The sequence below is a fragment of the Ixodes scapularis genome, unplaced genomic scaffold (genome assembly GCF_016920785.2).
Source record: "Ixodes scapularis isolate PalLabHiFi unplaced genomic scaffold, ASM1692078v2 ptg001354l_1__unscaffolded, whole genome shotgun sequence".
NCBI classification, from domain to species: Eukaryota; Metazoa; Arthropoda; class Arachnida; order Ixodida; family Ixodidae; genus Ixodes; species Ixodes scapularis.
In genome coordinates, this window is record NW_024610141.1 from 14 (window position 1) to 65,420 (window position 65,407).

Below are 65,407 nucleotides of genomic sequence, written 5' to 3' on the forward strand. Positions count from 1 at the left end.
ACGTTGGGAAGCACCTTCATTGTGAAGCCGATCGTCCAGGAGCTAGGGAGTGCTATTCTCGCACCGCAGTACTACCATCGCTGAAAGTTGCGAACAGAATTGGAAGTTATTATTGTAATGTCATTTGCTGATTGTTTGCTGTATTCATGGTGTACACTGAATAATATTTTATATGGCAGTCTCTAAATAAGAGTATCCATTATTATTTGCTCTGTCATATATAAATAATTGGTGGAAAGCTATTCAAAGGTTGAGGAAATGTCTGCTGCAGTAATAGGCAGGAACTAAAGAGGACCTTTGGACTACAGTGCTCGGGCAACTGTGTTTACTCTAAAGGAACCTTTAATTTTTAAATCGGTTTGCTTCGTTGCCGAGCTATTTTCTCGTCCCTTTTAACTTCCTCTAACTTTCCGTGCGCATTGCAGGTAACTGCTAACGTACAACTTTCTGAAACAAAGCCGAATTATGGGTTGACAATGCAGGAAGACTTTGCAAAAGTAAAACGGTAAAACTACGTAACCAGCGTAACGCAGTCGTCACGACCACACGTGGCTAATTGTAATATCTCCCGGCGTGCCCCGGGCCGTTACGTCATCAATGACTAAAAAACTGTCATGGCGTGGATCAGTTGTGGTTCTCTGCGAGGGACGCGACTCGAACGATTCGGCTGAAGGCTGTGTCTCACGCCCGATCCTGCCTGCGTCAGGAACCCGAAACGGCAGTTCTTTGATGGCTGGACGTAAATGCGGCGGTCGCGATGGATATTGACAGTGATTTGGACTTAAATTTGCTGCAGCAATTCAGCTGCCTAGGCACCACGGACCGTGATGTTTTAGTCTGCCAGCTTCAAAAAGTGCTGGGCTACCAGCTCAACCCGGCAGGATGCGCATTCTTCCTCGACATGAACAACTGGTGAGTTCGGGTGAACAGGGTTTAGGTCGCGGACACTGGCGACGGGCTGGGGTTTACTCGTACGTTAGGGTTAGTGGCCCCCATCGTCCGCAACTCCGTGATGTAGCCGTTTTCGATTATTTTTTTCTACACGCACGTCCTTTTTTTGTAGGTTGTTGCTTACTTAGCGGGATTAAGAGTTAAATCGTGGAAATGTCTAACATGTCGGTGTCTAATTTTTTACCAGTTGTTTGCGTCGTGCGCTTCGATAAACGGTACTCACGCAATCAGCTGTAATGAAGATGTCGACGCTTTCGTCGTACTCGAGAGAAGATTTCCCTGATATCGGTGTCTGTTCTTTTGATGGATTTTCGTTGAGTTTTGGGGTGATTGTGAGTGTTTCTGGTTGCCTCGTTTCCGAAAAGTAGGTTATACGAGTTTGTCGTAGGTCTTGTCGTAAACGGCGACTCTCGATGCAGGAACCTCCAGGCTGCTGTCTGCTCCTATTTCGATTTCGAAGCTCCAAAGGAAAATGGGCCTGGCATGACTCTCATAAAAGACGTTACCATCGGAGAAGGTGAAGCGGTGCCGCCCAATACGAGGTTTATCAAGACGTGGAGGATACAAAACACAGGTGTGTATCCGGCAACGGGGTAAAAAAAAAAAAAAAGGGGGGGGGGGGGGGGGGGTTCGTCGGACTCGGAAATTGGCTGACTCATCGCTTTTTCATGTCTGCGCGTGTCTGTATGCGCTTGCACATTGCGGTTGGACACTTTGTTTACTTACGCGTCTCATAACATGGTCTTTACTTATTTTGTGCCCTGTTTTGTGTGGGAAATAAGTGCCATTTCAATGCAGCACTATTCATCACTTGTGATGGGAACAAGCATCTTGTTCCATCTGCTTACATGCTGCGCATCCTTTGAGGCTACCTTTTCAATAGTGTTTGCGAAATGTGAAGAAAAGCAAGTGACTGAGCATTCAGTCCAATTCTGGCATGCCCCATACCTGTCGCTACTCTGTGACATGTCCTTTATTATATTATTCATGAAGAAAACAGATCAGAAAAAAGAGCATGTATAATCTTACAGTTAGTGGGAGCACGTGAGCACACAACATTGTATACTGTCACTGCAGTTTCACATGCACACTGAACTCTTACAGTGCTCTGATAGTGCCGATCCCACATGCTCCAGCGTTCCCGCTGACCTTGATTAAGATGGCACTTGCTGGTTACTTTGCAAATCGGACCGTATAAGAGAGATTTTTTTATTTGAACATGCATGACTTGCCTTGACACAACTGCCGTTGTGGTGGTCTTGCTGCAGAGTCTGCCTTGTACAGCATTAATTTTGCAGCACCGAATATGCTTTCCCGGTTATGAACAGGTACAGTGAAATAACATTAGATGCTAGCCTTGTACAAAAATATCTAAATGTTGCGTTGCTTAGATGCCTGAACTCCTATACATTAATTTCCTGTACTGTTTCATAGCCCTCTTTTGCTAGAGCAGTGGTTCTCAACCATTGATGTTTTGCGGACCTCTTGGGGATAGGCAGAGATGACTGAGGACCCCGTTCATGGTGAGGGAAAGGGAAAGGTATATTTTAATTATGTTAATGATTTCATAAATGGATATAACTAAGGGCTAGTGTGAAGTAGATTTCTTTTATGGACACACACACGAGAAATGTCACCCGAAAATCAGAATGTTTCTTCTCGATCTGAAAAAAAGACAACTTTTATTGCCGGGCTTGACTGATGAGGCAGGGCTTTGCAGACCCCCATTTGAAAACCACTGTGCTAGAGGCATAGACATTCTTGCAAACAGTTGTTCCGAGGGTACTAGAATGGTTATTAGGAAGCAGTACTGCCTTTCATACTTTTGTACGCAAATCATGGAGCCAAACTCTAAAGTTTACCTCGAGTGTCCCTCGTCTGCGACTTCTGTCGTCTGATTATATACTCTACCTCACCTTACAATGGTCTGCAAAGGACGCTTCGACCTACTGAAACAATACCAGTGCTCTGTAAGCGTCGCTTTACCTTCAGGAGGGCCGCTGCGCAGGGTGGATAGCCACATGATACGTTCACAGCACCAGATTGGCCGGAATGCCTCGTAGAAGCCAGCTGCCCCGGTGGCTCCGAGGCAGAGCACCGGCCTATGGATCCCCGGGGTGGCGGGTTTGAATCCCAGTTGAGGTGCCCGCAATCTGAAGGAGGCTTATAGCGGAGAAGGCAGAGGTTCCAGTCACACGTCATAAAATCTCCAGGTGGCCAAACTTTATCTTCGGTCCTCCGCCAGGGTGTGCCAGATGCTCTTGATTGGTTTGGCACGTAAAGCCGCCGAGTGTGACTTTTGTCTTCGGCTCGTAGCAGCTACTGTGGTTTGTCGTAAGGTGAACGGAAGGGTGGGACTGGTCGTAGCAGGAGACTTCAGGCGCGACTTGCGTGCAGGGGAGTCCGACTGGCCACCGATGTGCACCCTGAGGTTCGTCGGGGGCGACCACCTGGGCCACACGGACAGCGTCGGGGTCGAGTCGCTCCGGCCCGGGGACACGACCGACGTGTCCGTGGAGATGGCGAGCCCCGGCAAGCCAGGCATCTACCAGGTGCGTGCTCCGTTCCTTGCCAGCGACCCCCCGTCGTAGGCCGCCCTGCAGTCGTGCTGGGCGTCGACTACGAGGCGTGATCGACAAGTTTTGCGTCCTAGGCTTTAACTTTTTTATTTTGTGGTGGAATTCGAAAGGTGTTACGTTAGAACTAAAGTTTGGAATCTCATCTTTCCCGGTAGCACGCAACTTTTCAGTATAGTCCCCATCGGCAGCGGTGCACTTCTGCCATGGGTGCACTACTCCGGATGCCGTTGTGAATGGTTGAGGGCGGCTGTCGACGAGACCGATGCCGTGCCGGAGGAGTTGCGGTTCAAAGTTGTTGCCTCGTTCGCCAAATTTCGCGCTGTCAGACTTTTGGCTGTTTTCTAAGATAAAGGAACATCTGAAGGGTGCACCGTTTGCATTCGACAACAAGGTAACCGAATGAATTTATTGGTCTTTGCACCGAACACTGAACCGTGTTGGCAAAAACTGCTGTCATTAAAAAGGTTTGTTTGTACTGCCTGAACATCCCTCACTTCCCCTACTGCGGAGCTGACGTCGCGGCGTCGCGTTGCAAAAGCTTGCCGTTTTTGTTGCGCGATGTGCGTGCCGTGGAGAAGTCCTTGTGCTTTCTCTCTTGCTACCGCTTAAACGGCGACCGCCGGATGCGTGGTGCGAAGCATTACCTCACACTACAATGCGGTTCGGTTGGGTGTCTCGAATCGTCGGACGAGCGATTCATACTCCGTTCACCCCTAAGCTTACATTCTGGCGGAAGGCACAAGCTCGTTGGGCCTGTCGTACGCCCGTTTTTCACCACACTATGACGCTGCCGCCCATGTCCGCATGTAGAGAAGCGGGGTCAAGCGACCAATCAAGTTTGTTGAACTGAAATATTCGCTATGCCAAAATTCATGTTTCGTTTAACTGAAGCATAGGAAATCCGCCGGGCATATTTTTAAAGTTCGTTATTCAGAAATATTTCTTAAACAGACATTCACTCAAGTGAGAGTTTGCTGTTTAGAAGGTGCTCTGTCCCGATCGTTTTCCGCAGAACTTGGTGTTTACTCGACAAAAAATGGCAGCAGGACCAACTAGTGTAACGTCCCGACAGATTCCCTTCCCCCCAAAAATGACCCACTCGTATTTTTGACACAACCTGCCGATTCTTAAAAAAAAAAAAAAAAAAAAAAAAAAAAAAAAAGAAAACCTGAATGTTTATTTTTAGTAAAAGGCCAAACTCACCAGCCAGTTTAACAATGCTGCCGCAATGCATCAAGGAAACTTTAGTCTTTCTGCACGAGCAACAGCCTTGCTGGTGTCTGCACTTGTGGAGGACGAGTTGGCACGAGCCCTCGCATGTACAGCCGTCTGCCTCCAGTGAACTAAAGTTATGGCGGCGTCGCGCATGCGCCAAACGCTCAGTGAGATTGTTCTACTGCCGGGCCCTGGCCAATTGTGACCTCGGTAGAAATAATGTTACCTAGCCATGGTGGGGGATGAGTGAACATTACTGACTGGGAACAACGGTCAAATTTGGTTCATCGCTCCTTCCTGCAATCACAAATTTCGCAGGTGGCATAATCTATACACTAGCACTTTTCACCTTTTTTTTTTATTGCGTACTGAAAGTGTTAATTGCCTATATTCACCTGATTTGCTTTGAATTTTAGGTGGGCTATCCTCGGGATATTACAGTATGTTGTTGTCTAATTAAACGATCAGCTGCAGACGTAACTAAAAGAGCCGCGGGCGGTCACGTGTCAATTTTCCTGCCAAGCTGGTAAACTGAATTTGTGTGTAGGTCACGTGGCATTGAGCCATGCGACCTCATCTTCCCAGCTAAATTTAGCGGGAAAACTGAATTTGTGTATACCGTATTTTCCGAACTATAAATCGCACCCTTGTACAAGTCGCACATCCATATTTTGAGCCGTTTTCGTGGGAAAGTTTGTATGCGATTCACACTTTTTTGCACGGTTCATGCAATGAGTTTTTTTAGTTTATGCGCATTAATATCGTGAAATCGGAGTTTTGCTCAGTCTGTTAGATCACACGTATCGTTTGACGTTTCGACTCTCGAGAAATGCCCATAGCACAGCGCTGTCTGGTTGGGTCAATAGGGTGTTTTGCAGCAAAAGGAGCGAGCACATGCTGAGCAAACGAAATTCAACCAGCTAGAGACTTGTGAACCAAGCTTTGGAGCACTAGACCTAGCGTAAGCCAAGTCTGTGAGGCGACGCGAGCATCGGTGCGCAGGCAGAGAGATAAACCTTGAGATACTTTTTTACGGTACCTCTAAAAGATTGGCTAGGCACAATCCTTCCTTTCACATGTAGCAACACAGCTGGAGCATAGCAGAAAAACACTGCTTATCAAACAGAAACTAAGAAAGACGCAAGAAAGTATTCTGCAATGCGTGTACACCAGCCAGCCCACTTACCTTTCATTATTACTGGACTGAAGCAAAAGTATACAAAACCATGGCTGAGTAAGGCAACGTCGATAGCATGCTGTAAAAGCTTTATTTTTACTGTCTTGCCTATTCATATTGAGCCGCTTTGAGGAAACCATAATATTATCACTTTCCAAGTCGGTTATGAAAACGTAGAAGAGTGCGGCAACAGCAGTACCCCCTGGATGGGGCAATGCCACCTATGGCTACATAGTTACGGTGGTCTACAAAAGATGGCGTGCGGTGCATAAGAAAAAATAACATCACACTGTGAAGAAAAAAAAAAGCATATAAGTCACATTGCTGTACAAAATGCACCAAGAAAAATGTTTGAAAAAAAAAAAACAAAAAAACAACGAGACTTGTGCACCGTAAAATACAATAGGTCACGTGACATGAAGTTGTGCGACATCATTTTCCCCGCTAAATATAGCAAAGAAACTGAATTGGTGTTGGGGTCACGTGATGTCAATGTTTCTTCCAAATCCAGCGCCCAAACTGAATTTGCGTTTAGGTCACGTGACATTGTGTCACATGACATTAGTTTTTCTGCTAGATTTAGCAGGGAAAATGAATTTGTGTGTAGATCACTTGACATCAGATCATGCGACATCAATTTTCCCATTAAATTTAGCGGGGAAAATAAATGGCCAGAAGCATACCTCAAAGTTGCCTGAAGGTCCTAAGAAAGCTAACTGCATTAAAAGCCTGTGGAAGCTGTATTCTTTACGTAGTCTACCTCGGCCAAGCACGAAGTGCAGATTGAAGATGAGTGCAGTATCAGCTGGTACTCGTACCCTAGCTGCGCTTCACCGATCGAGTATGATCTCCAGCCGAGTGCTGCACCAGAAACACTCACCGGCCATTTATGTGTCTGTTGTCCCTTCATAGTTCTCGACTTGGCCGCTAGGGGCGCGACGATTGAATCTTTTCCCCAATAGCCCGTTGCCCTCGGCCTACATGTGGGGAGCTTAGAAAACGAGATCCTCTGTCGTGGTCGCTGGCGTCACGCCCGACACATTGGGCGTCTCCTTCCCGGCGCAGGGCCAGTGGCGCATGGCGTCGTTGGGTGGCCAGGTGTTTGGCGAGGTGATCTGGGTGATCCTGACGGTGGCGGAGGGCGGGCTGTTGGCGGTGACCCAGCAGATGGAGGCCTTTCACCAGCTGGGGTCGCCCCCCAGGGGAACACCCACGGTGCCCCCAGCCGGAAACCCCTTCGCTACTTCTCCAGGTGGGTGCTTGGGGATCCGCGCAGTGATACAGTCGTCTGCAAAGAAGTCGACGGATAGACATGTTTCATTGCGTCGGTATCAAAGGGCCGCATAAATGCAAACGCCGTTCGGCATTTGCACTTAGCAGGTGCCTTGTTCTTACAAGCTGAAGAAAAAAAAAAAGAAAAAAAAGAAAAACATGTCTGTTAAAGAATAGGTTTGGTAGGAGCAGCTTGGTAGCGACTAAGACTGAACGGAGAGAAATTAAATGTAGGCACAGATAAGGCAGTACTTTGTCTGTCTGCGTTTAAAATACCTTTTGGTTGAGTGTTTGTTATAGGACTCGTTGGCATATATGCGTGTTAAATTTTACTCGAAATTTGGCCTCTTTTTCTTGGCCCTTAAAGGGACACCGACACTCGCCAAAAGTTTATTTTTATTTTTTTGCCATGCGATTCTATATGATGTCAGAAGGCTACCCAATCAATATTTTTCTACAGAGTTGCGAACATTCTTAATGAAGCAAAAAAAATGCAAATGTTTGAAATTGAAACGCATTGTACAGAGTAATGGCGCGACAAGTCCTCTATAGAGGAGGGAGAAATAGGAGGAGAAAGTTGCCGGAAGTCACGTAGCTACACCTGACCACATTTTTTTTGTTGTTTTCCTTCACATTTTTGGTTGTGTGAAGCAGACAACAGTTTTAACACTGTAATGGTCATGCACACGAGGGGGAACTCCTCGTTTGCAGTAAGGGAACTCCTCGTTCACAGTAATGCAGCCAGACGACTGTTGATCAGAAAGTTTGCTGCCAATTCCCTGCTGCAAAGGCACTCCTCAGGCTCGAAGTCGGGCAGCGCCGTGCATTAGCCACATTTGCACCTAGTAAAAAAAGTCATACGCATGCATATTCAACACTAAATACTCACTTTGTGCTTGACGTTTGCGCATGTTTCAAGCTCTTAGCAGTTCGCGTTCGTAAGACAAGCGATGTCTTCAGCCAGTAGAAGGAGCGACGACTTGGCGACGTCTTCGTGCGAATCAGCTTGATGGTTGGGCGTTTTTAATGGGATAGATCCCAATCATATCGTTTGGTAAAACACATCTCTTTTGAAGCTAGGCAGATTCACGGGTACCGCGAACAACAGTTCTGGAGTAGAGGTCCCGTGCCCGAAGCCACCGCCCCCGCTTAGTCTGCTTTGTCCAGCCCATGACTCCCGAGCTGCTCCGGCGATTCCGTGGTACGATGCCATGTTGAGAATTACGCATTGCATGTGCTTCCAGGACGCCACAACTTTTTTTTTTTTTTTCATTCTGTGGATTAGCAGCTACTTAAAAGCTACAAAAATGGGTTTCTTAATTTTTATATTTTTTATATTGACTGTGTGCCTCCAATGACCCACGACTTTGATTATATTCGGTGGTTGTGTCTAAACTGCACGTGACCATGGAGAAGAGAGTAAGCAAGACTCAAACCGGCCAGTTCTCGATCAACGGTTTTCGGGAGGGGGAAAAAAAAAGAATTTTGAGCCTCAATTTCTATTTTGGGTAGCTGGGCTCTTGTATGTCACGTACAAGTAAAAAGCTCGTCAAGCATAAGTACCCCATCAGTGTCCCTTTCAGTTTTTTGTTCTAGCTGATTTCTCCTTTTGGCTTGTGTCGTCGTAGGGACGGTCACAGAACTGGCACCACCCTGTGAACGGCCCAGCTCCCCGTTCTCGGGCTTCCCCGCGACACCGCCGCACCAGCGGCAGCCGTTTCCCCACCAGCAGCACGCCAGTGAACCTCCTTCGCCCATGCGCACTGGGCTTCCACACGAACACGTAAGTGCTCCCCACCCCCTCCCTCCCCCACATATGCATCACGGATAGCGTTACGTGCAAGCTCGGCCAAGGTCGCGGTCTACGGGCGCTACAGGATGAGGGTGATGGGGCATTTATTTCTTGCACCGAAGTGCCATTGATGGTGGGAAGCTTGCGCTGGAGGCGGGACCACCGAAAGACCTCGGTGTCGCTCCCATCCCGTCGGCGACTGCAGTGACAGAAAGGTGTTCTTCCAAGGTTGTGGAAGCTATGCACTAAGATCATATGACTGGCTGGTTGGTTTTACATTACACAGATAAAGGTAGCGCAAAAGACGGACAAGTGGAAGACTCAGAGAAGCACCTACTGAAACAGGCGTTTAGTGAAGAAACAAAGGAAGATAAAGCAGAAGCGCAAGGAAATATACAAAATTTAAAAAAGAAAATGAAAGAAAGGATTAAAATGTATCTGATTTCAAAATGAAGTGAGTTATGAGTTAAACTTATATGAATGCATGAAAAAAGAAAAGAAGAAAGGAAAGCAGCAGAAACGAAATTGGAATAAAAGCCTACTCCATTAAAAAGGGGAAAAAAAAGAAGAGGCCTGTGAAATTATGCCAGTGAAAGCAAGTTTTCGGGCAAAACATTGTAAGTTGTGCGGTTCCTTCGCTGACGAGGCTACTGATGGCACATGGACGCACGTATCCCCTCTAGCTGCTATGACTTGCACCTCGTAAATTTCTCGTTCTTCTGTCGCTGAATGAATCCTCTCTTGCGGCTCGAGGGTTTCTTGGGTAGAAGATGTGTGGGCGGTGCACGACTGTACGCGAATATTCCTTCGAATAGGGACTCTAGATCCTCTTGGGTCTACTAAGCGACGGTGACATAGATTCAGCTCCAGAGACATTGCTTTTGTATCCATGGTGGCTTACCTTTCGCCCCCATGTTAGCACGAAGAAGCTTGTGCCCTCTCCTTTCTTCTGGCATTTTTTCATCCCACCCAAGAGAATCCTTTGACACGAGGTGCCACTCCTACGGAAAGAGGTGGATTGCCTTAGGATTTTTGTTTGATGGAATAAGCGGGTACACTTACAATTTGTACGTGTAGAGCGAGATGCCCCGTTAAACGTCAGTTGCAAGTCAGCGCTTGTCTGTGTCTTCTACTTGTCCTCGTCTTTCGTGCTACCTTTATTTGTGTACTGAACTTATGCACCAATGCCGTTGTGTTATGCCAACTTATCCAGTGTCAAAACATGTATGCTCCGTCACCTTGTATCAGAAAGCTGCAAAGTTGTACCTTCTTGTACTTTGCTTCACCTCATTGTCGAGAAAAACTCGTGTCTATTAGCACAAGTCCTTGCCGCCACTGTTAGCGGCGCACGCCCATAGCCTTAGTTCCGCCGGTGTTTTTGGGTAAAACGAAACATGGGGTGTGGTACACGAAGTGAAATCTTGCAGAAATGCCAACACAGGCTTTGTCTGACATGCCAAACCAAGTACAGGTGTAACTAGTTTTTTTTTTTTTTATGTCACTGGTAGGGTTTCATGGCAGCGGTAGGCTAACATTGTCTCGAGCACCCTTGGTTGCATGCGGTCGCAGCAGACAGAGGGCTAGTAGTGCCGCATTATCCGTGCAAAACAGAAGTTATACGGGGTTCGAAGTACAGGTAGATTAGGAAGTGGTTGTTTTTGACTCGCTGATAGCACGCATTTGACTACCAGATGGCACGGAGGGTGAAACTGTATAGACGCTTTGCAGCAGCTGTGCATGGGCGCTGCCATAAGCGACCTTCAGTTTTAGTTTCCTCTTATTCCGTTCGCTTCACGTCATCATTGCCACAGCAGAACAGGTTATTGCGACTTTAGGTGCTACTGCGTCCTTTTCCCCATCATAGACCTCTTTGGAGGCTCATAAACGCCCGCCTCGGTGGCTCGGCATCTCGGTAAAACAGGAGAAGGTCAGCTATGGCGGCTCAATCTGGCACGTGTGCAAAGCGTCTATATAGTAGGCTCATTCGATTTACCCGCACCTGTGCAGAAAAGTGTAGGGCGGTGTGCTTCCGGTCGTATCTCAATACACGTACCGGAAATACACCACCCTACAGTTTTCTGCACTGGTTCAAGAGGTGCGATAAGTGAGCGAGCCCAGTTCATTTTGTCAGAAAGGCAAAACAGCGTGCAAAGAACAGAGACGGAGACCAAAGATCTGAGCGCGACAAGTGCTGTCCTGTTTAGTTCTCCGTTTCTATTTTCTATCTCCGGTCATTGTGTGCCGTTTTGTCCCTTTGACGGTGAACCAGTTCACCCACACCCCCACCTTGATTCAGTTTATTTTGCCTGGCATTTCTTTTCAGCATGGCTGTCACATTCTGCAGTGCGAGTTAATTTATTTCCAAGATTTCTCTAGAGCTTACGATTAGCACGACCCGAACTTACGACATTTTTGCAAGTAATCGACGCACTGTTCATGAAAAAAGCACGTGTCTGCTTTCACGGGGAGCACACGGTAAGCCAATCAATGTGGTCGACAAGAGTCCAGAGGCTTACGGGACAGAGATAACTTCCTTATGTGAAAATGCTATGTGTGCATATTGCGGTTTCATGGAGTAACATTTTCTTGACTGCATTGTTTCTATGTTTCATGTGTAGAATGCGATGATTGACTGTATGTGTGCTCTGCAGGTAAATGCACGGGCCGTGTTCATAAACAGTGCATTGATTAGTCGAGTAAACATAATAATTTATTTAAAACCTTTGGATAGATTCTTTTGGAAGCGAAATTCGAGCTTCACTTGTATACGGTCATTAAACCGAGCTAAAAAGGGCACGTTTTATTTAATTCTGTGGGTGAAGGAGGCAGACGTATATCCGATATGGTATTGCTTGTATTTGTCACTTGCTTGCTGGGTCTCATATTTATTAGTTTGTTTTCTGTTAATATTGTTTTGTAAGTTGCAGGTTGTGTTTCACTTCTGTTGTCTTGTGCTGTTGTTTGAGTACCATATTTGCCACACCTCTTTTGCTCGAGCACCAGTTGAATGTCTTGCCTTTGCTTCAAGTGAGGGACGTACGAAATTAGAGGGAAGTTGCCACATACTTTTTAGAGCTCTGCAAAGGTTATGTTCATTTACATAGGGGCCAGTTCTGCTGGGTCCAATAAAAATTTAAAGAAAACAGATTGTAAGATTCCTCACTGCAACACTGAGGCATTTAAATGCAAATTAATTGCCTCATGTAGGAATCTAACTTGTTAGGCTGTCCTCGTTTTTGTTATGCCGAGCATTGACAGTCGCATTGTCTTCTTTTCCCGCAGGGAGCGGTGGGTGATGGCGTCATACGGTGTCCCTCCGCGCTCAATCACAGCCCCGACGACATGATGTCCTGAGATGAATGTCTGCTGGGAGGAAGTTTGCCACAAAACCCACCACCCCTATTCGTTTTTTTTTTCTCTCTTCCGTTTTATTTTTTGGATCATCACTTCAGCAGTTGGTGTGTGTGTGTGCTTGTGCGTTTAGCGTGGCAGACTGCTTAGTAGGGTTGTGTGCACGGCGACGACGGCCACTCGTCTACGACCGCCGAGAGCAGACGCCTTCCTTACGGACAACGGACGGACGGCGCCCGACGTTATTGTCGTGGCGGTCTGTCCTCTTTCTCTCCCCTCTCGCACATATTTTGCTGTGTCTGCTAACGGTGTGGTGGTCGTCGGGAACCGTTAGGTTCAATGGTTTTGGCTGTTCATAGAGCGAGTTCCTAGGTTTTTAAAACTAGGTAGCTGTTTTCTTTGGTTTGGGAGGCAGGTCAAAGGGTCCCGGTCATTCTTGATGCTTCCGTTTTTTTACGTAAGCTAGACTCAGCAGTTTTCTACGGGCAGGAGCTTTCACATGAAGTTTTCAGCTCTTAAAAGTCAAGTGCGGTTTCTTTTTTTCCGGCAAAGGATGTTACGATCATGTTAGATGATGCAGACTACCCAGATTCTTTATTTAGTTTCCTTTATTTTTTGTTCAGGTCGAAAAGCTCATGTCGCTGACGAGACAGACAGCACGATCAAGCTGCCCGTAAGACGCCGGCTATATCGGTCTTTCGTTTTTGTTTCTTTTACCAAATACAGTCTAGAACATAAACTTCAGGTTTGCGAAGGTGCGCTTTTTAAATAGAAAATGAGAGAGAGAGAGAGAACAAACGTGGAATTGACGCTTCTCACACGCAAGGTTTCTATTTCTTTTTTTTTTGTTTGAGTGAGTCTTGGACAAGAGAGCGAGCGATTTTAACAATGGCCTCCTTTTGCCTTCTCTTCATATCCTCTCCCCTTGCGGTGAGCGTGCGGATGCTTGCGTGGCCCTTTCAGGGCATAATCCTTTATCAGGAGTCTTCTCTGTTCGGAATGGTGAAAATGCGACTATGGAAGTCTTCGGTTTTGATAAAACTGATGCAAAGTATGTGGTGTGCTTCTCTTTCTCTTGGTGAAAAACAAACTTAATGGAGACGTCTGCAATCGCACACTGTATGTGTGTAGCCTACACGCTGTATGTGTGTAGGCTATGGGAAGTTGGTCGGCCGCAGTGGGGCGTCTGGTACGTGTCTCCGCTGTTGGCGAGAAATTTAGCCAGTAGAATACTACTGCTAGACTGGGGTCTTTAATGTGTACCATTCGGTAGGGATACACACGCTCATCCAGGTCAAAACGGGTAGGTAGGGATGGAGCCCAGGATCCCTGGGTTCTGCAGTACGAGCTTTTGCTCCACGTGCTCAGCCATCGATCCCTCTCGAATTCACGCCAATTTTCCGAATAGCATACAGTGTATATCGTTTTTCCCAAAAACTTGCAAATGTTTAGTAACAAAATGATACATACTTGACCACCTCACCTATTCTGGTGTATGTAGTAGTTTATTGTTACATTTTGAAGGCACATTTTTTTGTCGTTGGTGTGCAGAGTACTTCTCCACTCATATCAGCAATTGGGTCAGTTCCTCGCTGCCAACATTGCCGATTTCTGACACCTGTTGACGCCTTTTCGGGGATGTCGAAGGTGTTTGGTAGGTACGAGGGTGCACAAAACAAGGCCCATGCACATATGGGGAAAAACTATTGCCGTATATAGTTGGAATCTGCCGTTGGTCCTCTGGATTTAGCATCCTGCTAAGATGCCACATAACTTTACGTTGCTGTAACCTGCGCTGTAAAGAGGGGGGGCTGGCGCAAGGGCTGCAGGTATGCACCATGTCTCAGTCAAGCTGTGGAATGCATTGGCATGTGCATGATGACCCACCTAAAGGCCTAAGGACCTTAGTTTTGCTCCCTTGTGGCTGCTTGTGGTGAGAGGACACACTAGTGCACTGCCACCATCAATCAAGTAGCCCTGGAGCACTTCAAGTCTATATATTTCCAATCTTTTATGCATTTTATCGAGGAGTTGATATAACTCTGTCAATGTCGTAAGCGCTATTTCTCATGGACTGTGTATAGATTTGATCTCACAAAAACTTAATCTCGAGTTCTACGCAGATCTCGAGTGTCCCAGGATAAATGTTGCTACAGTGTTCTCTTGTAAGCGGTTGCATGTGGGCATGTGCTACACACTTGGTCACGCTCGAAACGCCAATGTATGAACCGGCCTTGAGAGCATGGAAACAAAACTAAAATTGTGCGGGGAACTATGGCCGCTCTTTATTAAACTGGGGCCGCTAGTTACCGTCCATCCCAGCATTGCTCCTTATCCAGTCCAGGTGCGTAGAGACCCTGGAGAAAACCCCCGGCTGCTTGGCCCCGGCACAGGCGACGCCAAACGAGGCAGCTCCGGCTAGGACGAAGCGGCCGTCTGCCCTCGGACACTGCAGCGGGCCCCCCGAGTCTCCCTGGACAAGATGCAATGTGCCGGGACATGGGAACGATATCGCAGGAATAAGAGATCGGTCAATCAGAAGTTGGGTACTTTAAAAGGAGAAAAGATTGCGACGTCCTTAAGCACCTGTTGTTCAGGATAGTGGGGAACCTTTATTTCTCTAGCAAGAGTACTTTCATATTTTGGTTGAGGAAAAAGGCCCTTGAAGAGTGTTAACACCGGAAGCAAAATGAAGGGAAGACAATGGTCTTTTTTCGAAATTACACCTCCTGGTAGATCTGAAAATAGTGTGCAGTAACATGTGCAAAAGACGGGATCCGGACTAAATGGTCCTGGACAAAATTGCCCTGAACAAAATGGTCTGAAGCAAATTTTGAGCTAACTAAAGCACGCTGGGATTCAATTTCCCATGTATTTTGTCAATAAAGGCAACGTGGGCGTTATTTTGTTTACATGCCGCTGCTAGAAGCTCGTTGCATGGCACGTAAACAGCGTCTCGGTAAGGATCATAGCCAAAGCCTGGGGGGGGGGCTCAGCCCCCCTCAGATTTCACCAAGGGGGGGGGGGGGCACAAGCCCCGATGCCCCCCCCCCGTAGTCTACGCCCATGCCAGTGCCTATTCGGAGCACAAGGTCATCTCCTTCTTGCACAGGGGTTGGGACGATATCCGAATGCCGAGCTCTTATTGGCTGATTAAACAAAATAGTGGGTAGACCTCAAGGCATCTAGCATTGAGGTCTACCCACTATCCTTTCAATCAAATCCGTTCGGAGCTTGACGTCATTCCGACGTCGCCTCAACTCCTGCGCAAGAAGCAGACGAATTGCTCCCCGCATAATTAGTCTCAGTGCAGCCAACACTACAAGCTAATAGGACTAATCAAGCAGTGTTAAAAATAAAACATACTAATGGCGTTTATCAACTCTTTTGTGCATATTGTTACCGGCTAGTCCGATCAATGGCAGAGTACATTGCGACATTGCACTTTTAGTGTGTGTGTGCTTGTGTAGTGACTTCCAGCTTTGTTCAATGCTCAGACTTGTGCGAATAGGAGCCATAGAGCCAAGTGAGCGATAATAGAACTTAAACTAACTTTCTAACCTCCTTTAGTTGTTTCCTCAAATATATAAAAAAATTTTTAAATACATTAAAATATGTTACGTGTGTTTTGAATAAAGCTTCGGAGTAGCAGTTCACTAAAACTTCAAAAGAGCACCCAAAGTGTCGACAAATCACTTGGGAACATTTTGTCTGTGTTTACGCTTGGGATCATTCTGGTCCGGAACCATTTTGTCCTACACCCGCAAAAGACAACATTGTGCTGACTGCTAGAGGAGTTGCATTCCTCGCTATCTGTGCGATTTTGAAACGGCAATCAGTTCGTGGAACGACGTTTTATAGACAGATTCTTTCATCGACGGCTTGGATGAGCTTTTTTCTCTAATAAGCTGCACGAGACTGTTGCTGGGAAGCGGCATGTACGGGTCGGTCTGGTGGGTTAACATTGTAGTGAGCCGCCTCAGACTGTCGCTGCAAAGCGGTGTGAACGCAGGTGGGGGTTGGGTTAACGCGCACCCCAGTGATACACATGTGACGAAATGTCCCTACAAGTTGAAATTCGTGTATTGAGTGTCGATTAAACGATTGTGTCGGCGAAACGTGCGTCCATGAAAAGTTGTCTTTCGAAACGTAATTCGACGAAATGATAGGGACCCGTTTTGAAATGCATGTTTCGCGGTGTCTCTCGAACGACCACTATAGACACCCCGTCTATAGTGGTCGTTCGAGAGACATATTTTTTTTTCTTTCTCCAAATTGTTTACTGAATTGCCTGAGGAGATGGGCCGAGAGCTCTGAGGATCGGGGCAGCATCTTTTTGAAAATTAAAAATATATTGGTGCTGGTGACCTTCCAGTTCGGGGAAGTGGGACAGACTGACGGGCTAAGCGACGGTGGCAATCGGTGTATCGAACAACGTTCCATTGACATGCAATGTTTCATCGACAAATCGTTTCATCATCCATCCAGCGCTATACGGAGGTTGGGTTAATGTGCATCCCATGTGATACATGAGTGACGAAATGTCCCTACTGTATACAATAGACCTATTGCTAAATTTCCCAAGCATCAAGGAGAATGCAGTGATTGGTGTTCCACGTGCCACACGTGCTGGCCTCAGCACTAATATTTTTCTAAGGCAAATGCCTAAAACAAATTGCACCCTGCACGCGAGTTCGTCAGCGCTTCATTTTGGCGATTTACTTCAAATATTTTATACGGGGAAGGTGCGCGCATGTGGTGCATGGAACACCAATCCCATGCATTCTTCTTGATGCCTGGGTAATTTAGCAATAGGCCTATTCACTTAATGAGTGTTGATGTAGCATTTCTGTCGACGAAACATCTGTTCATGAAAAGTTGTCCACGAAACGTAATTCCACAGAACGAGTTTTGATGAAATGATAGAGACTTGTGTGGCAAATCTTGATCCACTGTAGCCAATAAAATACAGGAAGAATACAGTTTGATGAAATTCATAAGCTTCTGCATGCCAGGAGTGAAGTTGCACGGGGTTCACTACGGTTGATCAAACGCCATTTCATTGAAACATATTAGAGATGGGCACGATCGTGCCCATCTCTAATATGTTTCAATGAAATGGCGTTTGATCAACCGTAGTGAACCCCGTGCAACTTCACTCCTGGCATGCAGAAGCTTATGAATTTCATCAAACTGTATTCTTCATGTATTTTATTGGCTACAGTGGATCAAGATTTGCCACACAAGTCTCTATCATTTCATCAAAACTCGTTCTGTGGAATTACGTTTCGTGGACAACTTTTCATGAACAGATGTTTCGTCGACAGAAATGCTACATCAACACTCATTAAGTGAATAGGCCTATTGCTAAATTACCCAGGCATCAAGAAGAATGCATGGGATTGGTGTTCCAGCTCAGTTTAGAGATAGCAGAGCTTCAGTTTAGAGAAACGCCGTTTATGGTAAAGGGACGCTGTTTCAAAAAGGCTTTCCTACTTCGTGCGTGTAATATTGGGGCACGTATTAATTCCCCCCCCCCCCCCCCCTTTTCCCGACGTTTACTTTGAGGCGGAAGTTTGCGGCAGCTCATTACAAAAATGTTAACTCGCCCGACTCATCCGTACACACCACTTAAAAAAGAGGCTCGTCGCTATTTTCTCTAAACTGGGTTTCTCTATAAAGGCCATATGAGCGAATGGTGTTTTAGTGAACAGCGGCATATCATTTGAGCGAATCAACATTTTAACGAATAACGGGGGCGCGTGTTAACCCACCACTCAGTGTTGTGCTTACGCCGCTTCGCGGCGACAGTCTCCGGCGGCTCATTACAAAAATGTGAACCCACTTGGCCTACAGGGAGCCAGAGTTGCGCGTCTGTTTACCGTGCCGCCAGGCCGCTATTCGCCAAGATCCGATCACGTGAGAAGCCGGATCAAATGCCGTGCAGGAAAGTAGACCTTTCGCGCGCCCCGACGTATGTTCCTTTGTTTTTGAGCGCGCCGCACGCCTCGAACGCGCGGCGCCGCTATTCGCCGAATTCAGTCACGTGTGGAGCAGACTCCGAATGCCGTGGGGTCCATATCAGAAGAGCGAATGACATTTTAGCGAACGGCGACATTTGAGCGAATGGTCGTTTTAGCGAATAACGGGGGCGCGCGTTAACCCATCCGCCGCGCTGCGCTTTACGCCGCTTCGCGGCGACAGTCTACGGCAACTCATTACAAAAATATGAACTCACTTGGCCCACCCGAAAACGCCGCTTCGCGGCGTCCGACTATTCGCTAAAGTGTCGTTCGATGAAACGTGGGCGTTCGCTAAAACGTCATTCGATCAAGTGAGTGCCTCCCGGCGGAAACCGGAGACACCGCCGCAGACGTCGCCGCGAAGCGTCCTGAGTTATCCTGAGTATGAACGGGGGGAAGATGGTTGGGAAGGGGGTTCAAAAGTTCAAACGCGAAGATACCCTCCACTCCCTGTTTGCGCCATCGACTAGAGATAGGTTCTGGCGCATTCATAACTTTTATGTCGCAATCGTAGAGAAAGAACCCTCGAGCACCTCAGAGAGTGGTATTGGCGTTATTTCCAGGGCGTCGGTGGTTCAGTGGTAGAATACTCGCCTGCCACGCGGGTGGCCCGGGTTCGATTCCCGGCCGACGCAATTTTTTTTTTTTTTTTTTATTGCTTTAGGTTTAATTTTTGGTCTACTTTCAACGGTCGGAACGATATTTTGGAGTCTATTCAGGAACATATTCTGTATGACGAATCGTCGTTATTGTCCAGCTCGCTCGCACCTTTGCACTAATTGTATGTTCGCGCAGCTCCACGACCAAGCCGCAGTCCCGCGACAGCATCTTTGATAACGTTGTGCACGAAGTATGAGGCCGATATTAATGCCAGCAAATACTTTTCTGGAAACAGACGAGCAGACGAGCACGTGCGCACGCTCCGTATCAGCGCTGTCCGTACGCTCACACACGCACAGACTACGCGCGCCCCTGTTATTCGCTAAAACGTCATTCGCTCATGTGATATGGACCCGCAGCGCGAGTGCCTCTTCGAGCTCGGTTTCCATCGCGTCGGTGGTTCAGTGGTAGAATACTCGCCTGCCACGCGGGTGGCCCGGGTTCGATTCCCGGCCGACGCAGATTTTTTTTTCTTTGCCTACTATAGGTGTTGCGACCACAAAGCAGGATGATCGCCTGCACTTTTGCATTAATTACATCAACATCAGAAAACTTGGCATTATGTACAGCGTACAGCGAACAATACGTGAAAGGTGGAAAGAAAAAAAAAAGCTCCGAGATCCGAAGATGGAGTGAGCAGACAGGCGAGCTTGTTTATGTGCATTGTATGTACAGCTTGTTTATGCACATATCTGTAACACATCGTTATTGACTGGTATATTTCCGGAAAAAATGAAACTTGCCAGAGTTTGCGTTATACATAAAGGTGGTCCACGCAATAACATAAATAACTATAGGCCAATTTCTGTGCTACCTTTATTCTCAAAAATTCTAGAGCAGGTAATCAACGTTAGGCCCTAGTAGCACCATATGTTGCCATAACGTGACTGGAATGTCACAAATGTAATGTAACGTTGGGGCACATTTGGGTATGTTATAGCAATGTTTGAAAACTAACGTACCAGAAACGTTCTCCTGTAACGTTGTTTGACTGTCACTGAACGTCATGTAACGTTACATCACATAGGCAAACGTTCCAGGAATGTTAGAGAAGCAACATTGGAGCAACGTTTAGAAATAACCTCTTGGTAACATTTCCATCCTGACATACGGGCAATGTTATGCAGGGATGTTGGCCTAATGTGACGAAATGTGACGCATCACCACATCACACAGAGGCTGGTCAAGGATACACGAAGATACCAAACTTATAATAGTTCAATGTTGATTCTCTTGTTCAAACATTTTTATTTTTTTACAAACAGAAAGACCGCTCTAATGCTTGTGACGGGCGTGTTTGAAACAAATGTTCAAAATGTACCCTGGAAAGATTGCAGAAAATTAAAAAAATATCTGTCCAAAAGGTTTATGATAAAATTGAATTCATTTGTGTGTATGGCCTTTCCTTGCTTCCTTCCTGCCCCTTAACGGGTTGGCGAGTCTGCTCAATATTCACAAGCTAGCATGCACTCTCATCAGAGCTTTTAGGTTAAGGTCATTCGAATGTCCAGCTTTTGGAACGCATGCTAAAGATAACAAGAGGGTGAAGTCATGGGGTGTTATTGTGTTATCAAAGGTGGAAAACTCACGCTGGTGACGCGACGACCCAAAGACCTCCCGAACATGTATAGGATGGCATGAGAGTCGTAGCCTGTAAATTAATTTGGAACATGTAGCTAGCTGAAATTATCACCAAAAGTGTATTTTAGTTGTGTGCTCTATTGCGTTATTTTCGAAGCGTAGCTCTGTTTCTGTGAAAAATACGAACATGATTACCCTACGGCCAGGTCGCAGAGAGCTCTTGGGATCGACCAACTGCTCTATCCGACCCGAGCTTGCTGCAAAATGATTTCTACTATTTAAAATAGAAGCGAGGACTAATTTCACGACGGACTCAGGTCAAATCGAGCGACTGGGTGGTTCTTACTCTCGCCCTGTCTCGGTTGTCTGCGCCAGTGCTTGCCATAGAGATTTAGAGAAATCTTGGAGCGTGCAGTATAAGATACACCCTGGTTGAAAATTTGAAATAGTTACATGCAGAAGCTCATATTTCAGTCCAATTTACAGCTCAGCACTCTATTCGGAAAACTCAAAAAGTGGTGGCTCATTGCAGCACACTGCAAGTGAGACAACTGGCGGTAGCCATTGTCTCATAGACAGAGGAGGGGAAAAGGGAGACGGTTGAGGGGGAAGGTGAGCGATGAGATGGGAAGGAGAATAGAGGCAGGAAGAAAGAGGTCAAGTATGAAGGTCGAAGGCCAAAAACACACGCTCACACAAGGAAGAGAGGAGACAAAAGGAAAAGGGGAATGAGGATGAGAGGCCGAGGGAGCATGAAGAGAAGTGGGGCAGGGAGGACCAAGATCAGACGGAGGAGAGAGGAAAGAGGGGAGGAAGAGCACACAGAGGGAATATGAGACCAATGGGGGAGAAGGAGTGGAGGGGAATGAGGAGATGGGACGGGGTGGGGCCAGGTAAGACGTAAAACATTGCAGGTCATAGGCCTCGGTTGCATGGACACAAGATCACACCTCCCCGACCACTCAAAATGAAGAGCCATATGCAGCTGCCACCAAAAAGAAAAGGTCAAAGGCCATGAACATAGAATCACTCAAACGAGAGAGAAGGGGGAAGAGGGGAGGAAAGATGAGTAGGATGGGTAGCGGGAAGAGGAAGGTGGACAAGAGAGTAGAGGAAGAGGGGAGGGAGGAATAAGGAGACCGAGGAGATAGAAGGGGAGATGGCGAGGAGGAGCAGTCAAGGGTCCGAAGTCGAGATCAAAGGTCAAAGGCAACGAACATATAATCCTATGAAGGTGGGGAAGGGGGGGCCACAAACATTAAATCATGCGAGGACATGAGGAGTGAAAGGTTGGAAAAGGCAACATAGGAGAGATGGGACGGGAATGGGGTGAGATTAAAGAAAAGTGAGTGAGGGGGGGGGGGGGGGGAGGGGCAGGTAGGAAGGAGATCTAGCATCAAGGGCCACGGATACAAGGACGCACTCCGCCGACCACTCAAAATGAAGGGCCCCAAGGGGGGAGGCATTCACTTTATCGAGTGACGTGTAAGCGAATGTTCACGTTTCACCGAATGACACTTTAGCGAAAATTCGGACGCTGCGATGCGGCGTTTTCGGGTGGGCCAAGTGGGTTCACATTTTTGTAATGAGCCGCCGCAGACTCGCCGCGCGGCGGATCGGTTAACGCGCGCCCCCGTTATTCGCTAAAACGTCGATTCGCTCAAATGCCGCTGTTTCCTAAAGCGTCATTCGCTCATCTAATATGGACCCTAATTGTAATGAAACAAGTATAATCGCACACACATTGTTAGCCCCCGTTCACTTCTCGCCAAAGAGCCGTCGACACGAGAACATATTTGAGCTTGAGGCTTCGAAGCTTGCTCTGCGTGGACCGCTCTTTGCCTACATTTGTTATCTGGACACATCACAATGGCACAGCACAGTCGCATAGCTACGGCACTACCGTTTCGATGTTAACAGTCCACTATCGTTACCGATATTACGGTCGAGGTCATCCACTGATCACTGCAAGACGTTGCAAGATCGCCATCGTCCGCCATGATTGCACACTAGTACGGCATCACGGTTATGGCTGTACGGCTTATACCAATTTCCAATTTCTCCAATCGATGTAATGTTTTATAACTCTTAAAAAAAACTTATTTTAGTACTGTTAGATAAATTTCCACAGTTTATTCCTACTTGAAACTTCATGTTTAGTCGTTTACTCGTTTACGCACACTGTTGACAAGCCAAGACGCCAAGAGTGCAAGTAGCTCAAGCCAAGCAAGGTCGAAGCCAGGTTGACCACGTGACCGTATGTCAACGGACCGTCAAGGCCTGTTTCATCGGACCGCCAGGAGCAGGACTGCTCTGCCGATCTCTCGGCGTGGAGGAAACGTAAACAAAGGTATGTTTCATTTTCGTTGTTGTTACTACTTGTGCTGAACAATGGAGCGGGCGAAGCGTTCGCTATCAGAGCTATCCGATCGCCAAAAAAGACGTAGGGTAGCCGAAAGTGTTCGCAAGGAACTTGAAAGTTGCGGTACGAGCAGTGAGGAGTCGGTGGACACTGAGGAAGCATACCCTCTTTCACGTGGACAACAGGCCGTGGCAGCACATGCAAGTTTTTCCGGAGAGTTTGAATACCAACGAGCTTCCGAGTGTGAATCTGAGTCGAGTGATACGAGTGGTGCACGAAATAACCTAATCTCAGAACACCTGTGTCAAAATCCCCGCTGCGAATTCCCCGCGTTACCTCCCCCTCTTCAAAATCCCCGGCCTTCAAAACCCCCTTTCCTTTATCCCCTTATCAGTTCCCCCGGGCCATTGGTCCTTAAAAACCATTTGGAAAAGCGCTTTTATGGACACTTCATAAAGCTGAGCTGTGTTATGACCATCCTAGCCAGCCCCAAATTTTCTTTGACACACTGTGATCTTGGAGAATCTCTCTTGAGAGGGTTTGTTTCTGGAGCTGGTACCTTGTATGAGAGGGTTTATGTCTACAACATGCACTCCCTGATCCACCTGACAAGACGTTCGACGGTTCGGCCCTGTCAACACCTTCTCGGCCTTTCCCTTTGAGAACTTCCTTGGGAAGCTCAAGAAGTTGGTGAGGGGTCCTTCCTTGGCACTGCAGCAGGTTATCAAAAGGCACTCAGAAGTGAATCCCACCACCGTGTCAAGTTCTGTGCAACAGAAGTGTGCTCTGCTCAAGCAACAACCTGAGCCGCCAAGCTTCAAGAAAACCCAGTGCAGTGAGCTTGTTTTAGACGGAGCACATTTCTCTTTGAAGGCGTTCGACAACTGTGTTCAACTGAAGTATGGCAACATTGTTGTTGTTAGGAACTTCATTGAGTCAGATGGGAACCGTAGCATCTGCGGACAGTTTTTCCGAAATCTCGGCAACCTTTATACTTCAAAGCTGCCATCATCAGAGCTAGGAATTTTTAGAGCTACAGGGCTCTCCATGCAGTATTCAGTGGGGAGTGTGCAGGACATCAGGTGGAAGTGCGTCTGCTTGCAATATAACCAGGGACATGATTGTAAACCTGAGACTGGGGCAGAAAGGAGAACACAGCAGAAGGTAGAAAAAGAGGAGGCAATGTCTCAAACTCAGCTGCAAAGTTTATTTCGTACGCGCCTTATATACCACAACTCCAACGCTGTCTCTACAAAAAGAAAAATATATGACAAGAGGACAATGAAATTTGGGTAAACCCTCTCTTATCTCCCTTGACCTCTCCTGCGAAACACTCACACAAAGGGTCACATTCTAGCATAACCACCGCCATTCGGCGTTGGAGTTGTGGTATATAAGGCGTGTACGAAATAAACTTTGCAGCTGAGTTTGAGACGTTGCCTCCCCTTTTTCTACCTTCTGCTGTGTTCTCTTTTCTGCCCCAGTCTCAGGTTTACAATCATGTTCAACTTACACCAGCTCGCCTGCACTCTGACTATTTTTTCGATAACCAGGGCTATGCTGTTTTTTTTATCTACTTCACTTGCAAGTGTGATCTATGTTTGCAACTATTGTACATTGGTTGTGCTTAATTCGAAAACTGTATTTTTAGTGACTTATGACTGGTCTTTAAGGTAATAACGGCTTTATTTGTTGATTTCAGGAAATGTACTCTCTTGTCCATTTTTTGGCGGAAAATGATGTCGCAGTTGTCCCTACCTGTTGGGTGTGCAATGGCTGCACGGCATGGCCACCCTACAAATCAAATCTGTTGATGATGGCAATTAGAGAGCGTGAAGAGCCCTCGACTGACTGGGCCACATTCTCCTGTCAGGTGATGGCATCATGTTGTAAGTATAGCAGGGTGTCTAGCAACCAGGAAAACCGGGAATTGTCAGGGAAATTTTAATTACCGGGAAAAATCGGGGATATTGTCAAAAATCAAGCCCAGTCATGGAAAATGAGCCGGAAATGCCATTGAGTGCCCTGAGCAAAGAGTTGAGAACCTTGGGGCAGAGAAATAGGCAATAAATTCTGCTTAGAGCGGAGCGCGGACTCTGCTCACCCAATGTAGAGTGTGCTAGAGCACTGCACGAGCCAGAATTTCTAGACCCGGCCCGGTAGAGGCACGGCCCGGGTTTGGCCCGAGCCTAATAGAATATTTAATTTCCGGGCCCGGCCAGACTTGGCCTTGAAGAGACACGGCTCGGGCCCGGCACGGACCCGACAGAATTTTAGACAGAAGCTTGAGCCCAGCACGAGCCCGACAAAATTTTTGTTTTCTTTAATATAAACCTGAGCTGGCCCAATCCTCACAGATTATATACATGAGCCCGAAAAAGTTGGCAGGCTTTAACCTAAAAGCTGTCTAACCATAAAGCGAGCATATTTGATTTAATGAACAAAAGTTTAGGATGCAAACAAGCTTGTGGTGGTTAAACATTTGACTGGTGTGCTCGGCTTTCTTGTTTCAGTGACACATGAAGATGCAAAGTACAAAGAAAAAAAATTCGGAAGCGACGTCCGACCTAACATTGAATAATGAAGAGCGGGAGAAGAGAAAAAGGAAGAGACTGCAGCATACTCAGCATAAGGAAGAGACTGCAGCATACATTTGAGGATGAGGACTTCTATGACCAAGATGTATGCACCTAAATTTCTGCAACACCTTTGTATTCGGGATTCATTTGCCCTCCTTTTTCATCAAGCTTGCCTCTTCTGCAGGAACGACGTAACACTCAGCCAGCCCCTCAACTTCCAGAACGTGCACCAGAGCCCAAGCAAAAACGCACACGTATATGTTTGCTTTTTGTTGCTGCAATTTCTTAACGCTTTCCAGCATTTAGATTTTTTATTTTATGTGATTAGCCTCAGCTTGGTTAGCCGCAATTGTGATAATGAATGGTATCCATATTGTTTATTGAGCACCTGCTGCTTTGATGTTTCTTTTAGAGCGCAGCTCTTAGGCGGCCGTTTCCGGCTTGAGTGCTGTCGCCGTCGCCGTAACCGCGGCGACGTTTCGGCAAGGTGACTTTTCGGCACCATGCCAAATTGTCCTCGCGGGGTCACGTGACCCCCGTCAGGAGGGTCACGTGATCTCACGGTTACGGTGACGCCGCTCAGAGGGAGGTGTGGCAGGGAGGAGGGGTATACCCTTTCCTCGGGACCCTTCCCTCCTCCTCTAGAGCTGCACTCTAATTTAGCGTTACAGGGAGTTGTAAACGGCTTTCATTTTTTTTATCTAGTAATTTTTAATTTACAAAGCTGCTAGTTGTGGTATGCTTCCTCGCACAAGGACAGTTATAGCCTAAGGGATGGTGAAGTGGATATTTTTAGTTTGACGGTGCATATGTTTGCTTTGTATTGCTGCAACCTCATGTTTGCATAATTCTGCTGTACTAGTCATTTTTATTTTACAATTTAATTTATTTTGTTTATTTACCTATGCTTTCTGATCAAAGGATACATTAGAATGCTTGCTGTTTGTGCACTCTAACCCTAGCACTTTTTATGAACCTGTCCTCTGCTTTATATGTGGAATGGTTTGGGCAGCGTTAGGATTGACCACTTCTTAAAGAAAGGTGGTACATTTTGTTTTACACCACCGAGCACTCTTTGGTGTAAGGTACATTACCATATAGCTGAATGACACAATCAGCTATACACGTTTGCAAGCAGTCATGTTTCCAAAAGTAGTCTAGCCACCATGGGTAGGGAAACGTGCTCTCAGGGTACCAATCTGTCAATTAGCTTAGTGACGCTTTAGCAAGCCTTCATAATCGGATTATCTGGGGTGCACCCGAGCTGGAAGATGGCAGCGCGCAAGGGCCCGCCATTTTGCAGACTCTGTCTCATTTTTGTTAGTGAGAGAAAACGAAGGCTTCTTCAGTATCATCTAGGAAAACCACATGTCCAATATTATCTCCATTTAAATCTTTATGAAATGGATCAGCAAACTGCTAACCCTAGCTGACAATGTAGGCGCAAACGACAGCGCAGTTGCTACTACGGCTTCAGTGCACCAAACATCAATTTACTATGTCAGGTGCATTGTTACATTTTCTTTGTTTTTTCCATGCACAGTCAGTCCTTGACTTAAGCAATGTCTTCTCCAAAAGTTGGTTCAGCGGTGTCCACATGATTGGCACAGACCTGGATGTGCACGTTTCTCATGGTTCACCTCTGTTAAATAATAATGGCATTGTTTGCACAATGTTCACATACTCAATGGCTTATTTATGTACTATTTAGTAGAGTAGTGTTGACGATTGGGCTAGTTGGTCATTCATATTAGCGGAAAACAAGCAGCGCAAGGACAAGGACAGAGTAGAAGGCGGTAGACACACACAGCGCTGACTTACAACTGACCAGTTGTAAGTCAGCGCTGTGTGTGTCTACCGCCTTCTACTCTGTCCTTGTCCTTGCGCTGCTTGTTTTCCGCTAATATTTAGTAGACCTCGCTGCATACTAATGTTCTTCAGATATTTATTCCTTTGAGAAAACTTGGCTTTAGCGTAGGTTGCAGTGGTGCAGATGTCGTCAGACACGGAGCAGACAACACTCAGGCCCGTCTGTTTGCGTCGTCCTCGCAGGGGTAGCACATCATCATTTGTACCATGGGATTGGTCATGTCTCCTCTGACTCTGCCATCGTTGCCTGTAGAAGCCGATGCTTCGGGTTCTACTTGGGCTATGTTTAAAGCAAAATTGCATAGGAAATATTCCACCAATGCATGAAATAAAATAGTTATTTTTATATTTCTTTTTAAATTTATTTTTTATTTTTATTTGAAGTCTTATAATTCCAAAAGTTTTGGAATTAAGCAGAGTTGCCTTTTAACAACAAATGGCTATAGCTAAACAGGGCACACAAGTGAGGAGCTTTTTTTTCTAAAAAGGTGAAATCCACATGAAGTAAAACAGATAAATTGGTATGTTTGCTTATCAGTATAGCTTTGAGCCATGTGCCGCAGCCACCTCTGCTGTGGTTTTTATAGCGTACTCTGACCGATTTCACTGTAGCAGCATTTGAGATCGATAGACCAACGAATATAGTTTGAATTCATACAAAAATTTGCTTGGTTTCAGTTTTCTGGTTTGCTCTTTTAGATGAAAGGAAACTGTCCTGGTGAAGCATGTGACAGCAGCCCACATAACCTCACTACAGTTTAGTTTTGTCCCATGCCTCGCTCCCGAGCTATCTGGCTCATTGACAGGGTGTCTAGCACCTTGGAAAAGCTGGAATTGTCAGGAAATTTCGGATCATCTGGAAAAGTCAGGGAATTGTCAGGGAGATAATCAAAAAGTTAGCCAAATCAGGGAAAATGGCCAGGGCGAGTAATGCGGTGGTGTGCGACGAAGCCAGGAGAGTCGTGCATTGACGTGGCTGTGGTAAATAACATTGCCCGAAACTTTGTAAGTCTTTGACTTCTTGAGCAACATAAAGACAGATTTCAATAAATTGTTTTAAATTGTGAGTGGTGTTCACTTATGAGGTGTTCAGCAGCAGTTCGTACCACATCTCCAAACTTCTGTAATGGACAGTCAATTTAAAACCTGGAAAAGCTGGGGAACTTAAAAGGAGGAATTTGCTAGACACCCTGGCTGATTTCATAGTTACCGATGTCTGCCAAGTTATGCTAAAGTAGGGCATGAAATTGTCGATATTTCACTGTGGTAGCTGACGTTGTGTTGTAATTATATACTTTTGAAACGGGAGCTGTGCGCACCTGCTTTAAACAGAAGGCAGAAAACAATGAGCCAGCCATCATCGTGCAGGAAGCCGACGCCAAATGGGCTGCTGCTGAATCGGTCAGGCATGCACCAGCTAGGACCAAGAAAATGGTAATATGATATTCCTAATTTTGCTTAAACTCCCGAAAAATACTTTTGCATCCTAAAACAAGCCCAGATTTCAAACAAAGGCATTAGTCTACTTTACATAAAGACATTTTTAAGTATTAAGAAATTTATTTAGCCAATGAAAGAACACCATGTTATGACATTGTCTGCAATGAGCTTGACATTGTAGAAAATATGAGGCTCATTGACATTGCCCCTGGGTCCGGACAGTTCATCAAACGCCGTTTCATTGAACATTATTTCATCGAAGCTGTTTCATTGAACGCAGTTTTATCGAATGCTGTTTCATTGAACGCCATTTTATCAAAGTTGTTTCATTGAACGTAGCCTATTTGAGCAGTAGAAATATTTTTCTTTTTAGTGCCGGGAGGATAGCAGTGTTTTAATATTTATTGTAACTTATAAACTTATATATATATATAAAAGGAAGGAACCTTTTTTTGTCACCTTCTATTCTTTTTTTTTAGTAAATGATGACTTCTGTTAATGAGGCCAATAAGACACAGTAACACTAACGACACTTTTAAAAGCTGTGATCATCAGGTGCAGTGATGAATGCACGTCCATTCAAAAGCGTATATATATCTTCGTCCTTGAAGAGACCTATTCTGCTTCAAGACGAAGCCGTCCTTGAGGCAGTGATCTGTCTCCGTGGCCCATGATACGGGGAAAAGAAAAGACGTGTCTCCTCTCTTTGTTAATTTATTATAACCGACAGAACCGTGGACCTGCCGGATATTCGACATACAGTAATATACTGCATGTCAAAGATCCGACAGGTCCACGGTTCTGTCGGTTACAAAAAATTGACGAAGAGGGCAGGCAAGTCTTTTTTAAGAACATCTATGTTCTTAAAAAGAAAGCTATTCTCTTAGGATAAAATGAAAACAAAGTTAAATCTACAAATACAAAATAAAAAAGGCGCTGCGGAAAATAGCTGTTTCCCTCTTAAGAAGGTGCCTTTCACGCATGAATAAATAGAAGGTTGAAGTGGGAAAAAGTGAGTGGCCGAGAACAGCCGCCTACCTTGCCAGAAAAGAATAAGTCGCGTATCCACTGTCTTCTGTGGGTAGGTCACACTTTGCGGTAAAAGTCTAAACTGGATGAAAAGAATGGCTTATGCATGCAAAGAAACTGTGGTGAAACTGCTAGGACAGATGTAGGCATTTCTTTTTTCATCTTGATGACACACTCTGCCCTGAAATAGGCACCCATTTTCGGAATGCAAACAACTTTTTTGTGTTATTTTTTTGCAGGAGCAGTGTGCCTCTTCTCAGGAGTGACTGAGGCGCTGCCACAAGGGGAGAAGGCAAGCATGTTTCTGATTACAAGGATGGACAGTTGGGCTGGGCTAGTTGGTAAGAATTCATGTTGAAAAACGGTGCGAAAACCAGACAAAGGAAAAAGAACACACAGTGCCTTGTCCTGTGTGTTTTCTTATCCGTTCATTTTGCGCTGTTTTTCAGCATGTTTCTGCCTTGATTTTTCTGTTAGTTTTAAATGTTAGTAGTTGGTTACTTTGATCCCAGTTGGAAGCATGGAATTGGTTAACCGTGCTAAATGCATAGAATTGAAAAAAAAAAAAAAATTCATGCTACCTAAATCATTTAAAATGCTTTTTTTTCTAATGATTTCTTTCTCTTTTTTTTACAGCCATTCCATGAGTAGAGTCCCTGTTGTTTGAATTTTTTATGTCAATTTGTAATATGCATATGTTACCTTTAATTTCTATTCATGCATACATTTTAGCCCCAGCTAGTGGTTTCTTTTACTTAATTTATGTACACATTAGTGTGGTATTTTTAGAAGATTTAAAATTTATGTTCTTTTTTCTAGTCATTTTTGGTTTATTGCCTCCGTTATTTATTTATATGTCCTAGCCCAAGATCGGGTGTAATTTGAGATATATTTAGAATTTTATTTTAAGCTACTTGCTTTATGTTGCTGGGAGTTTTAATATTTTACATTTTTATTTTTATGCAGATCAGCCTTGTAATTTAGTGTGTTCTTTACAATTTTGTAGATCTAATAGCTTGTAAGAAACAGAAGAATTCTCTGGTACTTGTAATGTTGGTTTCGTTTTTGAAATAAATTTATTCCAATAACTTCTTGTTTTCTTCCGGAGTCCTGCTTCTAGGATTTCAAAATGCTGATTCATTAATGGCCTGTAATGCACATCCATTTACTCATATCAGGCACCAGCTCAAAAAATGACTTCATGACAACCATAAATGCAGTTTCCTGGCAGCGCTTGTCAATGTATTTTCGGATAACATTGTTCAGTAATGTCCAAGTAACACATGCAGTAATATCTGGCCAGTGCCAGCATATTGTAAAAATGTTTACTGAAAGTTAACAGAATAAAAGCACAGAGGAAAAACAGATGACCGCTCTTTCATTTAGTTACGATGCTCGTTTTTTGGAAGCAAAGACTCGCGCACAGGTCAAGATTAACTGCAAAAGGAAGGTTTGATCAAAGGAACTTTAGGGAGATAAGGGATAAGTCAGTAACACTCCACCTTCGGTATCTATAGTTGATCTCGACCTGTATGCGACTCTTTGCTCCTCAAAAAATAAACGTTGTTGCGAAATGAAAGAGTGGTCGTTTGTGTATGTTCCTCACATTTTTATTCCTTCACTTTTAAGTAAGCCGTAATGTCAGTGCAACATTTTGGTGTAACATTACTGGATGGTAGAATTCGTGGCCATTAACAACAACTAGCAACGTTAGCGACGACGTCCGAGTAACATCACTGATCTAGCATCCAGGTAACATGTTACTGCAACATTTTGATGTGACGTTACTGGAAGGTAGCTATGTTACCTTCCAGTTAGAGCTATGTTACTGCAACATTTTGATGTGACGTTACTGGAAGGTAGAACTGGTGGCCATTAGCAACGTTTGGCAACGTTATCTAACAACGTTCCAGTAACATTATTTGGGTAATGTCCAGGTAACGTATGCAGTTACGTTACTGTAACATTGTGGTGTAACGTTACTGGAGTGTAGAATCCGCGGTCGTTAGCAGCGTTCGGCAACGTTACCTGACAACATTCCAGTAACGTTGTAGCTACATTTTGTGCTACTTGGGTAGTTACCTTGAAAAAAATAACATAATTGTAGAGCAACAGTATGGCTTCCAGAAAAACAAATCTACGGAAAAAGCCTTGCTATATATAAAAGATAAGCTAATTAATAGTTTTGAAAATCAATTATATACAGTAGGAATTTTTTTTGGATTTTCGCAAGGCATTTGATTCGATTAAACATGACATTCTTCTAAAAAAGCTGACGCACTATGGCATAAGGGGGATAACTTGGAACCTAATTCATAGCTATTTATCTCGACGATCACAATATGTAAAAATCAATGAGTATGAATCGCAACTAATGAAAATAAATTACGGTGTACCTCAGGGGTCAATTCTGGGGCCATTACTTTTTCTGTTGTACATAAATGATATAGTAAACATTCCGCAAACTCCAGATATTATACTTTATGCAGACGACACCAATGTGTTTTTTACTGATAAGGATCTTAGTGTAATAGAAGGCTTATCAAACATTTGGTTACGCGAACTTGCGCTGTGGCTAGAGTCTAGTCAAATAGAATTGAATATTAACAAAACAAAATATGTTATTTTCAAGCCTGTGCATAAGCAACTCTGTAGTAACTTCTCGGTACAATTTAGAAACTCAGAATTAGAAAGAGTGTCCTCCCTAAAATTTTTAGGTGTTTGGTTCGAAGAAACCTTAAGCTGGACAGACCACATCAATCATATTCGCTCTAGCATATCCAGATCTATTGGAATCTTGTATAAACTTAAACATCTCCTTCCCTGTTGGCTTAAGTGCCAACTCTACTACAGTCTTGTGCAATCTCATTTACATTATTGCTTACTAGTTTGGGGAACTACAACAAAAATAAATCTAGACAGACTATTCGGCCTACAAAAAAAAGCTGTTCGTTGCATCGAAAACCTTCACTATACCGATCATTCAGCCCCATATTTTGTCAAATATAGAATTTTAAATATCCATCAGCTCTTTCTTTTAAAGCTAGCGATGATAATATACCGCGAATACAGCAGTGACCAAAATGATTTTTGTAACATCTACCACCCTAAAACAACACAATATAATTTAAGAAATGAAATATACACAAAGCCCAAAATACGGACGAATTATGGCTCCCAAGCTCTAGCGTATAGAATACCACAGCTTTTGAACGATCATCCATGTGTTTTTGAATTAATGAGGAATGCTACTTCCCTTATTGCCTTCAAAGGCAACATGAAACGTTATATTTTGCAATAGGAAATTGCGTTTTGGTTATTCATTGAGTTGAACAGCGTATAATCGGCTCTGATCACCGTTATTTGTGTTAATTCGCTTGAAAGCTCATTGCTCCCCTGCCAGTTTGTACTTTAATAATTCATTTTTCTGTAGAAGGATTGTTTCGCTTTTCGTTTCGCACAGTCACGCATTTTTTGATAAGATTTATTGTCGTTTTTACTTGTGTTCATTTCTAGTCTGTTCTGATTCTCTGCTGAGCAATGTACAGGGTGGTGGGGCCTCGTCAGGTAAACCTGTTTACCTTTTGCCCCTCCACCTGAGACTCAAGGAGTCCAAATAAAGATTATTACATATTACACATTTACCTTTCTGGATTTGATTTGCTCGTCCTGATATAAATCTTTCTTGCTTGACGACTCTTTGAAACTAATACAACACAAATGTATACATAGAAAGCATCGAATGACAGCAAAAGGTAAATAAAATCAATTTTTGAAATTATATTTACAGAAAGGTTTGATTCAGATCATCATAGTCGGTGCTCTGATTTAAATCACGATTTAAATTATGATCAAAATCATACGATATAAACCAGCTTTTTATTCTCCACCCTGTATGCGGGACATACTCGCACGGAATGCCGTCGGCTATCGGAAACAGAGCACTGCAGCAGCTGCGCCCATGACTCCACCAACCAAAATGAATATGACCACTACACGACAGCAGACGACAGCGCGCGCACGTGGCTTTATTTACGTCGCTTACATCGCGTCGGTGGTTCAGTGGTAGAACATTCTGTTGCCGGCGCTCGCAGCGATCGGTCGATAGGATGGCGAGCTCCGACGGAGCGATGATAACGGCCGTTGCCGGCCGCGGTATCTCGTCTGCTGATGATTATAAGATACTTCTGCCTTCTCTGCCTTCTGAAGCAGCCACTGTGAATTCTGTTTTTCTACACTGCGACGTAACCGGCCGTCCGTACCGAATTGAGGACTTTCGAGAAGAACTGCAACGACTGCAAATCCTCGGCGACGTGGCGTCTTTTGGCGCCTATCAAATGAACCACGTGTGGCTCGTCACCTTCCACTCTGCGTCAACGAGGAACCGGCTGCTCGCCGCCAAGGAACTGACTGTCAAAGGCAAGCGATGTATCCTCATAGACCCGAAGAACTCGGAAACCTGTCTGAAACTTCACTGGGTACCTTATCACGTCCCCGACGACACAGTTCGACGAGCACTGGAGCCATATGGCAAAGTACACGAAGTAACCCGTGAGACGTGGAGAGCCCAAGGTTTTCAAGGAGTCCAGTCAACAACAAGGCTTGTTGGGATCACTCTGAAGGAAGGCGTCAGTAAAGAAAGCGTCCCGCATCAACTGCGTTTCTTCGGCGGCTCTGCACTCGTCCTAGTGCCCGGACGAGCCCCGCTCTGCCTCCGGTGTAAGAAGACCGGCCACATCCGAAAGGACTGCCGCGTCCCCCGTTGTGACGATTGCCACCGCTACGGCCACACAAGGGAAAACTGCGTCAAATCTTACGCAGTGGCAACGGCCGGACCACTTCCGGACGAGAACACCGACCTTATTATGGACGAAGCGGAAGCCGAGCTAGCTGCCAGTGCGAACGCCTCCGTAAGGACGCTTCCTGCAGCCCCGAGGATTGCCGAAATGCCGACGTCTGAAACCAGGGAACCTTCTCCACAGGTCGAGCTCCCCTTGGATGCTCCCTCTGGGGAACCACGACAAGGTGGCATGGAGGCGCCTGTTACAACACCCGGGAAAGAGTCGCAACTTACAGCCAAGATACCAGAGCCAGATGGTGGGTTCTCTGACAGCGAAATGCGGGACGAAGCCATGGTAGCGGGAGCCGCTACACCAACCAAGCGACCGCACGAGCAAGACCGAAGCCCTGGGGCAGAGGACGGTATGCCGACCCAACAGCGTTCGAAACTGGTCACGCCGTGTCGCGGACGGCGCAAACCGCCCACGCTCCGTGCGGCCCTGGACAACCGCCTCGAGACGGACTCTTAGCACGGAACCTGGCACGAACCTTCTACCGCGGCTCGTAGTGAGTGCTTTTCCTTGCTAGTTCGAGTGCGTCAGTATAGGTTTTTAGGTGTCCTACCTCTTTCTTAGCTGACAAATGAAAAAACGGTTTAATGTATTAACCCTAAACTGCATCAGCCTAATTGTGCGGAAGAGAAAACAATGGGTACTCAACGAACTACTGAAAAGGAATGCCGATATTGTGTTCTTACAGGAGACGAAGCTCGCCTCCGATTTACAGGTACAAGAAATGGCTTCGTTTTTTGAGAGACACTTCAGTCTTTTCCATTCTAACGCTGTCGCGCACAGCGGGGGAGCGGCTCTTCTCATTCGAAAAGATAAAGCTTTCACGCTACTTCCCGAGTGGGAAAGTGATAAGAGTGGAAGGATCTGTGCAGTAGATATGCTGTTTCACGGTGATATCTTTAAGCTTGTTTGTGTGCACGCACCAAACGCGCCAGCCGACCGCAAATCGTTTTTTATCAATTTACGGGAATACTTAGATACGCCTGCAAAGACGATATTGGCGGGAGATTTCAATTGTGTTTTAAAGGCACGAGATTGCTCCAACGGGCTAAAATCGGACTCCAGTGTCGTAGAGTTGAATAAACTACTGCGGGATTTCGATCTTCAAGATGTGACAGAGGTGGTGGCAGCACCGGGTCTAGAATATACCCATTGGCAGGGCACTTGTCACGCCCGTCTCGATCGGGTGTACGCTTCAAGTGAATGCGTGGCGACTGCTGACGCATACTCGGTTACCCCTGTTGCCTTCTCCGACCACGCAGTCGTTTCGGTCTGTTTAGGAAGAGCAGAGCGTAGGGAAAAAAGAGCCTCGAGCTGGAGCTCCTGGAAAATGAATGAAAGCCTTTTAGAGGATGAAACTTTAATTAAGCAAATTAAGGACGTCATCCGGAATACAAGCGAAGTAGGCGCGGTAGATGCCGTCAGCTGGGAATTGCTCAAAGAAGAGGTAAAGTTAATTACTTTCCGGTTCAGCCAAGAAAAGGCTGCACGAGCGCGAGCAGAGAGACGCTCCCTAGAAAATACTCTGCGAATCTTAGTTCGTGAAGAAAACCATACTCCCGGAGTATTCGCGGAAGACATTCGCGAATGCAAATCAAAGCTGCTCTCGCTTCTAGAGGAGGAGTACCAGGGAGCGATGGTGCGATGTAGGCTGCAAGCGCTACAGCTCGAAGAAAAACCGGTTAAAATCTTCAAAACTAAAGAACGTTTGCACGCACGCCGCAACCAAATAGCATCGCTACGGACTGGAGATGAGATTGTGTCGGAGCAAGAGCGAATAGAAAAAGAATTGGTCGCCACGTTCACAAAACTACTGGGAGGACAAAAATATGGAAGCGGGACCTGTTTCGAGGGATTCTTGAAAGTTATGCCTGAAATTCCTTCAGAGATCTCGGAAAGAATAAACAGTGAAATTACGGAAAAAGAAATTGAAGAGGCGATTAAAGCTCTTAAAGTCAGGAAGTCACCGGGAATTGACGGCCTAGGATCACTGTTTTATAAAAAGTTCACGAATCTGCTAGTCCCGCTGCTTCGGGCCGTCTATCAAGACATTTTAAAACGCAATTTGCTGCCACCGTCGATGCGACAAGCATTGACTGTGCTTATCCCGAAGAAAAACACTGCCTCCAGTGTCACTAGTGTAGACAACCTAAGACCAATCAGTCTACTGACCACAGATTACAAAATTCTGGCAAAAATTCTTACCAAACGTCTGGAGGTGGGATTAAGCGGCATCATAGGAGAGCACCAGCCCTACGGATTTAAAGGCAGATCCATCACTACAAACGCGCACACAATGAGAATCGTATGTGAGACAGCGGAGGCGGAACAGTACCCAATTGGAGTACTGCAAGTAGACCTCAGCAAAGCGTTTGACAGAGTGTCACACTCCTTTCTTTTTGCGCTTCTTGAACGATGCCGCCTAGGAGAAAGGCTAACGAAGTACATAAAACTTTGTTACAAAGACATCACAACTCGGCTGTTAGTGAACGGACAACAAACTGCCCCGATAGAGGTCAAATCGTCAGTTCGGCAGGGATGCCCGATGTCGCCTTTGTTATTTGCTCTATATTTGGAACCTCTGTGTAGATCAATCATGACCGATGTCAATATTTGTGGTGTTAATCTAGGTTCCGAGCCGACCAAAATATTAGCCTACGCAGACGACGTCGCTTTGATCTGTTCGTCGAAGCTAGAGCTGGAGCTGGCTTTGAATCATATAAAGGACTTCTGCAAAATATCAGGAGCAGCCATGAACACCTCTAAATCGACCGGATCCTGGCTTGGCCCGTGGACGTTCAAACCAGAGGAATATATGGGAATAAAGTGGTCTTGCTCGCTCGATAATTACCTCGGTATTCGACTGGCGACGGAATCCTTGAGCACTGGCCATGAAAGCATCCATTTAAACAAGGTTAACGGGAAAATGAACGAATGGTATGGAAGACATCTCTCTCTTTTTAACAGAACGTTTGTCTGTAATTCTGTCTTTTTCTCGAGTGTATGGTACGCGGCACAAATCATACCATCCCGGCAAGGAGAGATCCATAAATTCCACAGACTTTGTGCCACGTTCATCTGGCAATCTTTATTTGAACGAATGCGTAGAACCAATTTGTTTCTGAGCCTGTTCAAAGGGGGTTTGGGGCTCGTGAACCTAGAGTTAAAAATAAAAGTTCAACGCTTTCTGTTTTTCCGGGACCAGATTAATCCGGTGTCAACACGAGCGCTAAAACGTCTAGGGGGACGGTACTTGCCCTCCTGGATAGTGAGTACGGAAGAAGCCTCAATGAAAGCACCAGTACTCAGATTTTATAAAGAAATTAATGATGCGATCCACTTCTTCCACGCCAGGTTTTCCTGGGACTACCTAATCCAAGTGAACAGAAAAAGGCTGTATTGGGATACTGTTGACTTAGTCATTTCACCTCCAATGTACCGCCCCCCACCGGGAAATTCAGAAGGATCGAGTGTATTCAAAAAATTGCGTAAATACCCTGTAAAAACAAGCATCAAAGATTTTTTCGTAAAATTTCATGTAGAAGTGCTGCCTGTTAAAACATGGCTTGAGAGAAAAGGGTTCTTTGTAGCATGGTCGACCAATTGTGCGCTGTGTCCTTTCCCGGAGACTTTGCAACACGTTTTTCTGCTCTGTACTAATGCGGAAATATTCTGGTCTGAACTTCGAAATGCTTTTAGCATCAGTGCACAGTTGAACTGGGAGACCTTGAAATATCTTCACGTGGAGGCAGGTGAAAATAAAAAATGCACAGAAGTGCTACTGCTGCTCGGGTTGCACGCCATCTGGAGATCTCGAACGGACCACACGCTGGTGTTAGAAAAGGGCAAACCTGCTTGGCACCACTTTGTTGATGACTTTGCATACACCAGTAGCCTCCTGGAACACACTGAAATGCCGGGTTTTGAGGCATGGCCAGAGATGGAAGTCGCTTTAAGAAAGTATATGGTAAAAAGAGGAACATTTAAGCACTAGATATTGTATAATGTTCAAACCTCTATGTGAATGTACCGGGTTATGCATATGTATTAACGTCTAATTTTGTGCGAGTGCTCTTTGGCCAAGGTGGCCCTTTGTAATGCTTTTAATATGTAAATAAACACATTTTACAAAAAAAAAAAAAAAAAAAAAAAAAAAAAGGTGGTTCAGTGGTAGAATACTCGCCTGCCACGCGGGTGGCCCGGGTTCGATTCCCGGCCGACGCAGATTTTTTGCTTCGGCCATTTACGATCAGATCCGATAACTGCAAATTTTCGAGTCACAATGGCAAAATAAGCGAAGTAACAAAGTACAGTATTTTACGAATAGTTCAGTTTTATTTTGTCTTGGACTATTGACGAAAGAAAGTTCCCCTATATCTCGTAAAAGTTCGTTCTCGTCAAAATCTAAACCGCAAAAAAAAAAAAAAAGAGTGTGAATATACGACTTTGTATGTGATATGTGAATCCGTAGGTTAATATTGCATAGGATGAAGAGGGCAGCTCAATGTTTTTTGCGTGTTTGGCTATTTTAAAGTAGCGACGTTTATTGAAGTAACATTTGTTTTCAAGATTTGTCGTGGGACAGTACTGCCAGAGTTGTAAAAGTTACTTAAAAATGTACCTAAGATACAGTTACAGTTACTCTTACGAAAAGGTACTTAGGTACGCACCTAGGTACTTGCTTAACGATGTACCTACGTACAGGTACAGTTACTTTAAAGATACTGTCTTTATTTATCTTCCCCAAATTTGCAAAAATATATTGGAAGTAGAGCTTTTTATACTAAGGATACACTAAAAAACGAGTTCGATAAATGTGCTTTATTGGTGTCAATGCGATGTCCACATCGGTGTTGAGTCCTCACGTGCCTTGTCCCCACGCTCCAATTGGTTCACCGAGGCCACAGCTTTGAGGCCTCGGTGAACTGTCCACTGTTTATTATGTCACACTGAAACCGCCGCTCAGAGCCGGTGCTGACGCCGACGGGCCCAGAAGACGTCGGCCGCATGAAGAAACGCATGAGTCGAGATGCATATGCACCTAACCTTCGCGACGACGAGAGAAAGGCTTCAAGCTTCCCCGTTTTATTTTTTCTTTCGTTAGTCAGTAAAAAAATGAGTTTTCTTTTTCTTTCGGAAATTTCTCAGTTTTGATAACTGCAAAATTTAAGTCCAATTTATTGAGTGGAAACTGTATTATATATGCAATGTTACATTGCTTTACGATTGTAATTATAATTTATTTGTAATTAAATTTTATATTGTATTTATGGCAGAACAGTGCCACCACTAGAACAAGATACGGGCAACAGAAACTGCGCACATTTTTCAAGTTATCGGATCACTGATGGGGATGGGCGGACAGTGGTTCGAATCGAACGGCACTAAGTGACTCATCAATTTTACATTGCAAAGAAAACCATGACGTACAAGCTCTTTGCAGCGTGTTCAGCGTGGAACGTGATTGGACCTGGCGGACCGTAGCTTTGGTCCATCGTAGGATGAAACAAAGTATAGACAAAAACGTGCACTAAATTTGTCAAATTCGCCTTTCCGGTGTGATGTTGTGCCAACGATATTTAACTGCTTCCACCCACTCCTCGCCCAAATCGGATCAATTGGTTTGATTATGCAGCGAAATCGAAGCCAACAGCTAGGCCATCTAGAAACGATGTCAAAAGTTGTATTTAGCACGCGTACAGCCAGATTCTGTTTGACCCGCGTTTAGAAAATGGAACGTGGCTACGGTTCACCAAGCTCGTCCAAGTCAGGTGACGACATGCATTTGAACGATTCGTCGTTAGCCTTCGACCCGCGGATATCGCCTCCGAGGGAACGACCCGCAGCCTCATCACTGATCCAGTGAATCCGCCGATATGTGTACCCAGATGCCGCTTCGTGTACTTAGGTGCCGCTTCAGAAGCAAAATCTGCATCCTTTGCTTTTCAAGCGCTCCTAGTTCGATCGGTGGCCGTCGTAGTTGCGTTTGCACGAAACGGCATTCGTTTGCTCGAAGCTTATTGTTTTATTTATTTATTTATTTATTTATTTGCATACTCTCAAGGCCCGGAGGCATTGCAGGGAGGAGTGGTACTATACAGTATAAAATCGTCTTGAAGTCTGTGGCTTCAGTGATGGCAGCAATGGAGGCAGGGAGGTGGTTCCAATCGTTAGAAGTTCTTGGAATGAAGGAGTCAAAGTATATGTTTGTTCGACATGATGGAGTCCCCACCTTAAACTGATGGTCAGTGCGGGACGATATGTAGAATGCACGAAGATATAACTGGTCTCGAACAAGCGGGTTATGATGATACATTTTGTGGAATAGGCATAGGCGAAGATACTTGCGACGAAGGGTAAGGACAGGTAGATCCAGGGTTAATTTCATTGCGAAAACACTTGCATTACGAGAATAATTAGAAAGAATAAAACGAGCAGCACGGTTTCGGATAGACTCGAGAATGTTTGGTAATGAAGCCTGCCCAGGATCCCAAATCGTACAAGCATACTCAAGTTTAGGCCTAACTAGGGATTTATATGATTGTAGCTTCACGGGAACAGCAGCTGAAACAAAGTGTCGGCGTAAAAACCCTAGCATGCGGTTAGCATTATTACATACGTAGTTCACATGCATGTTCCAGGAAAGATTATGAGTTATGTGTATGCCTAGGTACTTGTACGAATCGACACATGATAACGGAGTATTGTTAAGGACGTACTACACGGTAGGGACGGCGATCCTCGAAAGACGGGAAACACGCATGCTTTGGCATTTGTTAACGTTAAGCTTCATTACCCAGCTGGAGCACCAAGAATAAAAGATATCGAGATCAGACTGGAGCATTGCAGTATCACATGGGTCAGTAATTACGCGGTATAACACACAGTCATCGGCAAACAGTTTGATCGAGGATAAATTAGGAACAATAGAGGACCGAGGACAGACCCTGAGGCACCCCGGAAGATACAGAAATAGTAGAAGAATTATGTTCGTTAGCAGTGACATATTGTGATCGGTCAGATAAAAAGCATCTAATCCAGCCCAAAACGTTAGGGTCAATATTTAAATTACTAAGCTTAAAAAGAAGTAAACCGTGTGAGACAGTGTCGAAAGCCCTAGAGAAGTCTAAAAATGTACAGTCAACAATATCGCCAGAATCAATAGAACGAAACAGGTCATTAGTAAATGATAATAGCTGCGTTTCACAGGAAAATGATTTTGCGGAATCCATGCTGACAGTCAGCGAAAAACGAGTTGGATTCAAGAAATGCGATAAGGTGAGAGTAAATTATATGTTCAAGGAGCTTACAGGGCACGCTAGTTAATGAAATGGGTCTGTAGTTCAAGGGAGAGCTTGTATTACCTGATTTATGCAAAGGAACCACACTCTAAGAAAAAAGGGAGGAGAAAGGTAGCAAAAGCGACTGTTCCTCCTTGTTGCGGACAAGTTGCCCAGAGAAGGGAGGAACGGCAGTTCAGATGAAAGGAGGGGGGTGAGTTCCTCCTTGTTCAGTTGGCGCAGGGGTAGAACATCGCGCTACTGACCAAGTGGTCAACGGTTCGATCCCCAGGAAAGTGTTTTTTTTTTTTTTTTTGTAAAGTTTTTTTTTATTTTTGTTTACCAAAACACACATAAACAAACCCAGACCGATGAAAGGAAAATTAAAGTCCTTATTATTCTCCGAGACGTTTTCCTCCTCCAGGCAGACCGGAGAAAGCTTTCGCCCTCCCGACCCATCTTCTTTCGGTTTCGTTTTTCGAGCACATCGCGCACGTTGTTTAATAAATTAATGTTGAGTTGATTGAGCTTCAGCGGCAGCGAAGGCCGCCTGTAATTCCGTCTTCTAGTCCAAACGTGCAGAACGTTTCGGTTGCATTGACGTTTTTACCACTAATTTTATCAAATGAGCTAACGAAGCCGCTAGAAACAGCGAAGTTCCGGAGCAGTGCCAGCAGCGCTACATACACTGGGTAAGACGGCCGTCTCCAATTTGCGGGACACACGCGGACAGTGTTGCCAGGTCTACTGATTTATCAGTAGATCTACTGATTTCGTTCCGTGTCTACTGTTTCACTGAAAAACAAGAAAACCTACTGACTTTTTTTTAGTAAACATATTAAAAATTTATTATTTGGCCCCTTTAGTTCCCAGTGTCGGTCATCAAAGGAAACTCACATTGTCTTAGAATTAATAACGAAGAACTGGCTACATGGCCCAGAAGCCGGTCCTATTCGTGTGACGTAGCCGTATATTCATCTACCTATTTACCCAGAGTAGGTTCGGCAGATTCGGCAGATTCGACGGTGACATCCGGGCCAGAGCCATATATGGAGAGTGTTTGGCCAGTCTATGATCTCGCCGTAATGTTCCTCTCCCGAGTGAGCCAATCAGCCCGCGGCGCAGAGCGAGAGGCGTAAGTGCATGCGCCTGAACTCTCGGCTGCTTGAGCGGAGAGGGCCGCCATTTTCATTCATTTGTCCGGCGGAATGCATGGGATCGACATCCAAATTTCATTTATTTACTTTTATTTGGCAGGTTGTGGCAAGAAAATTATATAATCTTATTCCTCGGTGGCTTAAAAAGCTCACGAATGAAGTTCTCCACGTTTAAACGCAAACTTTGGGTCAGGCGAAAAAGAAATAAGCCCATAGCAGACGACGCGTAGCCTCAACAGTGCTCTGCGCCGACAGCGTTGCTTCAAAAACCTTCCAAAGCCCAGTAAGGAAAAATGGCAGCTTGCAGATGACTTCCATTAGACATGTACGCGCGCACCTGACGGAACGTCTTGTTTCGGTTTCGTTTCAATAATAGCGACAGGTGGATGTAGCACTGTCGCCCTCATCTGTTGATGCCAAAAGTGGCTCAGTCTCGATTTCAAAGAATAATCCTCGGAATAGTCAATAATTATTAATAAAAAAAGAAACATTTATGGTGCCATTTTAATTTGTCCTTTACAAACAATTACTCCAGAACTGGTCTTGTTTTTTTTTTTTCATTTTTATTTGTGTTTATTACTGTGTTCTATGTTACTCTATACTATTTCTTCGAAGTGTGTATTGATGGAAATAGAAAAACATGGTAAAGCACATATTTCGTAGAATCTACTGATTTTTGTGCAAATCTACTGACTTTTTGGGGATCAATCTGCTGACTTTTTTTTTCTCCATCTGGCAACACTGCACGCGGAACTACAGCAGCGAAACCACGAGGAACTGTGTCGACGTTTTCGACGTTATGGAAATCGCGGGAACTGCCTCCAAGGAAGGCAGGTTTACCTGCCGGCTGCCTGGGTGCCTTCCGTGCTGAGTTCGGTTCCGTTGTCCCGTGCCGAGTGCCAACCGGCGTTCAACGTGATTCTTCTGCGTGTCAGCAACATCGTCAACGTGGTTCTGTATTTCTTCGTGTCAGCGACATCGTGATGGCAGTGTTGTGGGTTGTGAACAGAAGACTGGAATTATCGCCGATGTGACCGTGTGTTCGCGTATCAGTGGTGTAACAACAAGATGAGATGACGTAAACTGTCGGGCATTGATGCCGCTGGTCGGGCCAACGTTGGGTCGGGCCGTTATCGGAGGGGCCGGGGTGTCGCAGGATGACATTCCGCTTTACATTAAAGAGTTTAAAACCACTTGAGGGATTAGGTGCAGTCGATCGACGTGTGGATAGTCATGTTGGAACGCTGGTTTGAACGGTAAGCTCCTATCGTACAGTGGCCAATGTGACTGTCGGTCCCCGAGAGCGATTGCGCTCTGGGGAAAAGACAACACTACGAAAGTATGACGGAAAGTACGTATATTTATAATGGAAGTTTAGCATAAAAAAAAAAAAAAGACAGGCAAAATCGAAAAAAAAAAAAAAACGCTATCCTTTATTTTACTGTTTAAATATATTACGGTTCCTGTAGAAACTGCCCTCTAAGTGGCGCGCTGGGATGAGCGCTAGAAGTTTTCGAGCTCGCAACGGCGCAGCTCCGTACACTTAACAGTTGTCGGAAGTCGCGGCTTTGACTGCATTCAAGTTGATCAAAAAGCGATTTCTGTGCCCGTGAAGCATCACTTCCAGCTGAGTGAATATCCGCTCTACAGTGATTAATTCAAGACGGCAATTGCAGCTTTGCGCGAACAGCACAAATAGAAAAACGAACACTACAATATGAATACTGGCTACGAAGGGCCATGCGGGAAAACAAACTCATGGCTTGGAACCACATTGGAGCGGCTCGATTTATTGGCTTTCAAATAATTATGGCATGATTGAGCGTCTTCTTTTTAATAAGAGATTCATCCCCTGAGCCATTAAAAATAGCCTCAGATGTATGACATTGCTGGAAAAAAATGAACATGTTCGGAATATTTTTTTTTTGCTTAGGGAGTCACCGAAAAATTCCGCACGTTCAAAACGACCACTATAAAAGACGGAAACGCAGGGCTCGCTAGTAGTGATCGGGGTAGTGTGCTGTTGTATTGATGTTTGTATGTGCGGCCTGTGTATGCGTTCAATATATGTTGACCTGATGTTTGTAGTGTGCGCAACGTGTCTACATGTGTTAGAGATTCCGAAGAAAAGGAAACGCAATTGTGGCGTAAGAAAATAAAACTATTTTTTTGTAAAACATGAATTGGGCGGTACCTAGCGCCACCTAGCCTAGCTACGTGCGATTACTCTGCTTGACCCTGCCATCTGGTGGCAAGCGATTTAACATCCTTTTACGCTACGCGGCTACGCCATAATTTCGTGTTACCGTGCTGAGACAAGCCAAGAGGTTGCTTCGGATTTGCTTTTTTTTGAGAGCGGCTTTTGGTTTTGCGGGCGAATGATTTTCACTCCTCCGTGATGTGCGGTTCACGCTACGGTTGACGAAGGAATTGTGGCTCGAGGAATAGCAAAGGTAGGACATAAAGTGCGCGAACTGAGTGCCGGTTGTCTCCGTTGAACATCGCAGTGCGGACGATGAGAAGACTGAGTGACTGCATGCTTTCGAAACGTAAGTTTCTTTACCTGTAGGGGTAAAGAAACTTCGGAAATAAATACAGTTCGCGGAAAGCTCGTGTTACGTTTTTATTTCCTGCTCCTCTCGCTTCGTGCAATAGACTTAGTGTTCTCGTTAAGCCTTACCGAGCTCGATTTGCTCGATTCGTGGCCGCCATAATGAGATGCAGTCGACGGAGGAACTTTTCCTCCCCTGCTTAAGGGACGAAAGTTTCTCCCTTTCTGAAGGAACATATGTGTCAAGAGCGTTCCTCCCTTTAGGGAGGACTATACTGACCCTTTTTTCTAAGAGTGCACCTTCCCTACCTTCCAATCACTTGGTAAGGTGCAGGAATGTAAGGACTGGGAAAAAATATCGCAAAGAATTAAAGATGAGTAGGTCGCTGTACTTTTCAAAAACTTCGAGTTGATGCCATCAATTCCTGCAGAAGAGGAAACCCTTAAGTTCCGAATTAAGCACTCAACACCAAACGAGTCAATAGAGATAGGAAACATCGGCAAAAAAAGAGCGTTAGAAAAAGTAGTGTAACTAGTTGGCGTAACGCGAGAAAAAAAACGAGGCAAACACGTCATTCAAAACAGTGCAACAATCATTTTGAGCGATGGGATCATTACTTTCGTCACAAAGTTCAATCTTATCGGACCTATTGCCGCCGACCACATTCCAGAATTTCCGAGGATTATCTCTGAGAAAGGAAAAAAAGTGTAATGTGATTAAATTGTTCCTTAGCCTGTGCGACAGCTTGCTTGTACTCGGTATCACCAGTGTCATAGGCGCACCAACGCTCAGGAGTGTTCGCTATCTTTGCGTGCCGAAATAGCCGTTTCTTTTTGTTTAGCAAACGCCTAAGGCGCGGATTAAACCAAGGGGCCCGCGAGTTCGAGCTGATACGCCTTTGTGGAATATACCGGTTAACTAAAGAAGTTACTGTCTGCTTGAACAGAGACCAGTTTTCCTCAACTGTTCTTGTATGGAAACCAGGAATGTAATCAGCAATAAACGCTTCTAATTCATTGTTAATAGAAACAAAGTCGGCACTTTTGTAGTCGCGAATAACTTTCGATGAATCAACTGATGCAACAGAGGCCTGCAAATCGCACTGAATAACACAATGATCACTTAAACCAAGTAGGTATGTTAAGGGGGACACAAGTTCAGGGGTTGTAGTAAGAACCAGATCTAATATGTTCGCAGAATGAGCTGAACATCGCGTAGGTCTGAGTATGAGCTGTTTCAAATTAAAATCGAGACAGAGGTTTAAAAACGCAAGGCTTTCTGGGGAGTGCTCATATAACGTTGGAGAATCAGCATTCCAATTAATTGCGGGGAAATTGAAGTCACCCAGGAGCAGTAGAGGACAAGAAGGAAACCGCACAACCAGTACGTTTTGAACATCGTAATGCTCAGAACAAAAGCTAGTAGAAGAGGTAGGTGGCCGATAACAGGCGCAAAAAACAAAATCTTTGTGCCCAACACATACACTTGCACACACAAATTCTAAGGATGTGTTAATCGTCATGGCATTAGAAATTATACAATCACGGACAGCGATAAGTACACCACCACCTGAGCGCAAAGCACGATTGAATCGATAAAACCTGTACACGCCTTCGCATTCAAAAATTTCGTTATCAGCAATTTTGCTAGAAAGCCATGTCTCGGTAAGGATTACAACATCAGCCGAGCATGTGTCGATGAGGGATGACAATGTATCACGTTTGTTAACAACACTTCGCACGTTAGAATGAAGGATAGAAATGGTTTTAGCCAACGGGCCTCTTGTTAGCTATGTTACAGGCGGTCTAGCAATGCTAGTGCTTGGGGTGGTTGTGTCGCTGATAGCTACATGGGGCTCATTGGAATCTACTTCACAGACACTATCAGTTGCGAGGCAGTACACGTAGCTTTTGTTATTGACGTGCAACTTGTTGAGGCTAAGCGAAAACCTTTGGCCGCTGGCCTTGCCAAATTCAACCAGCTTCTTACGCGATAGTCGTGTAGCCCGACAAAAATCTTCACCCACTGAAATCCCCGATCCTCTGAACTTTGGCCGTGTAATATCGAGTAATATCCTGCTAAAAGGCGTGATTCTTTTTTCTCACACGCTTGGGAACTGCATTGAAAGGAACGTATTTCAGCTGGGTACAGTCTAGAAGGCTATATAATTCGAAACAAAATACAAGACACCCATCGACCAACGCTTGTTATCCCGACCATCCGACAAACCTTTGCGTTTTGTGACGTCACGCAGCACCTACGGATGTCAGCCATTGACATTGGCGAAATTCGGGGTGCAGTTTCGTACATACGCTCATGACAGGTTTAATTAATAAGGGGAGATCATATGTCAAAATAAAAATGACGTTTGTCTATATGAAGGCTGCCTCGACGTAACGAGCGCAAAAACTTAAGTACTTCCGGTTTCGACCGGACAATCACTTTAAATAAAAATGTTTGATCATCGCAAAAAAACCCGTTTTTTTTTTCTCTATTTTTGTGGTAGCTGACAAAGTGCCCGCTTCATACATTTCTCGAGTGTGAACCACGTGTCGCGTGTGGCTGAAATTAGGCCTGAGCTAGTTTAAAGAGCCATGGTTGCCAGCCATATTATCATCCTATAAATTGTAGCGCTATCTCAGAAATTTAACGAACTTATCAAATTACCCTTATCTGACTGGTGGCATGTCGAGGGAAAGATGCATATTTTCTTATTCCGTTCCGGGTAACCCGTAAAGCAAACAATGTAACCATGTAAAACAAAACAAAAAAACATCTAGCTAGGTGGCGCAAGTTGCCGACCGATTCAAAGGGCTCAGCTTTATCTATCCATCCATCCTATATTCGCCCATGCGCTCTAAAGTCGAATCTCAGTCCAACTTTTGTTTAACTTCGCGTTGGAACTTCGAGAAAGTCGAACTTGGGCGAACTTTAAACTTACCACGTCCGCGACATTTTTACTAACGACCCTTCACCTATCTATACTCAGTAACCATTATCGCCAATTGCGTTCGCACTACACTAAGTACAAAGATGACGACACACACACACACACATGCACACACACGGAGAGAAAGAAAAAGAAAACACCAAGGTGTTTGTCCCCGTTACCTGGCAGACAGACTTGCCTCCCTGGTCATAACCCGCGCAAACCATGGTGTCCTCATCGATCTCGATGATGTCCTTATAGTACTCCTTGCAGGCATCGTACGGGATGATGGGCATATCCACGTTTCGAAGGTGAGAAGGCAGAGCGGACTCGCCTTCGCTTCCTGGACAGAACGAGTGATCTCCTCAGTAGGCAACGGAGGATCACAGAGTGCGTGGAGCGAATGCTTGCGTTGCAGAACTCAGGGATCCTGGGTTCAGTCCCAACCCCTGCCCGTTTCGATTCGGATGATTGGCGAAACGGCGTGCCGTCTACTTCATTGGCTAAATTTCTAATCTGCAGCACGTAGTCCCTCCCCTTTCAGAACTAACCGTTATTTTATCCAAAAGATAAGTAATTTTCTAAAAAAAAAAAAAATATTGGTAAGAATGTAGATTACTTTAACCCGAGATTGGCCAGAAGGAAACATGTTTTCAGTGGTAGAAGAAGAAGCGGGAACAGACACGTCTCTAATTAAGCTAACGATTTCAATTAGCCACCCTCTCTATACAGGGTGTTTCCTTTTAAGCTTAACATATTTGTTTAAAAACAGCCTTGAAAGCTACATTAATGCAGTTTGTGCAGCTGAGTTATACGGCCAGGGAGACATAATATAGGGGGCTAACCGTCACGATAACTCAAATAATTAACTGCAATTTGTTGAAAATAGACGCATGGTTGAAATTAGAAACTTGCTGAACGTCATCGAAACCCAACGAATCAGTAATCTTTAGAAATACATTTAGCGCGTGGGAAGTGCAGTAGTGCGCTAAAGCTACCACTCGTGCTACAGACACAAGGCTGGGACTATAATAAAAAAAGAAAAAAAAAACGGCAAAATCGCGCGGGCATGTTATCGCACCGGTAGCCTGATTGCTCCTGCTTCACGAGCATACCTCGGCAAAACTCACTCATGAGTGCACTTACTCACCTCACTCACCCTCACCGCGATCTGGCGTGAAAAGAGGGTGAGTGAGTTTGTAAGCCTCGAAAACTCACGAAATTGAGGTAGAGTGAGCTCGGTGAGTTCATGAGTTCGAGGGGCGTGAGTTCAGTGAGTTTATGAGTTCGGCGAGGGGCGTGAGTTCAGTGCGTTTATGAGTTCGGTGAGGGGCTTGAGTTCATGAGTTTGGCAAGACAGGAGGTCCATAAGAGCTGCGGGACTGCGGGTGGCGTCGATGAAGGGTGGGTCATGTGATTTCTTCGTACATTTTCGGGGAAACTTAGGCGACCTCGCTTCGCAATGGCGCTGTTAGCTCGTACGGTTTTTTTCTACGGGAGATAGGAAAGGAGGAAAATTGCCTTTTAATTTATCTGCGCTCTTCGGCTCCGGCTCGTTTTGCGGCGGCTTGGCGTGATCTTTTGCCGCTGGTCGCTGCTTCGTGGCGGGGTGACGAGAGGGGGCTCCCCCATTCGCCTTGGCCGCTCTCGTGTAGAAAGCGAGGCACCGATATACGCGTGGCTTTTTGTTGTTTCGTGAGGGAGGAAAACGGGCGCAAAGGCCGGTACGCCGCAGGGCAGACGTTGCTATTTCGAGTGCGCTGGTCCTATGCACGTTCTCTAATCCTGAAGCCAATATTAAAATGAAAGCCGGCTGGGAACTGTCGCGATTCGCCTGTACACTTGTTTGTTCAAGTTGTAGCCTGGAGTTCTGTAAAGAAGTACGCATACACGTCTTCATGCTGGAGTACTCACGAACCGCCGGACTTATTCCCAATTGGATATAAAGGCTGGTACATTTATTTGGTAGCATATAAAAGCTCATACGATTGTATAGGGTGTCCCAAGTCACCAGGCTCGATCTAAAATGAACCGTAAAAATCGACGCCTGCACGTAGCAATCTAAACTTTTCGTCGGAGGTGTAATCTACAGGTCGTTTTTTTCTTGTAAAGTTAGAAAGCGTAGCTCGCTTTCTGTAAAAAAATAGGGTCAAGAAACTTGCCATGGTCAACGGCGGGCGGCGACGCAGACACTGGTAGATGATGCTACATCTTTATCGATACTGCTCGCGATCACCGTGATTTATTAAAATGAGCATAATGTTTTTGTAATGTACCTTTGGATTAAAAATAAATGCGGAAAGTAAAAAAATAAACGCGTTTGTATAACCAGCGTTATTTGTCTTTTTATTAACACTATATTTATACGAGGAAATAACAGAGAGGAGGGGGTAAAATCACACCAAAGTAATAATAAAAAAAAAAGGATATGCGCGCATGCTCGGAAGAAACCTTCCCCACCCGAAAAGATAAGCGTCCCAAAGTTTTGTACCTAACAAAAGAAATCTTGAGGAATTGTAGAGCGTTTATTTATCGTCCGCGCCCTTCTCCCTGCTCATATGTCACGTGGATATCCGGATCAGGCTATAAATAGTTAGAAGTCACGTTATTTAAATATCGAATGTGAAGGTATTTGCGCTTACAGGCAGTTTATTCATTCAAATTAGTGGACATATTGAAAATTACCACCAGTCAAAAACTAATAAACGATTTTAATTAAAAGCACAACCTTGTACATGAAGTTTGTAAATATTAGTGTTCAAACGTATTCCCAAGTTTGAACAGAAGCACACATTGTCTGAGCAACAAGAATACCGAAGAATACCAACTTTGCAGTTGTAATTGTTATATGCGGTGCAACAGAAAACGAGAGATACGATAAAAAATATATACAATGATGTTACGCACGAAGTTCTTCATTCTTCCAGAAAAAAATGTGGATCAGGAAGTTATTTTAGGTGAAATAATTTGTGCTAACGACGATAGATATGAAGACAGACCGCTCCGAAAAAGTTCTAGTCGACAACGAAGGACCGAAAAAACCGTCCTACCATTAAAGAGAAGTTCGCAATATTCTATGCAAAAACAAGATACACACCCACAGTGATGCGTGTTGGCATAACAATAGTTCACGCCTGAATAAATAGCAAAGCAGACGCTCACTCCATACTTGCACGAAGTTGTCGCGAAAGCTTGAAACGAACAGTGCACACCGTTAAGAATACTGCTTCAAGGAAGTCGAGATGATGCGCTTGTGTATCCCAACAAAACGCGCCTTTCTCAAGCGCTTGGCCGGCGCGCGGAAGGAGTCAAAGAGGAACAAAGAAAAAGGCAAGACATCTCTTCACTTGTCGACGTGACGGCTGGCGCCCGAGCGGCGGAAAACGGCAGCGGTAGTGGCGGAGTTGTAGACACGAGCACCAGCGCGGCGACTACGGTGAGGGCGAGAACTACTTCTGAATGAGCGAGGTCGGTGAGTGAGTGAGTGAGTGAGTGAGTGAGTGAGTTCTATGAGGGGCGCGAGATCGGTGAGTTCGGTAAGGAACGTGAGTTCGTGTTTTCAGTGAGTTCGTGAGTTCGGTGAGTTCGGTGAGGGGGCGTGAGTTCGTGAGGAGGTATAGAAGGTGAGTGCGACCGTGGGAGTGAGGGTAAGTGAGATTTTAACCTTTTATTTTGAGCTAGCCGTGAGTTCAACCAAAAAGTGAAAGCCGTTTACAACTCCCTGTAACACCGAATTAGAGCGCAGCTCTTAAGGAGGAGGAGGGAAGGGTACTGGGGGGTGAAGTGACCTGGGGGGGGGTCACGTGACCTTGGGGGGTCACGTGACGATGCCGGTGATGTCATTATCACGGATTACGTCATCAGTGACGTCACTGATGACGTCACCGACATCCGCATCGTCATCGTCATCATCGCTGATGACGTCATTGGAGTCCGCATCGTCATCGTCACTGATGACGATGACGATGCGGATGCCGGTGACGTCATCAGTGACGACGACGTCATCGGGGAGGTCACGTGACCTCGGCGGGGGTCACGTGACCCTGGGGGGTGGTCACGTGACCTCAAGGGGGGGTGACCCTGGGGTAGGGGTCACGTGACCTCTGGGGGTCACGTGACCTTGGGGGCCACGTGACCTTGGGATGACCTTGGGAGGTCGCGTGACCTTGGGATGACCTTGGTTACGCCGCTCAAGCCGGGAACGGGCCCCTAAGAGCTGCGCTCTAAAACGCCGGCCTCTGTTTTTGTCTGAGTGAGGTCGGTGAGTGAGTGAGTTCATGAGTTCCATGAGGGGCGTGAGCTTGTGAGTTCGGTGATTTCGGTGAGGTGCGTGAGTACGTGAGTTCAGTGAGTTCGGTGAGGGGCGTGAGCGCGTGAGTTCGATGGATTTATGAGTGAGGACTTGAAGGTGACTGCGGCCGTGAGGGTGAGGGTGAGTGAGTTCTTAACTTTTTATTTTGAGAAAACTGCGAGTGAGTGGAGTTCAGCCAAAAATGCCGATCCCTGTTCACGAGTGGTGACTTTAGCGCTCCACCGTGCTTCCCAGGTGCTCAAAGTTTTTATAATATTTATTGGTTTTCAGTGACGCTCAGCAAGTTTCTAGTTAGAACCGTATATTTATTTTAAATAATTGAAGCGTTAATTAACTTATTCTTGGTTGATTAGCCGACTGATGGTTACGATTAGCCCCCTACATTATGTCCCCCTGGTCGTGTAACTTGCCTGCACAAACCGCATGAATGTAACTTTCACGGATTTTTTTAAACAGATCTGTTTAGCTTAAAATTAACGCCTTGTATACAGATCCACTTCACCACAGAACTGCAGAACGTCCTGCATATTTAATGGTCGAAGCACAAAACCCGCACACACATTATTAAAAAAAAGAAAAAAAAAGCACGGTCCACATAGCAAAATTAACTTTAGATTGCCTTCTGCCCCGGTTTCTGGTTCAAGTAATCATGATAAACTTACACCAGCTTGCACGCGCATTGACTGTATTTTGAAAATGGAACCTGTTCTTGGGAACCGGTGCGCCATTCAGCTCCAGCTATTCGAGGGCTCTGTCAACCGCCATTTTTCCATTAAAAAAATATCACATAACTTTTTAGTTAACGGTTACACTCTAAAAAAAAGGGGGTGTAGGCGTTACACCCCTTGTCACATATATGACACCCCAAAACTTCAGTTCGACGTACAGCGCGCTGACGTCGTACTGACTGCCCCAACTTTTGCGAGGTGCTTGAGAACGGTGAGATAAAACATATTAAACAGCTAAAGTATGTATCAATATTTACAGCAGAAAAACACCCAGGTTTTGCAGTTGAGCCTAAAAAAACCCGATAACTTTGTTTGCAGTCAGTCACACTTACATTAACTATTTTAATGAGTTGTACAACTCGTCTATCAACCCGCTCGTGAAATTTGGTAGCGTCAGTACAACGTCAGTGCGCTGTACATCCAGCTGAAGTTGTGGGGTGTCGCATATGTGACAAGGGGTGTAACGTCTACACCCCCTTTTTTAGAGTGTAGTTCTGAAGCCTCAGCATCCGGTTCGAACCGCTGCTAGCGCTCCACATTTGTGTGGCTAATGAGCGTTCAACAGTGCGTAATATACTTTTGGTTAACAAATTTTGTCTGGGGGGGGGGGGGGGGGGGTCGACAGGGAAGAGGGGGTGGGGGAGGGTGACTCTCTTTACAGCGGAGACAACAAACGCCCATTCGGCTTAACTAACCTCGCGTTTTCTAAGCGAACACGGCAAAATTACGGTTACCAGTGGGAGTCACACGAGACGGTCTTCACGCCTGGGGCTCTCAACTCGTCAAACACAAGATGACTTCGTGCTTCTGTCGCCGACGTCCGATCGGCGTGCTCCTCGAACTTTCGACTCCAACTTTGTGTTTGACGAGTTAAGGGCCCCTGAAGTCTTCATCTTAATTTGAAAGAACTATACAAACAACGGCAGCTGGAACAACCTAATGTGCACTGCAGCATGAGTCAGTGTAGGGCACCTAAAAGACACAAACTATACACGTTTGCAAGTCCGGCTTCAGGGCGCTGCCATCTTGCCTGTCTGGGGTGCGCTTGGACCAGTCATAATCCGATTACGAAGCCTTGCTAAGGCGTCGTAATCGGATTATGGCCGCTCCCGAGAGCGCACCCCACTGAGGAAGATGGCGGCGCCCTGAGACCGGACTTGCAAACGTGTATTCACCAACTCAACTCTCTGACGCTGCTGTAGGCACGGCGTATAGCCCAGACGCCTCAACTCACGAGATTTTTGTTCCTGCCCACGCGCAGTGCTCACAACGTGAGCTCGTTTTTAAACAGCGCGTTGGTCTATGTAGTCACCGACATGATGAGAATGGGAAGAAAGTCTTCCAGTGGTTCCAGCCGTCGTGCGAGTCCGGTCTCAAGGCGCCGCCATCTTGCTCAGTGACGGGTCGCTTGGGCGCGGGCATAATCCAATTACGACGACTTAGCAAGGCTTCACAATCGCATTATGATGCGTCCAAGCGCACCCCAATTGAGCAAGATAGCGGCATTCTGGAGCCGGACTTGCAAACGTGTGTAGTCACTGACATGATGAGAATGGGAAGAAGGTCTTCCAGTTGTTAGCCGTGTTGGTCTATATTGGCGACTCCAGCGAAATTGACGCCGCGTAGCGGCAACGCCGAGTAGCTGAAGAGAGGAGATCGTTTTGACTCTCGTCTGCTATCACTGGTTGGTTCTCGTAGGCAGCATAGAACCAAAAATCGTCTCGAGGAATTATTTTTATGCTTCCGCCGTGTTATTCCTACGCACTGACTTGAAGAAGGTTTCGACCGTCGAAAAATCTATTTGCTTTCATACGTAATACCGATTTTACGCTGCAGTGCAAGAAAGTTATGGTGGTCCGCGTGCTGAACGACGAAAACGATCTCCTTTCATCCGCCATTTTGCTTGACCAGCGCGCCCCCTATAGTTCGCTGGAGTCGCGAATAGCTACTGACATGACGAGAATGGTAAGAAGGTCTTCCAGCTGTCCAGCCTCAATGCTTCCTATGCCTTCGATGGCACTTCGGCCGCCGGCGTCAGCGAGCTTCGAGCGTGCTCGCGCAGCCAAAGCACGACGGAAGGCAAGGAGCGCATGCCGGATGCTGGGAATCGGAAAGAGGCGTCCTGAAGTTCTCATCCTGTCGGCGACTGTGCTGAGCGTGAGCTCAGACCAGCGGAGGAGTCAGTTCAAAGCCCGCGATGTAAGGGAGGTTGTGAAATTTCCGACTAAAGTCTACCAACACGCACAATGATACACAGTCTAAAAGAAAAAAAAAAGAGACGTTTGCAATCCTCTGTAATGCCGAATTAGAGCACAGCTCTTGAGGAGGAGGAGGAGGGGAGGGTACGTAGGAAAAGGTCACGTGTGACGTCAGACGTGACGTCACGTGTGACGTCACGAGGGTAAAATTTTACCGCTAAATATAGCGGAAAAATTTCCCGCCATATTTTGCTCTCGTGAGTCACACGTGACGTCACGTGTGACGTCATTATGAGAAACGTCCCATAATGCAACGCGCGGTTACGCCGACGACGACGCTGCTCAAGCCGGAAACGGGCGTCTAAGAGCTGCGCTCTAAAAGTAGGGCGTCTTTCAGTTCATATCCTGCCGCCACGTCGCCGTTTTCTTCGGAAAAGATGCACCGTTAAGTTGACGCCGTGTCGGAGAGCTCTACAGAGTGTCAGCGCGTGTATTTTGTTCAGGAACTCTATGGCTGTCCTATACTGAAAACCAAAAATTTTCTAGGTCGCTTTCTTGCAGGAAACGGAGGTATCCAATCACGGCGAGTGAGAGAAGGATCCTAATGACGAAGCTCAGAATACTGTTAGAGACACAAATAAATCCGAAGTACGCAGCGACAAGGAGCACAACGTTTCACTTAATCGTCGTCCTTGCGCAGGGCGCGTTTTTCAGATATATAATCGTATATTCTAAGCTTTGTCATTCGCTGGTATATTGCTCTATTGTTAACCGTGATTGGCGGTCTTCGTGTTCCGAAGGAAAGTGAGCTCGCGGGCGTTTTTCTTTAGAGAGTGCAGAATCTCGGCGCCACGCCACGTTCGCGAGTGAACTCACTGTCCTTCGTTAGACCCCATCCGCTGGCGGTGCAGTTGAGCCCTTCGAAGTCGTCGTCCTTCTCTGGGAGGCAGATGGGCATCAGGTGCTTGTGTCTGCCGCCGAAGTCCAGCGGTGTTTGCAGTCTGAGCATGGCGTAGTCGTTGCGCAGCGTGTCCCGGTCCCAGTCGGGGTGCTTTCGAATCTGCACGAGGCGACGACAAGGATGGGAATGCAAACTGGCGAAGGTTCGCGCGTATCCGCTAAGGGCTTCTGGCCGGCGAAATGTTTAGCGTTCGCGCGTATGGCACGTGATTTGATCGCTTCGCGAAGCGGCGATCATGCGCGTGCTGGTCTGCGAAGATCGCACGCGGGGGGTGTGGATTTCTAAACATTGCAAAAGTGTATATGACGTTCGCAGTTTTCGCGGATGCGACGTTGGGTGCTTTACGTATGGTATGTGAACCGTGAGGAATATTACATTTATTAGGATGAAAAGTTGGACTATTGTTGGTCATCGCAAAAAACTGCGCGAAAAAAAAAAAAAAAAAAAAAAAACAAGACGGAACAAGAACTGACGAGACCAAGCGACGCTGCGCTAGGTCTGCTCAGTTTTCGTTCGTTGTCCCTCGTATTTTCTCGCGCTGTTTTCCGCAGTGGATTGTTACGTCTTCCTCACGTGGCGCTGTGTTTTGGTGGTTGGCAAAAAGCGCAGTTGTGGCTGCAGTTCAACGAGAGAATGGGCCATGTGTTGAAGTATGCAGGGTGCGGCATTATGAGGCGACCCGGCGGCGGCCCGGCCGGGGCGGCACAAAAGCCTTACAGAAAGCCCCAGAATTGAAAGAGCTGTCATAAAAAAAAAAAAAAAAAAAAAAAAAAAAAAAAGCTTTTTGAATGGACTGCGATATTTTTTACTGTAGCAGTATGGCAGTCAGTTTCATAGGTTATCACACCGGAGGCATCTCACGCGATATTTTACCCCTTTCAGCAGGGACGTGCAGAGGCCGCACCATTATCAAAACGGTGTTATAATGGGCGACTCTATAGCGATCCTCGGGGCTATTAAAAAGTAAAGGTTTAATACACGTATCGTGAGAATTTGCTCTAGAACCGCGCGGACAGCGTTCCACACACTGTCCGGAACGGAAAACGTGCACGTGCGTGGACAGCGGACGGCCCCTTACACTTTCGACGAGTATGGCGTCTTCGGTGGTGTCTTTCTCGTTGATGTTCTGATCCCCGACCACGACGAGGTAGTTCGAAGGAAAGGAAAAAAGCCTGAAAAAAAAAAAAAGAAAAAAAAATTACGGCCACACTGTTCATCGTCTGTCTGTTTCCGAACTGAACTTCTCCATGATAAACATAACATGTTGCCATAATAAACGGTATGCCAACCTAATAATTAACATATCAGATATGTCCGTGCCCGTAATAACGGGAGACGAAAGAAAATAAGATAACGGCGAAAGAAAACAACTACAAACCTGCCTGACGAGGCAATCCCACGACGACAATAGACCCCTTCCGAAATTTTGAAATGATGCATAGATTATGTGCGGCCGCCATTAGTTGGTCATGTACTTTAAGCACGTATTGGACACGAGCGCATTGTCAGAATTCGGAGTGTACTCGGAGCGAAACGCATTCCACACGAGCGCTGCGTCAGTGGTCGGTGCAAACTCGGAACCAATCACGGGCTTCGCTTTAGAAGAGAGGAGACCAGCTAATGGCAGCTGCGCATAATGTATGCATCATTTAATAGGAACCGTGCGGATCTAATTCAAGCCCCGACCATGGCGCCCCTAGCGGCAAACGGGTCCGTTGCATCGGGCATCTTCTGCCAGTCGCTGCATTGGTTGTGCTAGAGCCACTAGGTTGTGCGTTGTAGTGGGTTAGCGCTGTAATTTCTGAGATGGCTATTCCGCACCAAGAAAGCCGCAACAATTGCTGCGTGGTCGGCAAGATCGCGCACGGCACGAAGTACTACATCGTCCCTTCGAAGCCGTATGAGCCGGAGTACTGCGCGACCTGGGTACGACCAGAGGGTACGACTTGTGCGTCCATACAGGTTAGTGGTGTTTCTTACCTTCCAGTTCGCGCTTTGTTTAAGCTGCTGACGAATAATACAATTAACTTTTTTTTCTCTTCTAGCGATGATGGAACAGCATCGACACCGGCGGCAAACTCTAAAGTATGCAGCAAATACTTCACCGGAATCGAGAAGCGGAATGCGGTCGCCCTCCTAAGCCTACCGTTGGATGTTTCCATCAGCCTACAGGAAAATAGTAAAGAAAATCGCGGAACGGCGCGAAAAAAGTCGACCAGTTATTGTCAAGCTGATTCAGAAATAAACGTACATAATTCCCGCAGTCCACTCAACGCCAACAAAATTTTTTTTGCGGGCGCGCTTAATTTTGTTTGCAGAGTGCGGCGCTCCGTGACATCCACTTGTCCGTCGAAACGGACCTCCTTCACGTCGCACACGCGGCCAGATTCATGAAACAGTTTTCTCTTCGTCATATTGGCACCACGGAAGAAGCTTTCTGGATTCGTAACCGCCTTAAACCCCGTCGTAATCACCCCGGGAACACTGTCCGCTGTGCTGCTAATCGACACTGCTTCCCCCCATGATTCTGCACCGACTACCGAAGAAGCTTTACGGATTCTTAGTCGCCCACTGTCCTCTGTGCTGTTCGTTGCTATTACTTCGCGATGATTCTGAGCCGGCGGCACCGGCTTCCGAAGGAACTTTCCGAACTCGTAACTGCCTTAAATTCCGTCGTAATCACGACGGGGACACTGACCGCCGTGCTGTTCGTCGCCACTGCTGCCCGATGCTCCTGCGGCGGCTACCGCCAGGTCGCGACGAACAATAGGCGACCGCCGCGACACGGCCGGCTTGCTCGCTTCCTATTGCACAAACAAAAACCTTGTCCCCACGGGGCACGCCACACCGTTACGATCACTCGTTAGGTACCTTGTGCATTCATTAATGAATTTGTTTTCTCTCGGGTTACGCAGTAACTTTGCGAATCTGCTAATCGTTCACTGCACATGTGACGTGTCTATCGCCTACGCTCCTGCCGCGAGTTTGTAAACGGCCCGTTTAGATATGATGGAAGTTGACCGTGTCTGTCAGTATCTTTAATGTTTGCAACGTCAGAAATCTCATTTTAATACCCCCCGGCCCCGCCCTGCCCGTATTGATCTGGATGAGAATCGTACCGTCGTGCGGTCTTGCAATCCCAACTGCGTGGTGCACTTTAATTAAAGACCCCAGGCTATAGCAATGGGGCAAAATGATTTGTTGGCCTAGTTGGTTAAACATTACGAAAATTAAAAAGCGCAAAAGACAAGGACAAGAGGGAGACAACACAGGACAAGCGCTTACTCGCAACTGACGTTTTAATTCGGAAGATGAGGAAGATGAAGAACCCTAACGTTAAATGTTAGAAATATTTATGAGAAAGGAGTGAAAGGTTCTAAAAAGACTGAGAATTGAAAAAGAAAAAAAGAAAAAAAGAAAAAAAGAAAAAGAAAAAGAAAAAGTTCGCTTATCTGGACACCTCTTGAAGAGGTGTCCAGATAAGCGAACTCGAGAAATCCTTGAGGCTGAAGTGATTGCGACCAAAGGAGACGCCTGCATCAGTGCTCCTTCGGTGGCTTTGTCATCAAAAGAATTAGAGTACATGAAATATTTCCCTTAGATATTCTTAATTTGCTTTACCTTCCTCTTTCTTTTTGTTAATATATTCACTGTCATTTCTTTCACTGTTACTTTAATCATGCCCACCATTTCCTATTGTTTTTACTAATTTCCTTTTTCTTCTTTTTTTCTTTTTCTTTTTTTCTTTTTCTCTTTTTTTCTTTTTTCTTTTTCAATTCTCAGTCTTTTCAGAACCTTTCACTCCTTTCTCATAAATATTTCTAACATTTAACGTTAGGGTTCTTCATCTTCCTCATCTTCCGAATTAAAACGTCAGTTGCGAGTAAGCGCTTGTCCTGTGTTGTCTCCCTCTTGTCCTTGTCTTTTGCGCTTTTTAATTTTCGTATAGCAATGGGCATGCACTGGCTAAAATGATAAACATACACACAACACACCCATCAACGCAGTGGGCTGCAGTCAACACGTGCTGCTCGTTGAGGATGGAGCCTCCGCAAGTGTGTCCGCGGTCTATGTTCACGAGCGGTAGCCGACGCCGCAGAGATATCTGCCAGGGAAACTCGAGAGGACCGGCTTCGGCACCGCCCACGATGCGGTGGAAGTCGTGCGTTCGGCGAACGGCCGCGACGAACCCTGCGTCAGTCTCACTGCCACTGTCGTCTTTGGCTCTTGGGGGTCCGCGGACTCCACACACTGTAAAGAAAAAAAGAAAGAAGAAGAAGAAGAAGAAAAAAAAGGTAGTGGTGGGTGGGGGGTGGGCGGTATGCAAGTATGCGTATGCAGTTTTCCATTTGCGGCATGAACAATTTTAAATTGCAGCTTTTGAGCGTTTTTTTTTTTCGGGTCCTCTAAAGTGACTTTGAAGGGTTGGTTTATATGTTGTTCAAGAGTCTCGACAGAGTACCTTCAAGGTGTAGCTACTGGCGTAGCCATACACTCAGACTGTAACCTGAGATGATATATTCCCGTTGCTTAATTTTCGATGTACAATGCCATAGCATATACTAATGCAGGGGAGGATACACATAAATAAATATATATATATACTTACAAGGTTCGGCTGAAAGAATATCTAAACTAAGGATTGTCACGAGTAAAATGTGTATTAATAGAAGCATGGCTGTTAGCGCGACGAAAGTTGGCGAGAAGTATTTACTAAGATTCGAACTACAAGACTGAGTTTAGCGTTGTCTACTTCTGCATGGATACCTAACCACTGCCTGAGACCGCTCTATGGAATGAGGAATCCTATATGATAGTTGTTTAAACTTTAAAATTTATGCGGGCCATTCGTGTCCACTATGGGGGCTGACACGAAGAAATATTACCCCAATGAATGAACATTAAAGTAATATTGTAGTACCGTAAGCATAAAAGGTAATGCTTCTTTGTCGGTTGAGTGACCTTACTTCCTAAGACGAGTGCACCAGCTCTCAGGCACACGTGACCAACTTTTTTAAATTATTGTTTATGCCTCTGGAGATGCATTGTTGCGAGCCATATTTAATTTATTCCGAGAATAGTTTGATGACGTTCGCAGAGCAGGATGCGTTTTCTGTTCATTGATTTTACTTCTCAGTCAAAATGCTACACCTCCACGGGTAACCAGCTTGTCGCGTTATTCCTTCTACGGTTTTCGATGATACGATTCGCTATTGAAGCAATGTCTTACACTATTTCGCTAAAAAAAAAAAAAGTCTCGCGGTGTGAATTTATTATACGATTGAGCAGCTGCCATGACATTCGCGGGGTTGGTTATTTTTGTGTTTAGAAACTTGGGCTACAAACAAATTTGCGTGATTCTCTATCCATCGTTAATTTTATTTTATTATAAGAAAAAAAGATTTAATAGAAAAATTAGTAGCGCGACTGAGCATTTGAGGTGACGTTTGCGGGACGGGGCTTCTTGTGTTCGACGGCGTTTTGGGTTCAGCATATTCCCGGCTTAGTTTCACTCAAGAATAGCTGTGCCGTGAACTCAGACCTTCAGTGAGGTCTCAATAACGCATCCACGTTCTCAAGAAGGGAGTACCAGTGTATTTTGTGTAAAACGTAGCCGATACAAGAGACAGGCCCAAGCCAAATTGTTTGCCCAACTAAAACGCGAGCGATAAAAAAGAAAAAAAGGAAAGAAAATCAACGTCGAATAGACGATTGAGATTGCAGTAATAACTAATTTTCTTCTAGCCAAACAGTGATAAACAATGGCTGGATTGCCCGTCTATCCTTCCTCTCTTTTATATAATTACCATTATAGTATATCGTACCTCGAACATTATAGTACAGGGTGCTCCAGATAAAAATGTACAGGGTTTTTTTCACCGCAAATATAGGCTATGCACGGCCGAACACTCATTCCCCGGCGAAAGCTAGAGCCAAAGGTCCGAACCAGGTGCCAGAGTTTCAGTACGAACCAATATTTTATTAGAAAGTTATCAGTGATTTTTTGAAAATTTCATTGGGAAAATGGGGCTGGTTTTCGCCCCTTTCGGTTTCTGGCGCCATAGAACGCCATGTATTCGAGAGCTCCATCCGCTACCATTTTCCCATTGACATAAAAAAAAAAAATCATTTATAACTTTTGTGTAAAGTAACGGATGGAGCTGAAACTTTGGCATCTGTTGTGACCTCTAGCGCTACCTTTGAGTGGAGAATAAGCCTTCGGCGATGCGTAGGTTATTTTTGCGGTGAAAAAAAAAAATCCCGGAAATTGTTTTCGGGGACACACTGTATATGGCCAATAATTAACAATATAGTATGGTGACTGGAACACGTCTCCAGCTGTTGTGTGTACCGCGCGCAAAAAAAAAAAAAAAGAAGAAAGGTAGTGGTCTCTCGATTTCCCCGTGATGACGTCATACGAGTGTCATGCTGCCGCCGGTCGCGATCCTGGCGGTGTCCCAGCAGCGGTGGTGGATGTGGCCGACGCCTGCTCTGCTGCACGTCGTTCTCCGGTTTGTCAGACCACGGAAGCTTCGGCAGCCAGAAGTTAGGACGCCGCGACGACAGCGACACTCGCGTTCGCTCCTGCTTTTCGCCGGCGTTTCGACGATCAACCGCCAGGATTGCGACATCTGAACAGCACGACACTCCGGATTCTGTGACGCCATCATTTGTTGCCATATCGGGACCACTTTTGACGTATATGGGCGGGATAGGACGGTCAAGCACTCCAGACGGAAACGCGTTCCTCCAAACATTTCACAAAAACCCCGAGACTGGGACAAAAAGGGACGGACAAACACAAAGTCTCAATTGTTGAGACTTTGTGTTTGTCCGTCCCTTTTTGTCCCAGTCTCGGGGTTTTTGTGAAATGTTTAACCACCACCAGCTCGTTTGCGCCCTTACCTTTTGTTCCTCCAAACACCGGGATTAGTAGGGTGACCACCCGTCCCGCGACTCGCGGGACTGTCCCGCATTGAGGGCTTGTGTCCCGCGTCCCGCAAGAAATTCCCAAATCTTCAAAATGTCCCGCAGTTCATACTGTAGTAAAACTCACTCAGCCACTCATGGTGCTGCCGAACAATGGGGCGCGGGGAAGCCCGGAGGTCGCTGGTAATCGTGTGAATCGCAATGGTACGCCATTTTCTATTCAAGCACTACGGGAAGCGACCGTCGCTCTTGAAGGAGAACCGACGCGCATGCTCCGTTGTGCCTCTCCCCTTGGTGGCAAAATATTCTAAGAAAGATTGCTTGCCAAAAATTTCAATATAAAATATTGTAATTATTTTTAAATCGTTCTGTCAATGCAAAAGAATTGCTGTGGATCTTTGTTCTTGGGAACACAGCCACACAAGGCAAAAAGCCTGCAACTCCCAACGGTCGAAAAAGAACATAACGTTAAAACTTTGCGTATGACTATGTTGATAAAAGTAAGCGTTGACAGGAAATAATAACCCGAAAGAGATTTAATGTTTCTTATTTTTATCTGATGCATTGAGTTCTGCTACAGTCGATTTTTATGTTTTCAACTTCGACACATTTACTAACACATTTGCCATAAGAGATATATTACTTTTAGTAAAAATTTATTGAGCTTAATTCCTGCAATACAATTAGCAGGTGTATAAACAGCAAATGATGTTAAATGTATTAACAAAGCCTCGGTTTGTGGTGTGTGTGTGTTAATAAATTTCCTCTACCCCCCCCCCCCCCCCCCCCGCCCCCCGTGTCCCGCATTTCGCTAGCAGGAAGGTGGCCACCCTAGTGATTAGGGTCACTGACAACGTAAGAAACGCGGGGCGTGTCTCATTGTGTTCGCGCTTCTTGCCTCGCGATTGGCTCTGCTTCGTTCTTATCGCCTAATGCCGTAATATCATTGGCTATGGAGCGATGAACATATGTCTGGCACGACTCTCGTTTCTTAGGCAGTCCGTGTCGATGCGGAGCGCTAGTTTGTCTGCTTCTTGTGCTGGTGTTGCGGTGACGTCAGGGGCGCCGAGCTATGATTGGCTGGATTGGAAGGACATGCAGCAACTAGCATTGAGGTCTACCCACTATCCCTCCAATCAGAGCTAATTAGAACTTGGCGTTCTGAGATGACGTCACCGCAACTCCTACGCAAGAAGCAGACGAACTTGAGCTCCGCATAAGATTGAGGACGTACGGTACCATTTAAATTAAGCATTAAGTATACCTGAGAAACGTTTGCTCGTGGAGTGTGGAGTGCATGGCCATAGCTTCCTCTATTAGCGCCGAGATATTTCGGTGGTGCCCTCTAATGGTTTCCATCCGTGACGTCACGACTGGGATTTGCCTCGCCGTGACGTCACCAGTTGTTACCCTGGCTACTTACCACCAGGTGCGACGATGAGTTCGATGGTGTGTTTAAAAAGCACAATGGAAGCTAGGAACCATTGCAACCGGAACTTGCACTGTCAAAGTTGACAATCTGAGAATGCTCGCTCATATGCCCATGGTCAGGCCAATCATGATGGAAAGCTGACCGCAGGGACGCCTTTGGTCGCACACATCGCTACGAGACGCGGCCGCCGAAAGTGAA

The 65,407-nt window shown here is 45.7% G+C and overlaps 2 protein-coding genes, 1 long non-coding RNA gene and 2 other non-coding genes across 5 annotated transcripts; all 5 read left to right on the forward strand.

Annotated features, from left to right (window-relative positions):
* The first annotated feature begins 509 nt into the window (after positions 1-509).
* LOC8024904 (protein ILRUN) lies at positions 510-13,391 on the forward strand. Its single transcript, XM_029970810.4, has 6 exons — positions 510-912; positions 1,371-1,525; positions 3,349-3,503; positions 6,988-7,174; positions 8,823-8,977; positions 12,269-13,391. The coding sequence occupies exons 1-6, from the start codon at positions 758-760 to the stop codon at positions 12,338-12,340; spliced, it is 879 nt and encodes a 292-aa protein (XP_029826670.1). The 5' UTR covers positions 510-757; the 3' UTR covers positions 12,341-13,391.
* A 5,533-nt stretch (positions 13,392-18,924) lies between these two features.
* On the forward strand, positions 18,925-18,995 carry Trnag-gcc. The gene has a single exon. It is a non-coding gene; the product is annotated as a tRNA-Gly (tRNA).
* Positions 18,996-19,410: 415 nt separating this feature from the next.
* On the forward strand, positions 19,411-19,481 carry Trnag-gcc. The gene has a single exon. It is a non-coding gene; the product is annotated as a tRNA-Gly (tRNA).
* A 4,990-nt stretch (positions 19,482-24,471) lies between these two features.
* Positions 24,472-25,798, forward strand: LOC121834544. Its single transcript, XR_006077249.1, has 3 exons — positions 24,472-24,852; positions 25,477-25,645; positions 25,727-25,798. It is a non-coding gene; the product is annotated as an uncharacterized LOC121834544 (long non-coding RNA).
* An 8,168-nt stretch (positions 25,799-33,966) lies between these two features.
* On the forward strand, positions 33,967-35,189 carry LOC115330832. The gene has a single exon (XM_040223169.3). The coding sequence runs from the start codon at positions 33,990-33,992 to the stop codon at positions 35,187-35,189; it is 1,200 nt and encodes a 399-aa protein (XP_040079103.1). The 5' UTR covers positions 33,967-33,989.
* The last annotated feature ends 30,218 nt before the right edge of the window (positions 35,190-65,407 follow it).

Excerpts from the sequence above, each read along its gene's own strand:
- LOC115330832 (XM_040223169.3), top strand. The coding sequence starts at position 33,990 with ATGGCGAGCTCCGACGGAGCGATGATAACGGCCGTTGCCGGCCGCGGT.
- LOC8024904 (XM_029970810.4), top strand. The coding sequence starts at position 758 with ATGGATATTGACAGTGATTTGGACTTAAATTTGCTGCAGCAATTCAGC. Across the intron at positions 3,504-6,987 it reads GCAAGCCAGGCATCTACCAG|GGCCAGTGGCGCATGGCGTC; the intron begins GTGCGTGCTCCG and ends TTCCCGGCGCAG. Across the intron at positions 7,175-8,822 it reads CCCCTTCGCTACTTCTCCAG|GGACGGTCACAGAACTGGCA; the intron begins GTGGGTGCTTGG and ends GTGTCGTCGTAG.